This window comes from Cervus canadensis, chromosome 8, assembly GCF_019320065.1.
Source record: "Cervus canadensis isolate Bull #8, Minnesota chromosome 8, ASM1932006v1, whole genome shotgun sequence".
Lineage (NCBI taxonomy): Eukaryota > Metazoa > Chordata > Mammalia > Artiodactyla > Cervidae > Cervus > Cervus canadensis.
The window spans coordinates 7,208,609-7,280,697 of record NC_057393.1 but is presented as its reverse complement, the minus strand read 5'-3'; the positions used below and the strand labels follow the sequence as shown (position 1 = coordinate 7,280,697).

The 72,089-nt window shown below is 45.6% G+C and overlaps 1 long non-coding RNA gene across 1 annotated transcript; it reads left to right on the top strand.

The window, feature by feature from the left end:
• The first annotated feature begins 24,576 nt into the window (after positions 1-24,576).
• LOC122446222 lies at positions 24,577-46,929 on the top strand. The gene is made up of 4 exons (XR_006270822.1): positions 24,577-24,911; positions 44,570-44,634; positions 45,728-45,812; positions 45,905-46,929. It is a non-coding gene; the product is annotated as an uncharacterized LOC122446222 (long non-coding RNA).
• The last annotated feature ends 25,160 nt before the right edge of the window (positions 46,930-72,089 follow it).

Sequence of the window (72,089 nt, the reverse complement as noted above, 5' to 3'; positions counted from 1 at the left end):
CTTTTTGTCTTCTTCTTCTGGGACTCCTATGATTCGAATGTTGGGGTGTTTCACATTGTCCCAGAGGTCCCTGAGGTTGTCCTCATTTCTTTTGATTCTTTTTTTTTCTTTTTTTCCTCTCTGCTTCATTTGTTTCCACCATTTTATCTTCTACCTCACTTATCCTATCTTCTGTCTGCATTATTCTACTGTTGGTTTGCTCCAGAGTGTTTTTGATCTCATTTATTGCATTATTCATTTTTAATTGACTCTTTTTTATTTCTTCTTTTTTAGGTCTTTATTAAACATTTCTTGTATCTTTTCAATCTTTGTCTCCAGGCTATTTATCTGTAACTCCATTTTGTTTTCAAGATTTTGGATCATTTTTATTATCATTATTCTAAATTCTTTTTCAGGTAGATTCCCTATCTCCTCCTCTTTTGTTTGACTTAGTGGGCATTTTTCATGTTCCTTTACCTGTTGGGTATTTCTCTGCCTTTTCATCTTGTTTAGATTGCTATGTCTGGAGTGGGCTTTCTGTATTCTGGAGGTCTGTGGTTCCTTTTTATTGTGGAAGATTTACCCAGTGGGTGGGGTTAGACGATTGGCTTGTCAAGGTTTCCTGGTTAGGGAAGCTTGTGTCAGTGTTCTGGTGCGTGGAACTTGATTTCTTCTCTTTGGAGAGCAATGGAGTGCCCAGTAATGAGTTTTGAGATGTGTCTATGTGTTAGGTGTGACCTTGGGCAGCCTGTATGTTGACGTTCAGGGCTATGTTCCTGCGTTGCTGGAGAATTTGCGTGGTATGTCTTGCTCTATAACTTATTGGCTCTTGGGTGGTGGTTGGTTTCAGTGTAGGTATGGAGGCTTTTGGACAGTCACTTATTACTTAAAGTTACATGTAGTCAGGAGTTTTCTGGTGTTCTCAGGTTTTGGGCTTAAGTCTCCTGCCTCTGGATTTCAGTTTTATTCTTCCTGTAGTCTCAGGACTTCTCCAACTATACAGCACTGATAAGAAAACTTCTAGGTTAATGGCGAAAAGATTCTCCCCTGTTAGGCATACCCAGAGAGGTTCACAGAGTTACATGAAGAAGAGGAGAGGGAGGAGGGAGATAGAGATGAGCAGGAGGAGAAAAGGGGGGACTCAAGAGGAGAGAGACAGATCTACGCAGCTGTCTGTTCCCAGAGTGTTCTCCGTAGCCCAGTCACCTACAAAGATTCACAGAATTGGATTGGGAAGAGAAGGGAAAGGAGGAAATAGAGGTGTTCTAAGGTAGAAAACAGAGAGTCAAGATTGGGAGAGAATAATCTTCGGTTTAAAAATAGGGCTTCTCTCTTTTTTTTTTTTTTGTAAGGTTATAGTGTATTGAAAATGAAAATTAAGGAGTAGTAGAGGAGTACTAGAGGACTTTAAAAGAAATAAGAGAAAAAGAAAAATAGAAAATAGAAGAGAAAAAGGAAAGAAAAAAAAAGAAGAAAAAAAAAGAAAAAGAAAAAAAGAAAGAAAAAAAAATTTTTTTTTCCCCTAATTAAAAAAATCATAAAAATCTATGAAAATGAAAGTTAAGGAGTAATGGGGGAGTAATAGGGGATTTTAAAGGAAGATAAAAGAGAAAAAATAAAAAATAAAAAAAAGAAAAAAAAAAGAGAAAAAAGTAAAATTATATCTAGGAGTTTCTCTAGAGCTGTTGTGGTCAGTGTGGGTTCGGCTCAGTTTCAGATAGCTCCTCGTTCCAGCTTACACTTCTCGGTATCTACAGGCCCCTTACGGTGTAGTCGGTGTTTTCTAGAGGGATTTTAATCTGTTGCACCAGTCCCTTCTGAAGCGGTTCCCTTTGTTTATTTGACTTCTGTTTGCCGGTCTCTTCAGAGCCTCATTTCCGCCCTGAGACAGGCGGGCGGAGGTGGACTCTTATTCAGGTAGCTAGTTCCGTCGCTCTGCGGGGAGGGGCTGACGCTGCGGGGATGGGCTGGCGCTGCTTTCTCCGTCTGCGCTGCTCAGGCTCCCGGCCGCTGCATATGGAGCACGCCCCGCGCTGCGCGAGGTTCCAGCCCTCGGGTGTTCCACAAAAGCGCGGAAGGAAAAGCTGCGCCTGCTCTCTGTGCCTTCCCCGTCAGAGTGGTCCAGGCAGCGAGGGGCTTGATGGGCGCGCTATCCCCAGGTGTGGCGCGCCCACTCCCTTCCGCGGACCCAGTCTCAGTTTCCGCTGGCGCCAGTCGGGTGCGCGCGCCTTCCGCCCTCCGCGTCCCCAGCCCCAGTCCCCGCCCGCGCCGGTTGGGTGCCTGCGCCCTGTGTCTCGCCGCGGCCTTCCCCTCCCCCCTGCCTCCTGCCTCCTGCGGGGCTGGGCCGGTCCGCAGCCTGCGAGCTCTTCTCTGGACTTTCTCGGTCTCTTTGTTCTGCGAACGGCCGGCAGTGTGTTCGGGCCGGTTAATGTACTCTCTCTCTTTTGGTCTCCCACAGTTCAAGTTGGCACCTCACAGAAGCTCCCTCCAATTGTCCTCAGGGCACTCAGGCCCAGACCCTACCCCAAGCAATGCCGCCCAAGACTCCCTTCCCGGGACGAATCTCCGTCCTCAGCTCTTTTGTCTCACTTTTTATCTTTTATATTTTGTCCTACCTCCTTTCGAAGACAATGGGCTGCTTTTCTGGGCGCCTGATGACCTCAGCTAGCGATCAGAAGTTGTTCTGTGAAGTTTGCTCTGCGTTTAGTTATTCTTTCCATGAATTTGTAGGAGAGAAAGTGGTCTCCCCGTCCTACTCCTCCGCCATCTTGGCTCCTCCCCCTAAAGTCTTTATTGAATTAATTTGTTACAAAACTGCTTCTGTTTTACATTTTGGTTTTTTGGCAGTGAGGCATGTGGGATCTTAGTTCCCAGATCAGGGATCAAACCTGCACCCCCTGCATTGAAAGGCAAAGTCTGAACCACTTTACCACCAGGGAAGTCCCCTCATATACGTATTCTTATTTTCCTTTTATTCTGGTGTCCAGATGGCTCCAATGGCCCTCCAGCCCCACTCTGCATCCTTTCCCACCTGTGGTCTGTCGTGGAGGCTGACGTGTATAGAGGACACCAACATTTGCTCACTCATTGGCTTCCAGTTGGGTTTGGCCAATGAGGAGGCATCGTCAACCAGAGGAGAAAGGAGAGGAAAGTCAGTGCATTTGTTCCCTAGTCTCCTCTCTCCTCCTTCCTCCTACCACCCTCACGTGGTTGCCTTGAACAGACTGCTTTTTCACCAAAGGTTACGCTTCAGGCCCCCTTTTAAATATTTCTTGAGATATAATTCACATACCATAAATGTCACCATCTTTAAAAAAGTACCATTTCAGTGGCTTATAGTGTATTCATAGGGTTGTGCAATGGCCACTTCTATTTAATTCCATCATTTTCATCACCCCCAAAAGAAACCTGGAATCCATTAGGAGTCATTCTTTTTTTCTCCCCTCTCTTAACCCTAGGCACTCACTAATCTATTAGTTGTGTCTGTGGATTTGCCTATTCTGGACATTTCCTATAAATGAAGTCATGTAATAAGTGGCCTTTGGTCTGGCTTCTTTCATTTGGCATAATGTTTCCAAGGTTCCTCCTATAGTAGCATGCATCAGTATGTCACTTCTTTCAATGTTCGCTGTGACACGCTACATGTCTCTCTGTCTGTGTTGTAGTAACTTCTTCCTTTCCCAGCCCTTTGGACCTAGAGCTGATAACAGCTCAGCGTCCTCTAGCCCCAGGTTGCGGGACTAGTTGGTGGAGTTTTCCTGTACCCGCGCTTTACAAAATTTACCCTGTTCAGAACGACCCTGGTGGTTCAGTGGTTAAGAATCCAGCTGCCAATGCAGGGGACACAGGTTCCATCCCTGGATCAGGAAGACTCCACTTGCTTCAGGGCAACTAAGCCTGTTCACCGCAACTATTGAGCCTGAGTGCCTAGAGCCTGTGCTCTGCAACAAGAGAAGCCACTGTAGTGAGATGCTCGCACGCGGCAATGAAGAGCAGCCCCCGCTTGCCGACACTAGAGAAAGCCTGTGTGTAGCAATGAAGACCCAGAACAACCAAAAAGTAAATTTAAAAAATCGACCTGCCTTAAATGGTTCTATTTGGAGTGTGGCTTTGTCTTCTGGTGGGACTTGACATCCAGTATCCTGGTGCAGTGTTGTATGAATTTCCATAGCATGACTCCCATTCTTCTTCGTGATGAGTTGAGACCAAAATAAATACCCGATAGGTTTGCTGATAACATGGAAATTGGTGGTTGGCATTTCCTTACAGCCCTTGCCTGGTACCAAGTCCCTGAGTGATTCTAAGAACCCTTGGGGGTCTTACATCCTCCAACCGTGTCACTTCTGGAAATACACAGTGGGAGAAGCCTGGCGCTTGGCTGCATTCTGGAAGCGGCTGCACTCACTTGGCTCAAGTGACGATGGACAGAACTCCTAGCCAATGCCCAGACTGAAAAGTGGCTGTAACCTCTAAGTTCACGTGAAGATACACTTGGGAAATGTGCAAAACTCTGATTTTCAAAAGAGGGTTCTTTGGGAGGAGCTTTAGTAGTCGACAGAGAGCCATTTTCTTTTTCTTCTTGTCACCACTGGTGGCTGGGAACAGACTGTCCAGCCTCTGCTACTCATGAGGATTCTCTAAAGAGTTTTCAATAAATTTCATTTATTAACAAGGAACTGCTCTACTTAAACAACAAAAAAAAGAATACGATTTGCAAATAACCTCCTATTACTTAAGGCTTTGATTTTTTTACTGTATTATGGAGGAGTTGGCAGGAGCAGCAGAGTCAGACAATGGGCCCTGGAGTAGAAGACCAAGAATAACAAGGCAAGATTTGCTTAAGCTTGTCACTCAAACCCGAGGGCTTCTTTTTGGAGCAGTCTTTCGTGTGAATGCTCCAAATGCCCACAACCCAAAGGCCATTTAAATCTTAATGATAAGACTCGGGAGCAATGCAACTGTTTAGAACAGAAAATGATTCTGAAAGACCGATAAAACAAAGACTTGAATCCCAGTATTCCTGGTAGCAGAAAATTGAGGTCAGCCTTGCCCAGCTCAAGGAAATTCTATTTTCAAAGGTAGTGTTTACTTCTTACCATCACAAGGCAAATGTGAATGGCTTTCTTAACATTTCATCTACATCTTTTGGAGAATGTTTAAAACCTGAGGGGCATAGAACATTGTCTAGAAGCAAGGAGGATTGCTCTCACATTCCTGGTGGGAGTTTCAACTGTCCCCACTTTCTGGAAGAAGTTTTGGTACTATGTATTGAAAATCTCAAAAAATGGCCAACTAGCAAATGAAAAGATGCTCAACATCTAAATGTTAGAAAAAATGCAAACCAAAACCACTGTTCACTGGCAATAGTTCTGTGACAAAAGACGCCCATTCGGATGGCTAGTTTTTTGTGTTTTTTTTTTCTTCCCACTTCTCTCTTAATTCGTCCCACACTCTCCTTCCCCCACTGTTTCCACAAGTTTGTTCTACATTTGTGTCTCTGTTCCTGCCCTGCAAGTAGTTTCATCAGTACCATTTTTCTAGATTCTGTATAAATGCATTAATATACAATATTTGTTTTTCTCTTTCTGACTTACTCTGTATGACAGGCTCTAGGTTCATCCACATCGCTAGAACGGACTCAATTTTGTTCCTATTTATGGCTGAGGAATATTCCATTGCATATATGTACAACTTCTTTATCCATTCATCTGCTGATGGGCATTGAGGTTGCTTCTATGTCCTAGCTATTGTAAATAGTGCTGCCATGAGCATTGGGGTACATGTGTCTTTTTGAATTATGGTTTTCTCAGGGTGTGTGCCAAAAGTGGGATTAGATGGCCACAATTGAAAGAACAAAAAACGAGTATTGGTGAGGATGTTGGGAGGCTGGAACCCTTGTGTGTCGTTTTGTTGGTGAGAGTGTAAAATAATGCAGCCACTATGGAATGCAGTATGAAGGTTCCTCAAAAAATTTAAAAATTATGATCCCATAATTCCACTTCTGGGTATTAACACAAAAGAACTGACAGCGGGACCTTAGCACTATTCACGGTAGCCAAGAGGTGGAAACAACCCAGATGTCCGCTGATGGATGATTGATGATTGCATAAACAAAATATGATTGTACACTTATGATGGAATATTATCCAGCCTTAAAAAAGAAGGAAATTTTGATATATGCTGCAGCATGGGTGAACCTTGAGGACATCGTGCTCTGTGAGATAAACTAGTCATGAAAGGGCAAACATTGTATGCTTCCACTGATGTGAAGTCTCTGAAGTGGACAAAACCATAAAACACTAAGTCGAAAGAGGGTTACCAAGGGCTGGGGGAAGGGAAAAGAGGAAATAACGTTTGGTGGGCATGGAGTTTTCAGTTTCACAAGATAAAAATATTCTAGATATTTGTTGCACAACAATGCGAATATACTTTACTGAACTGGATACAAAAATATTTTCAGATGGTAGAAAAGGCAGAGGAACCAGAGATCAAATTGCCAACATCCGTTGAATCATAGAAAAAGCAAGAGAATTCCAGAAAAACATCTACTTCTGCTTTACTGATTACGCCAAAGCCTTTGACAGTGGAGATCACAACAGACTGTGGACAATTCTTCAAGAGATGGGACTACCAGACCACCTTACCTGCCTCCTGAGAAACCTGTATGCGGGTCAAGAAGCAACAGTTAGAAGCTGACATGGAACAACAGACTGGTTCCAAATTGGGAAAGGAGTACGTCAAGGTTGTATATTGTCACCCTGCTTATTTAACTTATATATAATGAGTCCATAGTGTTGCAAAGAGTTGGACAGAGCTGAGAGACAGAGCATGCAAATTAAATGGTATGTGTTTGTAAGTACAAGAAGTAAAATAAAAAAGATTTAAAATCCTCAGAAATGTTTCTACCCTTCTCCAAAGAATTCCATTTCTGGAAATGTATCTTGAGAAGCTCCAGGGACTTTTACACACATAGTTTGTCAGTGTGAGATATGACAGTGAAAAAATAGAAGCAACGTAAATATTCAGCAGTAGGGGATTGGACAAGTAAAGGATTATGTATCACCCAGTGGAATATTCTGTAGCCAGTAAGAATTTTGTCATAAAGAATAGTTAGTGGCATTGGAAAATGATCATGACATATTAAGTTAAAAAGGCATGCTAGAATTCAGTACTATAATGTGATTCCCAAAGTTACAAGAATTCAGGCACATATGCATAGACTAAAGACTGGAAGATACATATCAAAATGTTAACAGGGGTTATCTTTGGGGCATCAGGATTTCACTGGACTTCTATGTATTCCTGTGTGTTTGTCTCTATTCCCTGAGGTGGACATGAACCATTTTGTAATCAGATATAAGCAATTTTTAAAAAAGAGAGAGAAAGAGAAAAAAAGAATGAATTCCCCAAAGAACTATGTCACACTCTGGAGCCGAGATTGGAAGGGTGGAGAAGTGGCTTTCATTGTTTACTTTATGTATGTTTTATACTTTTTCTCTTTAAATTAGTTATCTGTTTATTTTATTTTTGGCTGCGCTGGGTCTTCATTGCTGTGTGAAGGCTTTCTCAAGCTCTGGAGAGCGGGCACTACTCTGCAGGTGGGGTGTGCGGGCTTCTGATCGCGGAGGCGTCTCTTGTGGTGGAGCAGGGGCTCTAGGCAGGCGGGTTTCAGTGGTGCATCACGGGGGCTCAGTCATCGCAGCTCCTGGGCTCGAGAGCACAGGCTCAGTGGTTGTGGTTGCATGGATTAGCTGCTTGGCAGCACGTGGAATCTCCCTGGACCAGGATACATTTTTTTCTATATAAAAAATAAACACATTAGTTTTACAACTAAAAAGAATAGTGAAGGCACAACAGAGTGTGGTCCGCATCATCTTCTTTTCCAATCCAGTCCCTCCAAATGTCTTTTCAGGGTCACGACTTAGGAGAGAGTAAATATAAAAAGCAACTGCCAACAGGGCAGGTTTAGAAAGTCCCGTGCCTGGCACTGTCCGTTCTGTAAGCGCCAGGGAGTGCGATGGTGCCTCCCAGGCACAGAGGCACGGAAGTGAGGTGACAGCTCAAGTGGGCAGGGATTGGGCAATGTCACCTTCCCAAGGGAGACGGGACCAGAGGGAAGGGCCTCACCCCCTTTCCCTGCCGCCAGTGACCTAAACTGTACGTCTCCGATGGCAGAGCGTTCCCGGTGAGAGCAAGCTCCTACCGTTGGGCGCAACTGTCCATTTCCAGGATCTAGCTTCTGTTCAGTGGCAAAACACTCAGGGTGATGCTTCTGTTTTGTCTAAGGAGGCATTTGGGGTTTGGAGTGTTGCCCAAGTGTTCGGAGAAGCTTTTTGTATTTATTCACAACTGCATCGTCAGAACACTCAGGAAGCCACTCAGCACCCGGACGCGGAGTCACCCCTGCTTCTACCTGTGAAGGAGGAAGTCTCCACGAGTCTGTGGACGGCGCTGCAAGAACGTCAGGCTCCGGCAACATTCGCTGTGATCATTTTGAGGGAAATCTGAGGCGGGGCGGGGTCTGTTTCGACTTGTCTAGGCATTTAATTTGCTTTTTAAGGTTGCTTCTGTATTTTTCTAAATGGTTCTTCATTCTTAGGGTAAATTTGGTTCCTTTCCTTTTGCTTTCCACTTATAATTCTGATATAACTATGCTTCTCATGTTAATACGACGTCTTCAAAAATCTCCAAAATGGTATAAAATATCCCATCTTCTGACTGTGCCATAAATTACTCCTTTGGTTGCCATTGAGATTTTTTGGCAATTTTGTTAATATCAGTACTACTGTGGTTAATAATTTTGTGTCATTCAGCTTTGTTTGCACTTCAGATTATTTCCTTAGGACTGATTCCAAAAGTGAAACCACTAGGTCAAAGGCATGCACATTTTCAGAGGTTTTTTTTTTTGTCAAATTTTATTTCATGTTGTTTGTATATTTTTTTCTTTTCTTTTTCCAAGATGGAAATAGTTTTTTCCATAATTATAAAAGATATACCCACTCAATGTAAATGATTTAGGTAAAAAAAGATATAAAGAAATGAAAATTACCAGGCAAATTCATCACCAATAACTGTTAATGTTCCTTCCAGATCTTTCCTTATGTGCATATGTATAAAAAATACGTAATAACTCTACATGTTCATCTTTAATTTATTCTTCCTTAACGTAGCATGAACATCTTTCTAATAATTTAGTCAAGGACTATATAATTTTTTTGGCTGCAGAGTGTGCTGCTGTATGGAGATATATTTGATGAAACTGAGTTTGGAAATTTTTTAGGCTTGGACTCCTATTGGCAAAACACTTTCCAAATGGCTTATACCAATAATATCTACTCCTGCTGTCAGCACTGGACAATCCATCTCATGACCAATGAAAACCATTTACAATGTCCTACTTTTTTTTTTTTTTTACTGAGCCATTTCTAGCCAGGAGTAGTGCCAAGAGTTTTGATGGGTATGTGTGGTGGTTTGGGTTATTTTCTGAGAAAGAATGGGAAAGAATCTCTGTGGCTTACCTACCACGGCAGCTGCTGGCTTCTGAAGAGTGGGCTGAGACAGTGTTGAAGAAGTGGGCAGCTGAGAGGACCCTGCTGAGTCGCTCAGTCGTGTCTGATTCTTTGTGACACCATGGACTGTAGCCCACCTGGCTCCTCTGTCCATAGGATTTCCCAGGCAAGGATACGGGAGTGGGTTGCCATTTCCTTCTCCAGGGCATCCTCCCAACCCAGGAATCGAACCTGCATTTCTTACATCTCCTGCACTTGCATGTGGATTCTTTCCCACTGGAAGCCCTGGCTTTCTGTAAATATAATTATGTATTTGTAAAACCTCTGGTCATGTCTCTGAATTCAGATGGGAAGTTTATTTACTATAATGTAAAGTATCTTGGGGGAACACTGTATACAGATATTAGCAATTAACTCAATCTAAGAATCACAATTTTTGCAGTTAATAGAGCACCACTCTAACACTCTAATTGCGAATTCTGCCCAAAAGGCCAATATGGCAGGGAGCAGGAAGTCTCTTAATGAGGCAGGACTTCCAACAGAGACTAGAAACTGAGATGGTAAGGGTCAGACAGGGAGACCCAAGCATCTGAACTGTATCACCAAGGCTAGGGCTTTGCCACACACGGTGGCAGGGACAGCCTCCCCAGCTCTGCCCATGAGAACATCGGGCTCACACCCCTGCAGCGTCCATTCCCTGGGCTGGAGGGGCCTCTGATAACCTGCTCTCGCTGGCCCTTGGGGCCAGGGGTGAGTCACCCGCCGAAGTGCAACCTCTGTGTCTGTAACCCAGGTACACAGGGCTGTCCCAGAAGGGGAGCTCAGGATGCTGTGGGAGCGATGCGGGTGGGGGGCTCGGGAGCTCTGGAGGAGCCTTCCCTTGGTCCCACTTGAAGGCTGGGGCTGGTCTGTGAACTCTGTTGATCTGCACTGAAGCACACCTTCTCCTGCAGACAGAGCGCTGTGTGCCTTGGGTTGCTTCTTAATCCTCTCTGTTAAGGTCCTGGAGGCAACGTGGGGAGCTAGAAGCATCAGCAAATCATGGTTTTCTCTTATACTCCTGTGACATTTCTTTTTTGTATTCTGTTTTGTGGGAAAGCGATAGCAACTAAGGAAATAAAGTCCTGCAGACCCGTAGCTGATGGCCAGGGTGCCAAAAGAGACAGTTGGTTGGCAAAACCATTGACTCTTGTTCTGATTCATGAGCTCAGACCTCTCTCTGCCTCTGTCTCTCTCTCTCACACACCACTGCGTCTCTCCTTCCCCAGTACTTCTCTTATAGAACTCTTCTCCCCTGGTGGGAGGGGAGTGTTTCCTGCCTGGGGCTTCTCTGCCTCCCGACAGTTCCCAGTGCGTTGGTATTCTCCCCTCAAGCCTGGAAGCCTCTGGAGAGAGATTTTTGTCTTACCGTCTCTGGATCTAGAGCATGCTAGTCCAGGGCCCGCCACCTGGAAGGTGTGTCCTGGGTGATGGTGAATGGCAGAGTGTCACAGAGCATCAGGCTTTTGTGAGCGGCTGGCCCCTTTCTGCACTCAAACCTGTACCGGGGATTCATTAAGCCTTCTCAGTGCCCTGAAACTGCAAGCAAGGAACACAGCAGATGGCTCCCCCTGCAGTTAGTCCCTCCAGGGGCTTCTAGGCACGGCTTACTGAGGGACTGTCAAGAAGAAAATCTAATAAAGAAACGCAAATCTTTTAAACTATAGAGACCCAGGGCATGAAAAGTTTGTGCCCTCAAAGGGGCTTCACTTCCCAGAAATAATACGAAAATAACCAGGATAAAGCATTCAATTTTGTAAAACTGTTCTCATCAGCTGTTCCTCCCTTGCAGCTGGGCTAGAGGCAGCGCAAGGAATGCCACCCTCTTTGACTACACTCGTTTGCTTCCAGCTTTGCTGTCACAAATGTCTGCGTCTTACCGATCATCGGTTGGCCCAGGGGAGAGAACGTGAGGAAGTTTTCTCCTTCCCAAGGTCTGGAGCAAAAAGCTCAGAAGAACCAGTGCAGCAAGCATAGGTTCTGAGACACTCCCAGAGGGGCATCCATTGTCCTGGAAGGGCAAAAGGCTTCTTAGGGGCTGTGGCATCTGAGTGAAATCTGGAAGGATTAATAGAATTTCAAGGCGAATTGATGGGGCTTCCCAGGGGGCGCTAGTGGTAAAGAACAGGGCCAATGCAGGAGATGTGAGAGAAGGGGTGGGTTTGATCTCTGTGTTGGAAAGATCTCCTGGAGGAGGAAATGGCAGCCCACTCCAGTATTCTTGCCTAGGAAACCCCATGGACAGAGGAGCCTGGTGGGTTACAGTCCGTGGGGTCGCACAGAGGCGGACATGACTTAGTGACTGGTCAACGATGGCCAGAGCAGGTCTGACACCAGCACCAAGCCCTACATCTGAAGGCTTCTCCAAGAGGTGGCCCCTGGGCAAGACCCGGAAGGCTGACGATCTCCTCCAGTTTGGGATGACCTTGGCTGAGAAGTTGAAGGAGGCAAAGAAGGCAGGTTTGTGCTTTAACTCTTGGCTCTTCCTTGCTGCTCTCCCATCTGCACGACTCTGTACTAAATAGACCTTTCCGAGTCACGAGCCAAAGCCCTGCTCTGTGGAATAGCCAGCTGGGGGTTCCCACAGCGGTGGAAGCTCCGAGCTCTGGGGACCCCCATGCTGGGGGAGGGGCGGCCTCCCACGGAGACCCCAGGGCACATCTGGAGCCGGGGGAACTCACCACAGGACCCTTTAAAAAACTAACGGCCTGGATTCTGAACAAACTCTTTTCGTGGGAATGATTTTTATGTTCCTGAGTATTTGTGAGTTTAATTTTGCACACAATTAATTGTACTTACAAATGCCTCCTTGAGGGCACAATTAGTCACTGGCAACTCATTCAAAAGGTGCCAGAGGCTAATTGTACCCCCAAGTGAGAAGTTTCAGGTGTAATTAATTATTCTTTAATTATTAAATTTATTATTCGTCGGTTGGATGCACAGAGTTGTGCTCGGGTGAACTGCTGGCGCAGGGATGGCTGGAACAAGGGGTCCACGCCACCCTCTGTGCAGACCTCTGCCAAGGCGCTGTGGGAAAGAGAGGCTGGGCTTCTTGGCTGCTGGGTCAGCTTGGGAAATTCCTCCAGTGACAGTCAAGAGCCCTCTGTGCTGGGCAGACAGTGGGGGCGCTGGCCCAGAAAGCTGCTGGCCTTGAGTCCCCTTGGTCAGGCAGAGGGAAGGGCTGGGGTCTGAAGTTGTCCAAGTTGACCCTGGAGCCACGTGGTGGGGCAGATGACAACTCGTCTGTGAGCCTCACATGCAGGGCAGGCAGACAGCGCCGACCCACACGTCCTGCTGTGCTGAGGGAGGCTCTGGGATCACATGAAATGAGGTCAGCTTGGCAGCTTCCCTGAGGGGCAGCCGGCAGTGGTGGTGACCCCAGGAAGGTCCTCTGGAGCCTGACTTCAGTTCAGTTCAGTCACTCGGTTGTGTCCAACTCTTTGTGACCCCATGGACTGCAGCACGCCAGGCCTCCCTGTCCGTCACCAACTCCCAGAGTTTACTCAAACTCATGTCCATTGAGTCAGTGATGTCATTCAATCATCTCATCCTCTGTCGTCCCCTTCTCCTCCCGCCTTCAATCTTTCCCAGCATCAGGAACTTTTCCAAAGAGTCAGTTCTTCCCATCAGGTGGCCAAAGTATTGGAGTTTCAACTTCAACATCAGTCCTTCCAATGAATATTCAGGACTGATTTCCTTTAGGATTGACTGGTTTGATCTCCTTGCAGTCTAAGGATCTCTCAAGAGTCTTCTCCAGTACCACAAGTTCAAAAGCATCAGTTCTTCAGCGCTCAGCTTTCTTTATAGTCCAACTCTCAACATCCATACATGAAAACTGGGAAAACCATAGCTTTGGCTAGACGGACCTTTGTCAGCAAAGTAATGTCTGTGCTTTTCAACATGATGTCTAGATTAGTCATAGCTTTTCTTCCAAGGAGCAAGTGTCTTTTAATCTCATGGCTGCAGTCACCATCTGCAGTAATTTTGGCCCCCCCCAAAAAAAGTTTATCACTGTTTCCATTGTTTCCCCATCTATTTGCCATGCAGTGATGGGACCGGATGCCATGATCTTGGTTTTCTGAATGTTGAGTTTTAAGCCAACTTTTTCACTTGCCTCTTTCACTTTCATTAAGAGGCTCTTTAGTCTCTCTTCACTTTTTGCCATAAGGGTGGTATCATCTGCATATCTGAGGTTATTGATATTTTTCCTAGAAATCTTGATTCCAGCTTATGCTTCATCCAGCCTGACATTTCATATGATGTACTCTGCATATAAGTTAAATAAGCAGGGTGACAATATATAGCCTTGATGTACTCCTTTCCCTATTTGGAACCAGTCTGTTGTTTGTGTCTGGTTCTAACTGTTGCTTCTTGACCTGCATACATACTTCTCAGGAGGCAGATAAGGTGGTCTGGTATTCCCATCTCTTTAAGAATTTCCCACAGTTTGTTGTGATCTACACAGTCAAAAGTTTTGGCGTAGTCAAAATCTTGACTTACCAGTTGTGAAACCCAGATATAAACATCTCCATGAGCCTCACTTTTCTCATCTGTAAAATGGGAATTTATAATAACGACCTACTTCTTTGGGTTGGGAGGATTTAGTGAATTAGTGTATGCAGAGCATTTTGGGCAGTGTCCCTCTGAATATAAATTGGTGCAGCCACTATGGAAAATGTGGAAGTTCCTAAAAAAACCAAAAATAGAGTTGCTCTACCAAAAATAGAGTGCATTCCTGGGCATGCACTCAGACAAAGCTATAATTAAAAAAGATACACGCACCCTTGTGTTCACTATTTATGTAGTGAACAAAATACTAGCACTGTTTACAAAAAGCCAAGACCTGTAAACAGTCTAAATGTCCATTGACAGATGAATGGATAAAGAAGATGTGGTACGTATATATACAAATGGAATACTCCTCAGCCGTCAAAAAAGAATGAAATAATGCCGTTTGCAGCAACAAGGATGACCTAGAGATGATCATACTAAGTGAAGAAAGTCAGAAAGAGAAAGACAAATACCACTTGATGTCACTTATAGTTGGAATATAAACTACAACACAAATGAACATACCTATTAAACAGAAACAGACTCGACAGACACAGAGAATACTCATAGTTACCAAGTGGGTAGAGGGTTAGGGAGGGAAAGACTGGGAATTTGGGATTAGCAGATGCCAACTATTACATATAGGATGGATAAACAGGGTCCTGCTGCATAGCACAGGGAACTGTACCGAATATCCTGTGATAAGCCAAAACGGAAAAAATATGAAAAAGAATATATATGTATAACTGAGTCTCTTTGCTGTCCAGCAGAAACGAAACACAACTCTGTAAAAAAAAAATGCCCTTCCATCGAAAACATTGTGGCTATTTACTATTTATAGTTATTTACATTATAATTATTTGCTATTATTACTATTATTTCTTTTGTTCCCCATGGCCATAAGCCTGTTTCCAAAGGGAAAGCTATTGCACCAATAGTCACCCACGTACTTTGTTTAAAATACTATGTGTGCTACTTCCTGACTTAGGAAGAAAAATCTATCTTTTTGTAGCCAAGACTGGAGGAGCCTCACTGAAACGTTCAAAGTGATTACTTCTGTGTGATGAGATTTTGGGTGGTCATTTTCTTGTCTTTTTCACATTTTTTACTTTTCCTTGTGTGTGTTAAGTCACTTCAGTCGTGTCCTACTTTTTGCTAGCCCATGGACCATAGCCTGCCAGACTCCTCTGTCTGTGGGTTTCTCTTGGCAAGAATACTGGAGTGGGTTGCCGTGCCCGCCTCCAGGGGATCTTCCTTGGTTTTTACTTTTAAAATGTGCAATGTTAAAGCAAAGACAAGGGAATAATGTGTATGTGTATTTGTCTGTCTTCTTCTGCAGACCAATCTACATATCCATACCTTAGGTGTCCTTCAGGCTATGATCATGCTGTCGAGGTGACGTGTCCTAGCCCCTTACTCACCCACCTTCCAGTGATGAGTGGTCCTCTCACCCCAGCTCCTGGATGACACGCACACAGCCATGCCTCCTGGTTTACCCCGGCTTGATCGTCACTGCTTGTGCTCTGAGCTGCCAAGGACCAGGGTGTCCTGCGCCCACCAGTCACCCCTCCCCACCAAGGGCTCAGCCAAAATCTCAACCCAGGTGCCCGTGCCCCTGAGAGCTGGGGCATGTTTAATTTTTCGTTTCATTAGGGCACAGAGTCGGAGAAGTTCCTCCCCGACTCTGTTTCCCCTCCTCCCCTTCCCAGAGGTAACCGTGGACGTGAACTTGATGTGCTGCCTTTCCATTCCGTTTTAGTGATTTTTCTACATGTGTATGCACCTGTGAACAATTTGCAGTGTTCTGTATGTTTCGAAACTGTATGTCAGTGCTATCGTGCTGCAACATGCTTTTTTCCCCTCAGCTGTCTGTCTTTGAGCTCTGTCCACAGAGATGCCTGTGGATCCAGGGCTGCTGATGGACCAGGTGACTGAGGTCCTGGGGCCCTGCAGCCTAAGAGAGCACGCAAGAGCCCAGTGAAGGAGCCGAGGACTGTCCCCACTGACCGCCTCTATGTTATATCCGGCATCTCTGGTCACGGCAACAGAAGCCAACACCCAGCTATCAATAAGCAGAAAATGAACTTATTGTCAGATTCTCACGTAGCACGAATTATTAAAGGGAGGCTAGAGAACCAGGTTTAAGAAAAGATGTAAATGTACAGTAATGGCAGTTCTAGGAACCTGGGGTGGCAGGCAGGAACTAACCCTTCATAACCTTGTCATGAAGACACTGGAATGAAGGCCCTCTAGCTGAACTTTTTTGTCATTTCACTTAAGATGCAAGATCTCTGAGAGAGCACTTCACTCAAACTGGCTTGAGCAAAGACCATAAGCAAAGACCGACTATATGGCTCACGTAACTAAAAAGTCCCACGTTGGGAAGCAGGGCTGGCTTCAGGTGTGGCTTGACTCAGGGCCCAGATGTTGCAGCAGGACGGTCTCTCTCTTCCATCTCGGGGGTCCCCCGTGGTTCTTGGCTGTTCTCCCCTTGTGCTGGCTTGAGGGTTCCCACGGCTCAGCCTTTTCCTGTCTCAGCCTTCCCAGTGGGGAGGAGAAGCGCTAGCTTGTCAGCCTTTCAAGGAAAAGACAGCGTGGCCCTGGCCCAGATGAGGTCGTGTGTCTGTTCTGCATCAGTCCCTGTGGCCGGAGGGATGCAGCGGTCTCACAGGCCAACACCCGGTCACAAGCTCTTCCCGAGGCGCCTCACCTGAAGCTCAGAGACACAGCTCCTCCAAGGGAAGTTGGCTGTCTTACCCAAAGAAGGGCAAGGAGATGCCCAGTTGTCAAAAAAAAAATGCCCACTCTACTGAGCAAACATAAATAAACAAGAGATCTGAATAAAATAAAACAGGGCAGCAGGCTGGCCACAAGAGGACTCACCCGAACCCCTGCTGGGAGCAGGGGGACCCCAAGAAGCAGTGCTGACAGAACCTAATGAGCAGCTTCTTCCCACACCCGGGCGCCATTGCCTGTGGCGGGTCAGGCGCTGAGGTGCTGCCTTGAGATTCCTTCCTTCTCCCCTCCCTGCGATTACTGTCAAATGATGAACTTCCACCGCATGCTACATTTTCTCGGGATCATCCCCTCAAATGAATTATATGAATAATAAAGTTTCAATATTTTTCCTTCAGCAATTAATCTTGGTGAGCAAACTTCATTTGGTGGCTGGAATCCATATCCATCAGAGTGACGAAGGAGCCAGCCAGGCACAGGATCAGCCGGGGTGATGAAATACGGGTGCTCCTCAAAACCGGGGGGTCTTCTCCAGCGTGAGACGTGTCACATTTGAGGCCCAGCTGTCCCCGGAGACGGCGGAGCCTGCCCGGCCTGTAGCGCCTTTCGATTCCGATATGTGGGAAAGCCTCCGAATTGGACTTAAACATTCACAAGCGGTGTTCACGAGAGGAAAAAGACGATCGAAAAAATAGTTCATAAACCCAAACCAGTCGTTATTAGAGTGGCAAAAACACCGTGCTTATGCACAGAATAGTTTACATTAAATTAAAAACCATAACTTATCTCCAAGACACTCCATTTAGTACATCTGAGGTTAAATATGGTTCATAGCAGCTCTTTCAATTAAATTGTTCTTCCTTTGCTCTAGTAAAGTATATTAAACATAATTTCCTGAAAAGTAACAGAGATCATTACTCTGTTTGCAAATTGATACCATGTTATTAAAAATAGGAAATATTTGCAGGGATATTTCAGATCACGGAGAACCTCATATTGGCAGCAGGGATACACCTGAGATCTGGGATTCAGGCTTCCTGATCAAGAAGCGGGGAGGCCGGGGTTGGGGGATGGGATGGGGTCATGGAAGCGTCAGGATGAGGGGGCGTCCTGGAGGAGTTTCCCAGAGGGCTGTGTCTTTCCGGTCTGTATCCCAACATTCTCAGGGCTGAGAGCTTCAGCCTGTTAAGCTGCGGGGTGATCTGAGCCAGGTACTTGCCTTTGACTTTAAGGGTTCCTCTCACATAAATGGACTTTAGGCCTGGGCTGGCCTTTAGCTTTGCCCATCATGCTGGAAAGGCCCATCACACTCACAAGGAGTAAGGCGTCCACCTCTGTCCCCTGATATCACGGGATCACCTCAAGTTCATAAATGAAGACCCCAAACGGCTTTTCCAAGGTCTGACGTGTCTCAGGGGAGCGCGGTGTGGGTGCAACTCTGTCGTCGGGGGTCCAGGCTGGACCACCAGCCTCCCAGGCCTCAGCAAGGTGAGGATGGGACGGAATTCACTGGTGGCAAAGCCCAGGCTCAAGGCCTCTGTTAGAGGCCAGAGTCTCTGGGAGCCGGGTGGGCCGTGAGGTCAAAGCCACCTGTCTGTGGAGGTCAGGTGTGATGTCAGACCTCCCACAGGGGTGTACCCCCCGCACCCTGACACTGAGAGGGCTTCAGGAACCGGGGAGCCCTGCTCTGACTGGAGTGTGGGCTTAATACTCGCTGCTCTGGCCACAGTTTGGCTGTGTGTGCAAGGCAGCAGCATTCTAGGTTCAATAAGAACATGCGAGAAAGATCACTGTGGGAGCTCCCGGGTGGTCCAGTGGCTAATACTCCGAGCTCCTGATGCAGGGAGCGCGGGTTCAATGCCTGGTCGGGGAACTAGATCCCGCAAGCCACAGCTAAGATCAGGTGCAGCCAAATAAATAAATAAATAAATAAATAAATATTTTTTAAAAAGGAAAGATCATTGTGTGTGTGTGGGGGCGGGCAGGGATTCTTCAGAAACACCTAACCTACCCCGGGAAACACCTCTCCCAACCTCTCGTGGCCCTGTCCCTGCTTTCACTCAGAGGCCCAGGGCCCCGAATGCAGGGTAGAAAATGCTGCTGCCGTCCCACCTGGGGAGGGTGGAGGAGCCCTGGAGTCACGGGCCCCCTCCTGTCTCGCCAAGCACGCAGGCTTCTGAGGCTCTGTTCCAGGCCCCTCTGGGGCCCGAGTCTGACCTGGACGGCAGGCCTGTGTATGTGACTACACGAGCCTGCAAGAGCTGCCGACTCCGCTGTTGTGTAAAGTGAACTCAGGAAGGGAAGTTACGGGGCTGCTGGGCAGGCACACGTGGAAGTGTAAAGGCGCTTCTAAACCGCCCCCGGAAGGACCGGCTCGGGCTGCACCCTGACTGCATGCCATGGCGCCAGCTCCCCAAACTCTGGCCCGTGGCCGACGTCATTCAGCCAAACACGTGGGCTAATCTGGGGAGTGAACAGGGTCTTACGGGAGCTTTTATGTGCTGTTCCCTGATTACCACTGAGGTGCACGACTGTCCTTAATGCCTCCTAGCCATTTTCATTTCTTCTACGAACTGCCTCTTCGTATTCTTTGCCCATTTTTAAAATTGGGCTTTTTTTGTCTTTTCATTATTAAATTGACGCAGTTTTTCATATAAACTGATTATTAATAGTGTTTTGTATATGTCACAACTATTTTCTCCCAGTCGAGAATTAAAATTCTCTTTTAGTTTAGTTTATGGTTTCTTTTTTTCTACAGAAATACTCAGTTTTCTCCAGAGAAATAGCCTGTCGAGCGTAAGAAGCCAAGACAGAATGCCCACTGCAGCACTGTTTTTAATAGTGAGATGTTGGAAGAAACCCACATGTCCATCAATAAGGGACTAGTTAAACAAACCGCAACACATCCATACTAAGTACTGGACAACTAGGCTGCAGGAAAAAGACAAATGAGGCCAATATGTGCATGCTGATTTAGAGCATTTTGTAAGCAAGTTGCAGAAAGATGTGTGTGGCATGATACCACTTAAATTAATAACATCCCAGCAGATAAAACCCCTCAACTCCACTTTCCTTTATATAATATTTTATATGCATATATTCATAAATGCATACATATAGATCTGGAAGGATCCACACTACGCAAATGCCAATAGTTACTTTGGGCAGGAGGCTTTGGGGTGATCAGGGGACTTGAGCTAAATTTTTTGTATTATTTATTATTATGATAATTTGTATTATTTTGTCCATATTATTTGAATATTTCATAAAGAGACAATGTTATGGACTGAACATTTACACCTCCCCAAAATTCATATGTTGAAACCCTACACCCAGTGTGATAATGGCATTAGAAGGTGGAGCCTTTGGGAAGTGATTAAGTCATGAGGGTGGAGCCCTCATGATAGGCATTAGTGTCCCTGAAAGAAGAGAGCTTGTTGGGACTTCCCTGGTGGTCTAGTGGCCAGACCCAGTGCAGGGGATCTGGGTTCGATCCCTGGTCAGGGGGTCTGGGTTCTATCCCTGGTCAGGAAGCTAGCTCCCACATGCCACAACTGAAGATCCCACACACTTCAACGAAGACTGAAGATCCCTCGTGCTGCAAATAAGGGCCAGTGCAGTCAAGTAAACAGATAAACATCAGTATAAAAAGAATAGCAGAGAGCTTGTTTTCACTCTGCTTTCTTCTACCATGGGAGAATACAACAAGCAGTTGGCATCTGAGACCAGGAAGAAGGCTCTTGTGGGACTTTGACCAGGCAGGCACCTTGGTATCAGGACGCCAGCCTCCAGATATGTGAGCAGGACATTTCTGTTGTTTATAAGCCACTGGGTCTGTGATACTTTGTTAGGGCCTGAGCTGACCGAGATGGACGATATTCTTATTTTCATGTGGGTTATTGAAAGAGAAAAGCTGTAAGATTGGTGAGGAGTCTGCACAAGACTCATTGATCTCTGCCAAATCTGCAGAGGCAGCCCAGACCCGGGGGAGAGTCTGGATGAGAGGAGGTGGGAAGAGCTGGTGCATGCGGGGTGTCACTGGTGTGTTGGCCCCGTCTGTCTTGTGTGGGCATTCCCCTTGGAACCCTCTGGGTCAAGTTCAAGTGTTGACTGTGTCCTTTATTCCCGCTGTGACCCTGGGTGGGTCGTGTGACCCCTGGGCCCCTTTGGGCCTCACCTTCTTCATCTGTAAAATGGGTGCAGCATCACCTGGCCTGTCTTACTGTGCCGGGCAGGTTGTGAGGTGTGAGCCAACCAAAGCAGTCTTGAGGAAGAGAGAGCACATGAGAGGGTGACCCGAACAGCAGCTGGATGTGTCCTCTGCCCTTGCAAGGGCAGAGGAAGCGTTTGAGGACTATTCTGTAAAGACGCTCATCTTCAATAAGGTGTCTGTTATTCTCGGGGGGAGGGGGCTGAGCCTTCTCCAGCAAAGGACTGGAGGTCTCCCGAAGCTTCCCCACTGGAAGCTTTGAACCTTCGATCTATGAGAGGCCTTGGGATGACAGGAATAGAGCGGGTGGCTTCCCTGGCATGGCATTCGTAGAGTTAAACCCACGGAGGACACCAGGGAAGATTCCGAAAGGAGAAGACCCTGAGGGTGGTGGGGGCATTAAGATGAGAAGAGCCATCCATTAGGGGTGCGTCTGCCTCTCTGGGACCATCTCTGAGGCGATTCATCAGTGTCAAGGCCAATGAAAAAGACCTGCAAAGATCAATTCCTTTGTGCAAGATAAATAGTTTAAAATAATTGTATATATGTAAGGGGTTTGCCTTCTCATAATTGAAGAGAACAGAGGGAGGCAAGAATGTTCCAGGGAGAATGTTTCTGCTCCGCAGCGCAGAGTCTGCAGCATCAGGCAGACTGGTTAACAGTTGGCAAAAAGCCAGGGAGCTTAATCAATCTCCAAAGTTTATTATGAATAACCCCCGGAGCTAATGGATCATTCTTAGCAAGAGCATCATCCTGGTTATTTCCTCATTTTTATAAATTGATCTATAACTTTGAATCCTGGTCCTAGAGAGAGCAGCAAGGGACATTAGAAACCAGCAAACCCAGCAGAATTCTTTTATTTCCACAAAGATCAAGTGAGACCGCTTTTGTGGAACTGGGAGCAGGATTCCACCTCCTCAGACTTCACTTTCCTGGCCCTCACGGTGGCCCCACAGTGGCCTCCGAGGCATCTCCTTGAAACCCAAGGGCTGTGGGGACTTAGAGAGACCGCTGGGCTCACCAGACTCTCCTATTTTTCAGATGAGGAAACTGAGGCCCAGAGAGAGGAAATTTCTTAACCACAATCGCAAACCACGTACTGGGGTGGACGTGGTTGGTTACTCACTCACCAGCCATTGCGCAACTCCCTTTTGCTTGCTTGATGAGCCCGTCTCCCATTTCAGGTGGATTGCTCACTTTTCTAATCTCTCTTCCAGCTAGAGTATTGGTATTGACTCAATTCTGCCCAGTTCTGGGAAGGGTTTACCTCCCTGGCAAGAAGAAGCAAGCAGGAGAAATTGTCTTTCTTCTCGACTTTTGGTGTGGTTGTGGTGAGGATGTAATGACTGGAGCTGCAGCAGCTATCTTGTAACCATGAAGATACAAAGAAACAAAACTTGAGGACGACTGTTATGTTAGCTGGGATCCAGCCAGGAAATATGAGTCACTCTGAGTGATTAAAAGAGAGGAAGCCAATGCAGGGATAGCTTGTGTAGGTGATGCAAGAGCTGATGCAAAGGGAACCAGGAGGCCCCACACCCCTACCCACCCTGCTCTAGAAGTTAGCAATCGTGGGACACTGTTCACACTCCTAGCTCCTGGAGGGACAGGGGAGGAAAGACTGTTATGAGAGCCCAGAAGTGATCTAGAATCATGGCAAGAACTTGGAAGGAGCTGGGGGTGGGGAGGAGGAGAAGAAAGTTGTTTGGTCAGAGCTTAAGCCGCACAGAGCCTCAACCAGTCAGGGATGTCCTGGGACACACACACATAGATACCCAATCCCCTCCCTCCATCTGCCCTCCGGTCCTCTATTAGTGCTTCCCGTTGCCCAAGCCGCCCCAGGATCCCAGGCACCGCGGGTCCCCGAGATGCAAGCAGAGCATGGAATGGGAGTGACCCCATCACCACACTGAAGATGATTGGGTAGGAAGACGGAAAGCCCCCACGCCTACGACAACCTTGCTGGGCCATGCGCCAGTGTGCCCTTCACCTTGTCCTGGGGAGAAGAGAGATTTGAATTCTTCAAGTCACTGGGACTTGGGGCAGATCTGATTCATGGGATTGAAGCAGCCTCTCTGTTGCAGCTGAGTCAGAGCCAGACCCCATGTCTTCCAACCCACAGTCCTGAGACCAGCCTCCACCATCTGAAGACCACAACAGACAACTGAGACCTGATCCTGCTCCTCAAAAAGTAGGTGACGGGGCAGAGCAGAGAAAGCAGGAATGTCAGGGTGGAACCCTGGTCTAGAGCCACATGCCCCCGTGCTCTGAGTAGCTCACAGCAGGGAGGAAGAGGAAGGGGAAGGGAGCTCTGCGGCCCCATGAAGAACAAGAGCCACTGGTGGGAGGGTCCCTGGGGCTAAATCTCAGGATTTTCTCAGGGCCAGTATGTGAATATAGAAAGGATGTCAGCTGGATGGGTTGCCTGGGCCAGTTGCTTTCCTACTTTGTTGAGACTCAGTATCAAATATGACTTTTTTTGGAAACTCAAAGTGGGGGTGGGAGCCCCAGGTTCCCCCTCTCCATCCTACACCACAGCCCTGCCGGTCTTCCCAGCGGTCTGCGGACAGTTTGAAAACAACTGATCTCGTCCACCCAGGTCCACGCACAGCCGAGGACACCAGGGCTTCGCTTCCCCCTCAGCTGGCTGCAAGGATAGCTACCCTACTCAGCCTCTCCAGCAGCCTGCATGGCGGGGCCCTGGTTTATTGAGTCATCTGATAAAATTGATTCCCTGGTGGCTCAGTGGTAAAGAGTCCACATGCCAATGCAGGGGATGAAGGTTCGATCCCTGGGTCAAGAAGATCCCCTGGAGAAGGAAATGGCAACCTGTTCCAGTATTCTTGCCTGGAAAATTTCCATGGACAAAGGAGCCTGGTGGGCTACAGTCCATGGGGTTGCAAGAGTTGGACATGATGGAACTCTCACGCACCTGATAAAACTGGCAGAGTCGGGACAGAGTGGGTCTCAGGGGCATCTGGGTCAGGGCATCCTCAGGTTACCACCAGGCCTCTCTCTCTTCCTCTCCCCCCCACAGCCTGCCTGGAGCATGGTGGCTCCATCAAATCTTATTGCTTTCTCTCTCAGTGTGGCTGCGGTGATCACTAAGTTGGCCTCTCCAGCTTAGTCCAAGGACAAAGTTCCAAATGCCTCTTTCATTTTTTTTTTTTGCTGTGTTGGCTCTCCGTTTCAGCGAGTTGCCCCACGGCATGTGGAATCTTAGTTCCCCAACCAGGGATGGAACCTATGTCCCCTGCATTGGAAGGCAGATTCTTAACCACTGGACCATCAGGGAAGTCCTCCAAATGTCTCTTTTTTTCAGTTTCGGGATGGAGACTTTTGGGGACACTCTTGGATCCTTTGCCCATGGTTGGGGCCTCTCACAGCACCAGGGGACCGGGTCTGATGGCCCAGTCTTAACCACAAACTCAGTTAAGAGCCTGGGGGAGGGGGGTTGACATCAGAACATTTGCAGGCGGCACAGTCCTGAGCCCTGGGAAAGCCTGAGGAATGGGACAGCCCCACACACATCTGTGCCTGTTCTAGGGTCAGAGCTGGAGGGAGAGGGGCCTGATGAGGCCCCCACTGGACCACGGGCTGCCCTGCGATCTTGGCGGCAGCCCCAGAATCTCTCTGGCTGCTCTTGGTGTCCCCAGCTACGGAACAAGGAGACCACTTCCCATCACGAGACTTCCTGTGCCCGTCAAGCAAGATAAGAAGTTCAGAAATGCTTCGTAATGAAACCAACAAGGAGCATCTACAGCTACTGGCTGGGTTTGGGAACGGAGCCCCCGACTCCCACTGTCATGACCTCGCTGGGCTGTCTTGCATTTCCTCTCAGAGCTTGGGAGGGGGACGAATACCCAGCCCGGCCCCTTCCCCTCCAGGTAAGCCCCTGACCCAGGGCCCCAGCTGACAGGCCTCCGGGAAGCAAGTCTTCCCTGGGACTTGAGAATCTTTATTTCTTGGGGCTGTGATTCTTATTTGGTTAAATAACACATTTAAAAAAATTGTTGTGATTCCATACTGAAGCTTCCCATATGGTTAATTGGAAGTGTTCTCACCAATATTGCAGGCTGTAAAAACTAATGAGGTAAATGGAAAATTTATCAAGTGCCACAGTTAGAAATTAACTTATTGCTTGATGCCACGCTCATGACTAATGAAGTTAGAGGGAGCTCTTCATAGAGAGTGAGAACAGAGCCCTTGCTGTCGGGGAAAACCCTTCTGTTTGCCCCTTTCTACCTCTCTCCCCACCTCTCCTACCGCAGATGGATCAGATGAGCACAGCAAAAGACCAAACTAAGTCTCCATCATCTCAACACGGTGTCTGCATTGGATTATGTATTATATCACCAATAACAACAACTGGTGCTTGGAACTTTGTATACCTTATCTTGTGTGCTTCTCACATCAGGGCTGAGAGGGAGGTACTGTGATTGTGTACAATTCACAGATGAGAAAACTGAGGCTCAGAGACATGAAGTCACACTGTACTAGGTGGTGAAGCTGCAAATCAAATCTGATTCCAGTATGCATGTGCATTTCACTCACTGATTCACCCATTCATTCATTCAATCAGAATGACAAAGAGGCATGGAATGCCTACCAAGCGCCAGGCACCAGGTGTTCCTGGAGATGCTAGGGTGGAGTGGGGCAGGGATGAAGGACCTGGATGCAAACCTGGGTCCTTCTGCCACTTGCTGAGTGTGGGAAGGCGCTGGACCTTCCAGCCGGCTCTCCAGATTTACTCCATTCTTCTGCACTCAGCTCTGTGCCCTGGGAGCCCACATCCATGGGCTCCTTTGTTCTCTGGCTTCTGATGGATCCTATTTACGAGAGGTGCTGACCAGAGAGGACATGGGAGGTGAGTGGGGGAGGGGAGTTTCTACAGGGGGGAGTGTTTCTTCAGCTTCCCCCTCGCTGGTTGCTGGTGGTTGGTGCCACATCTTCCCACACCTCCTTCCTCTTAGACTGCACCTCCCTTCCAGAGGCTTCCTGCATATACTTGCTCTCCATGGGTCCCAGTGGCCCTTACCCCTCGCTTCTCCAGGCGCGGGGATCAGGGATCCTGGCCACCACTAGCCAGAAAGACGATTTCCTTCAGTCTTGCCTCCACTTTGGGAAATTGCCCCTTTAATAAACTCCCCTGTAATGATTTTTTTTTAAGACCTTGACATTCAGCTTGTGGGATCTTAGTTCCCTGACCAGGGATTGAACCCACACCCTCTTCTGTGAAAGCATGGAGTCCTAACCGCTAGACCAGCAGGGAATTATTCCTTGAAATGACCACTTTGCATGGCATCTCTTCCCAGCTGAGGTGTGACACAGTGATTTTACTCAAGTTATTGGCCTGAGCCTCAGTTTCCTCACCTGTAAATTGGTGAAGAATAAATTAATTAATAATAAATTACCAAAACTAATTTGTGAGAAGTGATTGGTACAATGCTCAGGAGATAATAACTACTCAATAGATGCTTTTCTTATTGTTAAGACAGGATTCTACCTTTCAGGACAAACTGCAGCTTCCCATGGAATCCATGGAGATGTTTGTTAAGTGTGCAGAGTCTGGCCGCAGCTGTGGGCCCAGGAGGAGGCCTGCAGGTGACTGGCAAGGCCTTGGGGATGAACTGTGACTGCACGATGGGAGGGAAGGGTTGGCACGGGGTGGGGTCTTCATCGGCCTGCGGGCGGGTCTGGGAAGGCTTTCTGGAGGAGCCGTGCTGACCTGAGACCTCCGTGGAAGCTTGTGGAACAGGGCTGCTCGATGCCCAGGACAGGGGCGGCATGAGGTGGGGAGAGGCGGAGCTGTGGTTGGCTGTCTACTGGAGCTCAGATGTCATCTCTCAGGGAGCAGAGTTCCCGCAGGGTTTTCTCTAAAGAAGTGGTCCAATGAGGGGAGACCAGGAAAGTGCCTCTCCGAGGGGACATCACCCGCCTTATTAAAAGCAGCAGACTCCTGGGACCTCCCTGGTGGTCCGGCGGCTAAGATGCCACACTCCCAATGCAGGCGCCCTGGGTGTGATCCCTGGTCAGGGAGCTGGATCCCACATGTCTTAGCTAAGCGTTTGCATGCCTCAAATGAAGATCCTGCATGCTGCAACTAAGACCCAGTGCGGCCAAAGAAGTAAATAAATATTTTAAATACTTGGCAGACTCCTGATGATGGTGGACGGCAGGAAGGGATCTGACCTTTCCCCCAAATCGAGGCGATTCTGACCCACGTTAGAATTCCACGTCCCTAGCACATCCCCACGTGCTTCCTGCACCCGCCTCCACTGAAGAGATGCTTCCTCCTCCTTTCTTTTCTTCTCTGCAGCTCATCCCCTCCTCCCACCTTCTCTTCCTCCTCCTGTGTCAGCCTTCTCCATTCTGCCCACTGCTGTGGCCCCAGCCTTCAGGGCCCTGAGAAGGACTGCCTGCGTCTAGGACCGTCTAAATACCAACTAACACCTTCTCCTCTCAAACTGCCCTCTGATTCCTTTCTCTGACCTTGGCTCTGACCCTGAGAAAGAACGCATGCATGGCCGATGACCAGAGTCACCACGCTAAGGGTCCAGCCAATCAGATCCCTTCCCACTCTCCGCTCTAGTCTGCCTGTCTTGAGCTCGTGGTAGCAGGCGTGAGAAGCAGACTTGCAGGCCTGGCAGAGGCCACCTCCCCTGCCGGCTCCCAGAGCAGAGGCTGTGCCTGTGTCCTCAGACGTCCAGGTACAGTGTCTGGCTTGTCTGGGGTTTCTTCCGTGTTCGTTGAGTCAATGAAACCAGATGGAGTGGTCATTTACAATTCAGTGTGGATGTACTGAGTGCGTCCTGCCAGCACAGGCTAGGAACTCTATAAAAGAGAGTGAGACTCAGTCCCCGACCCAAAGGAGTTAACAGCTTTGTGGCAGAGAGAAAGCAACCCATATCGATCCACCACGGGGTCGGCATGCTGGACACCACGCTCCCCAGCGCTGTGCATCCCTGAAGCCTCGGTAGTCATCACCTCCTCCCCGGACCACTGCAGCGCTCAGAATGGGTCTCCGTGCTGTTGGCTCCTCTCCTGCCCAGTCCTGCAGCACAAATGCCCAGATGAGAGTCCTCCTGGATGAAGGGCAATCATAGCGTGCTCCCCTCCTCCAGGCTTCATGTTTCCCATTATCTGTGATAAACTGCAAGTTGCCTGCTTACGCTGGCATTTGAGGCCCTTCTTACTTGTCCAGCTTATCTTTCCGGTCCATCCTGCAGCCCTTCCTCAACACGGCTAAACAGGACTGCACACCAACCTTGGACTTCTAAAGGCCCATCCTTGCCCTCGACATTTTGCTCAGCGTTTCTTCTACGGGAGCATCGTTGCCCCATCCTCTCCACCACTCTTTAGGCTCCACTGCAAATCCTACTTCCTCCAGGAAAACTCCTGATGAAACCTACTGGGAAGTACCCCTTCTACTTTAAACATTTCACAGTTCAGTTCAGTTCAGTTGCTCAGTCGTGTCCGACTCTTTGCAACCCCATGGACTGCAGCACGCCAGGCCTCCCTGTCCATCACCAACTCCTGGAGTTTACTCAAACTCATGTCCATTGAGCCGATGATGCCATCCAACCATCTTATCCTCTGTCATTCCCTTCTCCTCCTGCTTTCAATCTTTCCTAGCATCAGGGTCTTTTCTTTGCATTAGGTGGACAAAATATTGGAGTTTCAGCTTCAGCAACAGTCCTACCAATGAATATTCAGGACTGATTTCCTTGAGGATGGACTGAGGAACTCTAAAAAAAAAAAAAGGCACTCCAAATTGGCCGGCAGACAGGAAGTAGATAATCTCTTCTCCATCCTGGGAGGGAACCCCAGTCTCCTGCATGGCAGGTAGATTCTTTACTGTCTTGGCCACCGGGGAGACCCTTGTACATTGCCAGTAGAGTCTAAATTGACACAATCATTCGGAAATCCAATTTGGCGTATGTATCAGAGATTATAGAACTCTCTCCTTAAACCCAGTAAATCTACTTGTAAGAATCTGTATTATGGACGTTCCTTACAAAGGAACTTCTGTATTTCAGTATTACTTACTTGTTCCCTAGAATCTAGATTTTAGAAGCTCATGGAGAGAGTCATTGGCTCCATGTATTACAGCATGGCCACATGATGAAATATGAACCATTTACAAACTGTGTTTTCCAGTGGCACGGGAAACTGCTTGTGATATAATATCTGGATAATGTAGGCAATTTATAAAACATAAATGTTTTATGTCTGTTCAAAGGCTGGAAGGAGATAGGTCAGAAGGTGTGGATGGTGATTATTTCTAGTTGGTGGTTTATAGATTATTTAAAATTTCTTCTTTATGTTCTGTATTTTCCTAGCTTTCTGTTTGTATTCCTTGATAATGGAAGTGAAGCTCCTTTCTCTTCAGAAGAAAGTACAGAACTTTGCATTTCTCTTAGGGAGGAATTCTCCTGCTGTGATTTGTAATTTGGAGGGCACTTGTCTTCAATTTCTTATTAGACATTGTACCCCCCCAAAGGACAAGGACTAGCTTGCTAGCTCACTTTTGCAGCCTCTGAAAGCTGAGTGGATGTTTGGACATAGTAGGACATTGTTGAAAAGGATGGGACTGACTTGGTTTGAAAGCAGCCCTGGTGCCCTGGGGTCCCTGGTCTCAGGAGGACACGGGGGGGGCTCAGTGTCCAGGAGGCGCCGAGAGAGTACAGGTGCTGGGGGAAGGGCCCTCAGCGCTTGGTGGGAACTCAATTCTGGCCATTCCATTTACTCGTCTGGAAACGGTTCCATCAATTGAGTAGATGATTGCTATACAAAATCTTTTTGTTCTGTAAGAACTTACTCTTGTTTTTGCTTAACCATCTATTTTTGTTTCTTGCTGATTTTTTGGGGTCTATTAATAGACTCTGCTCTGGAGAGTAAACTTTTTTCCCCATAAAACCCTCAGACTACCTTCCTCTTCCATTCCTCTTTCATGTTTATAATTTTGCTCACCGGATGGATCTTAGTTGTATCACTTCAGAATCTGGTGAAGTTGGAAGTGGAACATACACAGGCAACCCTCAATTTATGGTTAAACATTTTAAATAAATTTGCTACAAAGAAAACAAGGATCCCCATGGACTTGAAAAGTTTCCTGCCCTCTGCTCTCCTCGCGGGGCTCTGTTCACGAGAGTCATCACTTCTAGTTGCTGTTCTGGGCCCCAGGAGCAACGAAGTGTGTGTCTTTCTTTTGCACATTTTCTGAAATTCTGAAGAAAATGAACCCCTCCCCTCCCAGCAAGACCACCGCTCCCTGGCAGTAGACCTTCCAGCTCAGGAATTCACAGAGACCGAGAAAACACAGAGGTCATTGATTTCTGGATTCGTGGTCCTCCCCACAGTGGGATAAGCAAGCCCCCCAAGAACAGTATGAAAAGGCAAAAAGATATGACTCTGAAAGATGAACTCCCCCGGTTGGTAGATGCCCAATATGCTATTGGAGAAGAGTGGAGAAATAACTCCAGAAAGAATGAAGAGATGGAGCCAAAGCAAAAACAACACCCAGTTGTGGATGTGACTGGTGATGGAAGTTAAGCCCGATGCTGTAAAGAACAATATTGCGTAGGAACCTGGAACGTTAGGCCCATGAACCGAGGCAAATTGAAAGTGGTTAAACAGGAGATGGCAAGAGTGAAAATCGACGTCTTAGGAATCAGTGAACTAAAATGGACTGGAATGGGCGAATTTAATTCAGATGACCATGATATCTACTACTGTGGGCAAGAATCCCTTAGAAGAAATGGAGAAGCCCTCTTAGTCAACAAAAGAGGCTGAAGTGTAGTGCTTGGGTGCAATCTCAAAAATAGCAGGATGATTTCTGTTTGTTTCCAAGGCAAACCATTCAATATCACAGTCATCTAAGTCTATGCCCCAACCACTAATGCTGAAGAAGCTAAAGTTGAATGGTTCTATGAAGACCTATAAGATCTTCTAGCACTAACATCCAAAAAAGATGTCCTTTTCATTACAAGGGACTGGAATGCAAAAGTAGGAAGTCAAGAAATACCCGGAGTAACAGGCTAGTTTGGCCTTGGAGTACAAAATTGGGGCAAAGGCTAATAGAGTTTTGCCAAGAGAATGCAATGGTCCTAGCAAACACCCTCTTCCAACAACACAAGAGAAGACTCTACACACGGACATCACCAAATGGTCAATATCAAAATAAGATTGATTATATCGTTGCAGCCAAAGATGGAGAAGCTCTATACAGTCAGCAAAAACAAGATGGGGAGCTGACTGTGGCTCAGATCATGAACTCCTTATTGCCAAATTCAGACTTAAATTGAAGAAAGTGGGGAAAACCACTAGACCATTCAGGTATGACCTAAATCAAATCCCTTACAGTTATACAGTGGAAGTGACAAATAGATTCAAGGGATTAGATCTGATAGACAGAGTGCCTGAAGAACTATGGATGGAGGTTTGTGACACTGTACAGGAGGCAATGATTGAGACCATCCCAAGAAAAAAGAAATGCAAAAAGGCAAAATGGTTGTCTGAGGAGGCCTTACAAATAGCTGAGAAAAGAAGAGAAACTGAAAGCAAAGGAGAAAAGGAAAGATACACCCATTTGCATGCAGAGTTCCAAAGCATAGCAAGGAGAGATGAGAAAGCCTTCCTCAGTGATCAGTGCAAAGAGAGGAAAAGAATGGAATGGGAAAGACTAGAGAGCTCTTCAAGAAAATTAGTGATACCAAGGGAACGTTTCATGCAAAGATGGGCACAATAAAGGACAGAAACTGTATGAACCTAACAGAAGCAGAAGATATTAAGAAGAGATGGCAAGAATATACAAAAGAACTATACAAAAGAAATCTTCATGACCCAGATAATCACAATGGTGTGATCACTCACCTAGAGCCAGACATCCTGGAATGCAAAGTCAAGTGGGCCTTAGGAAACATCACTACGAACAAAGCTAGTGGAGGTGACAGAATTCCAGTTGAGCTACTTCATATCCTAAAAGATGATGCTGTGAAAGTGCTGCACTCTATAGTGCAGGAAATAGGCCAGGAAATTTGGAAAACTCAGCAGTGCCCACAGGACTGGAAAAGGTCAGTTTTCTTTCCAGTCCCTAAGAAAGGCAATGCCAAAGAATGTTCAAACTATTGCACAATTGCACTCATCTCACACGCTGGTAAAGTAATGCTCAAAATTCTCCAAGCCAGGCTTCAATAGTACGTGAACCAAGAATTTCTCGATGTTCAAGCTGGATTTAGAAAAGGCAGAGGAACCAGAAATCAAGTTGCCGACATCCATTGGATCATCAAAAAAGCAAGAGAGTTCTGGAAAAACATTTACTTCTGCTTTATTGACTACACAAAAGCCTTTGACTGTGTGGATCACAACAAACTGGAAAATTCTTCAAAAGATGGGAATACCAGACCCCCTGACCTGCCTCCTGAGAAATCTGTATGCAGGCCAAGAAGCAACAGTTAGAACCAGACATGGAACAACAGACTGGTTCCAAATAGGAAAAGGACTACGTCAAGGTTGTATATTGTCACTATGCTAATTTAACTTATATGCAGAGTATATAATGTGAAATGCTGGGCTGGATGAAGCACAAGCTGGAATCAAGTTTGCTGGGAGAAATATCAATAACCTCAGATATGCAGATGATACCACCCTTATGGCAGAAAGCAAAGAGGAATTGAAGAGCCTCTTGATGAAAGTGAAAGAGGAGAGTGAAAAAGTTGGCGTCAAACTCAGCATTCAGAAAACTAAGATCATGGCGTCCAGTCCCATCATTTCATGGGAAATAGATGGGGAAATAATGGAATCAGTGAGAGAGTTTATTTTTGGGGGCTCCAAAATAACTGCAGATGGTGACTGCAGCCATGAAGTTAAAAGACGCTTGCTCCTTGGAAGAAAAGCTATGACCAACCTAGACATATTGAAAAGCAGAGACATTACTTTGCCGATTAAAGGTCCATTTAGTCAAAACTATGGTTTTTCCAGTAGTCATGTATGGATGTGAGAGTTGGACTGTAAAGAAAGCTAAATGCCGAAGAATTGATGCTTTTGAACTGTGGTGTTGGAGAAGGCTCTTGAGAGTCCCTTGGACTGCAAGGAGATCCATCCAGTCAATCCTAAAGAACATCAGTCCTGAATATTCATTGGAAGGACTGATGCTGAAGATGAAACTCCAATACTTTGGCTACCTGATGCGAAGAACTGATTCATTGGAAAAGACTCTGATGCTGGGAAAGATTGAAGGCAGGAGAAAGGGACGATGGAGGACCAGATGGTTGGATGGCATTCCCGACTCAATAGATATGAGTTTGACCAAGCTTTGGGAGTTGGTGATGGACAGGGAGGCCTGGCGTGCTGCAGTCGTAGAGAGTCAGACACGACTGAGCAACTGAACTAAGCCTAACTAACTCTGCTTTTTGGGAAGGTGGAAGGAAATTGGCTTCTGAGTGTCAAGCTGGGGGCACTTGTGAGATTTCTGCTCCGTCTGTGACTCAGGTGATAGGAGGGTCTCTGTTCCTCTCTTTAACCACACCAGCGAAGTCGCTCAGGCTGACCATTCATACCTGCACATATTCATTCATTCCATAAATGTTTGCTGAGCACTTACTTGCTGCCAGGTGCTGCCTGGGCTCTGGGAGGAAGTGGCACATGAAGGTTAACTGCCTTCTGGCCTCGTGGAGTGGGACACAGAGACAGGCATGGTCTCTCAGGGGTGCGGTCACTCATCACAAACCACACAAGTTATATTTTGGATGCTGGAAGCACTCCCACGGCATCGTGTGGACCAGGTCAAGGACCCAGGTTATGAGCTTGGTAAAATGGGGATGAATGCCAGCTGCTTTCTGAGGCACACAGCCTGCTCCGAGGTTGGAGAAAGGGGCACACACCAGAGGTCTTTGCCCTTTCCACCCACTTCCAACCTGCCTCTGAAGACATCTGCCTTCCTGGACAGGATCCATCTGCGTGGGCTACAGGAGGGCTGAGATGGGCCCGGGCTTGGAGCCCTGGCTCGGCGGGAGTGTGGCAGGGGACCTGTCTGGGGAAGGCAGAGCTCAGTCACCCTGAGATTAGGAGGCAGAGCCAGGAAGAACAGCCAGGCTGCGGAGACTACCTGTCCCAGCGCCTCTGGAAGCCTTGCATCTAGAGGGGCATCCACCCAAGGCTCCCCCATCCTCAGGCCTCACAGGGGAAGGAGACTCGGGGGCCGTCACCAACCTCAGGCCAGAGAAACAGAACAGGAGGGAGACAGAGCATCCTTGTCCACAGTCACGGCCACACAGCGATCGGAGCCAGATCTAAGATTAGAACGGGGAGGTCTCTGACTCCCAGATACACAGCCAAGCCCCAGAGCCATGCTGATTCTTGGCAAGGCCCCTTCCACATTCCCCTCTCTCAGATCCACCCTAGTTTGTTTCTGGAAAGATTGTAGCTGTCATAGTCGTTGTTCTAATAAAACACTCATCTGACGACCTATTAGTAAGGCATGCTGTTGACAGGAAATGTGCATTTGCCATATTTCCCATTATATTGTCTATTTCCTGCCTCATTTTTCTCAGGAGGGCAGGAGTCACGGGAGATAATAGCATATTGACAGAAAGAGAAAGCTAGGGAAAGAGATCATTGAGAGAGGGGGGAATTCAGCTCTAGTTGGCGGCAAAGGTTTCCAGCAGGAAATCTACGCTCATTTCCTGTCGGCCTGCTCCAAACACCATCTGCCCCTTCCTCCTTGTCCCCTCAACAAATCATCCTCTGGTCCTGGGAGGCTGTGTCTGGTCCTCTGATGGAGGCCTGGCCTGTTGTTTCTGGGGGCTGCGGTTGGGGGAAGACTTTAAGTGTCTGACTCTTTGCAACTCCAAGGACTGTAACCTGCCAGACTCCTCTGTCCGCAGGATTCTCCAGGCAAGAACACTGGATTGGGTTGCCATTTCCTCCTCCAGGGCATCTTTCCAACCCAGGGATCAAATCCATGTGTCTCCTGCTTTGGTAGGCGGGTTCTTTACCTCTAGCACCACCTGGGAGCTCAAAGAATCCAGAGGAAGGTGTGAAATGAACCCTTGGTCACCATCAACAGGACTTTGTGGCGGCTGGTGGACCATAAAGGCAGAGAGCCTTGTTTTCTAGAATCTTCTTGCCCCAAACCTTTTCTCTTTCAACATCAAATTGCAAATAGCATATCACCAGGGAAGAATCACTCACTGCTTGCGCAAACACCAATGGCAGGACCGGAGACTGCAGTGAGGGGCTCTTTCTGGAGCCCCCACCCGTGGGTGGGGATGGTGCTGGATTGCCGCCCTTTCGGGGACCTGCCTTGGTCCACCACACCCTGCACACACCTCCGAGGCTCTGGTTTGCAGGGTCCTGGACATTGCCAGTTGCGGGTCACTGGGATGGAGCGGGCTCAGACCTGGCCACGGATTCAGTGTCTTCACTGGCCGGGATGAGGGATGGAGGGCCCAACTCTGGCTTCCTCTCGGCCACTGCTGTTCCCACTGCTGCTGATCCAGAAATTCTGGGAATGTGGGGAGAGGGAGAGAAACGAGTAAATCTAGTTTGCCTGTGTCTGTCTTGGTTTGAGCACCAAAACCCCTCAGTACCAGAAAAACCAGGAAGGCTGGTGACCTTACAGATGTGAGCGAGTGGTAAACAATTGTTGCGATGCTTTCTACCTCCACGGCCCCAGGCTAGTCCCCAGGGGTGAAGAAACAGGATCGGGAGGGAAGAGACGCAGATATTGATTGACATGTTATGGGGCTTCCCAGGTGGCGTTGTAGTGTCCAGTCGCTCAGTTGTGTCCCACTGTTTGTGACCCCATGGACTGCAGCATGCCAGGCCTCCCTGTCCGTCATCAACTCCTGGAATTTACTCAGACTCACGTCCATTGAGTCGGTGATGCCATCCAACCTTCTCATTCTCTGTCTTCCCCTTCTCCTTCCGTCTTCAATCTTTCCCAGCAACACAGTCTTCTCTAATGAGTCAGCTCTCTGCATCAGGTGGCCAAAGTATTGGAGCTTCAGCTTCAGCATCAGTCCTGAAGGTCAGTGGTAAAGAACCCTCCTGCCAATGCAAGAGACGCAAGAGATGCGGGTTCAATCCCTGGGTTGAGAAGACCCGCTGAAGGAGGGCATGGGAACCCACCTCAGTATTCCTGCCTAGAGAATCCCATGGACAGAGGAACCTGGTGGCTATGGCTGAAGTAGCTTAGCTTGCATAGAAACTCTAAACAGTCTTTGGCAAAAGGGTGGGTTGGCTGGCTCAGGTAACCCAAAGCAGAGGGGGAGGGATCTTGCTTCTTTCAGGCAGGGCTGGACGGGTGGGGACAGCTGGCTGCCCGCAGCTCTGGGCTTGCATTCCTGTGAGGACAGTGCCCCCTGTGGAAGGAGACCCTCCGTATCCTCACAGGCCTGGCAAGGCTTCTGGAAGCCAGACTCCCTACCTGACTGCCCAGGCCTGGGCCCCACATCCGGGGAAGCGGTCAGCTCCACGTGGCTGGGGGGGGGCGGGGCTGGTGAGTCCCCAGGTTTGGCTGGGGTGCTTTGCTGGAGGTGAGGATGCTGGTGGCTCTAGATGACCCGGCTCATGTGTCAGGAACCCTGGCTTCCTTGGTCCCCACCCCAGTCCCCCCCCAGGCTGGGCTCGATCCCCTCTTGGCGTGCTGTTCCCCCTTGACGTATTTTCCCACAGCATTTCATTGTTCCTCCTGCTCTGTGAGACCTCGAGAGCAGGGTGGATGCAGTGATGGGCCTTTCATGCCTCTCTCCTCCCAGGAGATTCTCAGCCCTGAATCAGGGGGGGTTTTTGCAGTCCACTTGTCTTTGTATATTGATGTGTTTATCTGGCTTTTCCCTCCAGAGCTCTACCTTGAAGATTTAAATCTTGCTTTTAGGGAATGTCACAAGCCGGAGAACTCTGTGAGGCCGGCAGAGAAGGAAATGGAGAGAGAAACCCTTTAGGGCGACTGCTGTCTCCACGGTGCTGGGCTGGGGCTGGGACACACGGCTGAGAAGGACGCCTGGCCCGTCTGCCTCAGGACCTGTGCAGGTGACCGCACACTGAGGTTTCAGCAGGAGAGTCCCAGACCCAAGGCTGAGTTAGAAGCTTCCGGCCCTCCCTGCTGCCTCCCTCCCAGGGGATCACAGGCTGTGGCTGATGCATTGGCCGGGCCCTCCGCCCTCCCCACCCCGGCACGGTGAATGCAGAGAAGCTCTGGTTCACCACTGTATCCCCAGAACTCAGCATGGTGCCAGGCACATAGTAGGCACTTCTTGTATATAATAATTGCCACTTATCAAGAGTTTTAATTTTGCTGCTACACTCTGTGCTAAGCACTCTACATGCATTATTTGATTTAATATTCACATGAACCCCATAACATCAGGATTAAAAAAAAAACCAGTGGTAGAATGTATAAAACATAAAATTTACTTTCAACCCTTTAGGCAATTCACTACCATCCATCTCAGAACTCTTTTCGCTGTCTTAAATAGAGAACTCTGTACCTACTAAATGTTAATAATACTCCCCGTTTCCCCTTCCCCACCCCCTGGCAACCACTATTCTACTTTCTGTCTCTAGGACTCTGGGGACTCTACATACATCATATAAGTGGAATCACACAATATTAGTCCTTTTGTATTCGGCTTATTTCACTGAGCGTAATGTCCTCAGGGCTCATCCGTGGTGTAGCATGCATCAGAATTTCATTCTTTTTTATGGCTGCATAATATTCTATTGTAAGTGCACTGCATCTTCTTTATCCGTCATCTGCTGATGGACTCTTGAGGGCTTCCACTTTGTGGTTATTGTGAATAAGGATCAGGATTAAAATTTTTTTTTAAAATTTTAAAATGTTTTTTAAAAATTAAATTTTAACTAGAAGCTAATTACTTTACAATATTGTGGTGATTTTTGCCATACATCAACATGAATCAGCCACAGATGTACAGGTTAATACAGTAAACAATACAAAAGGAAAATACAAAATACAAAGCAGAGGCTGAGACCAATATAACTAGATGAGAAAATGGGAAATGGGAAATAAAATGAACTGAAGAACAAAGAAGGATTAAGAACTATTGATATATCCAGCAAAGGAGTTACAACCAGAGGACTAATAGACAAAAGAGTTAAAATAATAAAACAAGTGATAAAAAAGAATAAAATCTTGTCATTTGTAGCATACTAAGTGAAGGAAGCCAGAAGGAGAAAGACACATACTCTATGATATCACTTCTATGTGGAATCTAAACTATGACACCCTTGAGCTTATCTATGGAGCAGATTCATAGACAAAGAGAATAGATGTGTGGTTGCCAAGAGAGAGGGGGTGGGGAGACGGAGTGGGATTTTGGGGTTAGCAGATGGAGACTACTACATATAGAATGGATAAACAACAAGGTCCTACTGTATAGCATAGGAAACTATATCCAATATGCAGTGACAAGCCATAATGGAAAAAAAATGAAAAAGAATGTATGTATACGTATAACTGAATTACTTTGTTGCACAGCAGAAATTAACATGACATTGTAAATCAACTATACTTCAATAAAAAAATAAATAAAACAGGTTGAAATGGTATGAATGTGTCACCGATGTGTGATTTTTAGGAAGAGCTGATAGAAAAATAAAAACCACATAAATTAAAGAAAGGGATTATTGGGCTTCCCTGGTGGTGCGGTGGATAAGAAACCCGCCTGCCAATGCAGGGGACATGGGTTTGATCCCTGGTCTGGGAAGATCCCACGTGCCACGGAGCAGCTAAGCTCGTGGGCCACGACTGCTGAGCCTATGCTCTAGCGCCTTCGAGCCACAACTACCGAGCCCGTGTGTCAAAACCGCTGAAGCCCATGCGCCCTAGAGCCCGTGGTCCACACGAGGAGAAGCCACGGCAATGAGGAGCATGTGTGCTGCAACAAAGTAATCCCTGTGCATCGCAACTATCAACAGTCCGCACGCAGCAACGAAGACCCAGTGCAACAAGAATAATTAAGTAAAAATTTAAGAAAGGGATAATAAGTCAGCACTAACGGTTAAAAAGGTAGCAGGAGGTTTCAAGAGAAAGTGGATATAATGTCTGGAAAATCTCACCTACTTCTTTCTTCCTAGGTTTTCCTCCTAGATGCCTTAGGAAATGGCAATTCCAGTATTCTGGCCTGGAAAATCCCATGGATGGTGGAACCTGGTAGGCTACAGTCCATGGGGCTGCAAAGAGTCGGACACGACTGAGCAGCTTCACCACCCTCAGAACACAGACCAACATTCCCCGACCCTGTTTCATGCATTATGCCTTTTAAACTACAGCCACGAATGCACATGCCTCCAAATTCTTTCCTCCAGAACAGCAAAACTCAGATGGTTTCCCTCACTTGGGGTCAGAGTTTTTAAAATCTTCAGTTTACAATAAAGGACAAAGAAGTGGAGAGAATGTAAGCAATTTTCCCAAGTTACCTGAAGTCACAAAACTGGTCAATGCCAAAGCAGGCCTATAGGCCTATAGGAGGGTGCTGGACCCTCTTTCCTGTTCATTAAATGAATGATAGGTAACTGAATGAATTAGATCTTCAGAAAGGTAGTAAATTGCATCACTGAGGACCGCACTAGCTGCTGTAACAAACCAACCACTAAATTTCCATTGGCTTAGCAGTGAGATAGAACTTCACTTCTCGTTTATGTTCAGCGCAGTTCCTCCCAGGTCCCTCAGGGTTCTTAGGTGTTGTAATTCCACCATTCCCAGAGGGCCTGTGACTCTTCTGTCTCCAGGCATCGAAAGGAAAGAGAAGTTGTGGAAGAAGCTCAGCTGCTTCTAAAGAAAGTGAGGCCTGGAAGGGACCACATTTCCACTCGTATTTCCTTGACGTAAACCATCCGGATGGTCATGCCTGAAGCAAGGGGGCTGAGGAATGCGGTCTCCAACTGGGTTGATGTTTCCGGCAACCTCTCTGCCTTCTGAAAGCAGTGGAGGGCAGTGAGGGTGGAGACGAATATTTTTTGTTGTTGGATCATGTGAATCTGTCGCACTGAATGCTGTAAGATTTGAGTGGGTAATGCGTAAGAAGCGTGAAAAACACTCGTGTGTTCAGCAGGTTAAGGCATGGGGGCAGGGAGCAGACACGTAATTGGGATGCTGCTCTGTCTCTGATGGTTCATCTCACTTTCCTGCTCCCCCAATGTCATGGGTTATCTGGAAGGTTATTTCACGTACCCGCCTTGTGGAAGCACATTTCCATAGACAGCAGATAAAGATCTCTTAACCTTGTATCTTCCCTCGTATTGTCATAAATAGTTTCTGCAATGCCATTTCAGTGAGCCTGACAGTTTCTACAATGAGATCTGGATGCAGCAGCATATCTTCTTGTTATATATAAGAAAGAGTGACAGCATTCATCGTTTACGGTGACATCAATGAAGTCTGCTTGCAGAGGTTCCCCATCCATCCATTCATAATACCTTTTATGACTTTAGGCTTTTAAACATGGCACTCTGGTCTATTTTTCAAATGTACTCCCATTATCAGCTCAGGGAGCCATTCTTCAATATTTCATTTTCCTAAGAATATCTAGAATATCTTAATTTTTATGAGGCTTCTCCATGGGGTAAGCTGTCAGGTATGACTTTATTGTGAAAAAGGGGTTAGGGGCCTGCTACTGGGTCACCCCTCCTCTGTGATGCCTGAGGACCTGTTTCCCATTTTTGTTCCTTCCTGGAATACTCCCCCAAATAACGGCCCCATAAGGAGATGTGGTTCCCGAGCACAGCTGTCCACTCTGAAAGGGGAAGCTAGAAAGGTTAGAAAGAGGGCAATTAGGACATAGATTGGGGGACTTCTCTGGTTGTCTAGTGGTTAGGGCTCTGTGCTTCTACTGCAAGGGGATGGATTTGATCCCTGGTTGGGAAACTAAAAGAAAAAAAAAAAGGAACACAGATGGGGTCTCATCATGGGTCAGCCCCAACCTTGAGATGTAGTAGCTCTTCAAAACCTGTGAGTTTGACCCCAGAAGAACAGGGCCATCCAAGGCGAAGCAGAGTTCCTGTGCCAACAAGCGTTCAAGGCAATGACACTCCTCTCTGCTCCCCAGGAGATCCAGCTGTGAGGAGAAGAGACCTCTGGGCCCCTGAGGAAGAGACCAGTGGACACATCTGGGCTTGCGTTCCCACACTGCTTCCCCAGCGTGGCGCCACCCCGCTGCCCTTGGCCACAGGGTCCTGGCTTCCTTCTTGCAGGCGAACCTTCTTCTCGGGTTGGCAAGATCCATCTTAGACGTCATCCTAGTGGGTTGGGAACAATGGTCTCTCCATCCATGGATCCCTCAGACAGGCTGGGGGCAGTGGAGACTCTTCCTAAGTGACACGGATAGGAAAAATAATGTTGGATATTGATTTATGGAAGGAAGGAGATGAACAGCCTGAGACTGCCCACAGTCAGCGATCCGGGGCATGTTACAAACATGCCAGACACTCCAAGGATGAGAACGTTTGACCTAATTTAGCAACAACAAATCCGCTCCTGCACACGCACTTCTCTAATTACAAATGAGATCCTGGTAGGCTCAGCAAGGGTAAATAAAATTGATTCTCTCCACATAGATTTGGAGATGATAAATGTGTTCAAGAAAGAGCTTCAAAAGCCTGCTTGCTGATTAGGAAAGGCAAAATAATTGTGAGAGAGTGACTAATAGATGGAAGGCATCGCGGCAGAATCAGTCTCCTTGCAGAAATGTCACAGGTCTGATCTTTTTGAGATAATTACCATCAGATGTCTGTGTGTTTCATGTCTGCCCTTCGGTGGGTGGGGGCATGGCAAGGATCCCCGAATCGACTCTGCTCTGGGCCATTCTGGTTTGAAGCCTGTTTGAAGCCTGTTGTGGAGCTCCTCGGGTTTCCTAGGAGCAATGACTCTACCCCATTCATTTGTTCCTTGGTGCCCAGCATGATTCTTGGCACAGAGGAGGTGGGCTGTGTGGGATATAATATGTAACGAACAGGATAAAGTGTTCAGTTTGACCCACAGGAAGTTGATGATATTTAGCTATTTTTAAAATTTGATAAATAGCAACTTCAAGTGTTTCTACTCACTGTGTATTCATGATTTATTATTGCATAATAAACTGCCCCCACATTTAGCAACTGAGAGCAACAACCATTCATTATTTCATAATTTCCATGAGTCAGGGATCCAGGCGCCTCTGCCTCAAGGTCTCCAACAAGACGTCAGTTAAACAGTTGCCAAGGGCTGTGGTTTCATCTGAAGGCTTGACTGAGGGTGGGTGGGGATCCAAGGCTCAACTTCGGCATCAGCTATTCACGTAGCTCTCGGTAGGAGCTGAGGGAGTGAGGGCCCAGGCTTTTGCTGGTTGTTGGCTGGAGGCCCTCTCCAGTTCCCCACCGTGTCGACCTCTCTGTGGGGCTGCCTGGTAACATGGGACCCGGCTTCCCTCAGAGTCAGCAGTGGGAAACAGAGAGCCCAAGGCGGGAGCCACGGTCGCTTTATAACCTAATCTTGGAAGTGACGTTTCATCATCCCTGCCACGTTCTATCTGTTAGAAGCAAAGTTTCCAGACCAGCCCACACTCAGAGGGAGGGTATTATCCAAGGGTGTGAGAAACTATAGTGGGGGCACTGGGGCCCATCGAAGGAGCTTCCTATAACATGTGACACCCCATAGACTCTGGCACACAGATCTCAAGAGATGGTAATTAAAGAAGATTTAAAGGGAAAGGCAAATAGCACAAAAAATTTTCCATCTGCATCTTTTTTTTTTTTTAAGTAATTTTATTTATTTATTTTTGGCTGTGCTGCGTCTTTGCTACTCCATGGGCTTTTCTCTGTTTGTGGTGACCAGGGGCTACTCTTTGTGTGGTGTGTGGGCTTCTCACTGCCATTGATTCTCTTACTGTGGAGCATAGGCTCCGGGTGCTCGGGGCCCAGCAGTTTTGGCACATGGGCTCAGTAGTTGTGACTTCTGGGCTCCAGAGCACAGGCTCAGTAGCTATGGAGCCCAGGGTAAGTTGCTCCATGGCATGTGGGATCTTCCCAGATCAAGGATTTGAACCTGTGTCTCCTGCATGGGCAGGCGGATTCTTTACCACTGAACCACCAGGGAAGCCCCAATCTGCATCTTAATTCAGTTGGTATAAAACTCTTTTCTCTTGAGGATTCATGTGGACAGAATAATCTGGAATAAATGTCCAGCAGCAGCAGTCCCAGGAAATTCCTTTCCTACAGAACACCTTTGGCCTCTTCTACCTTATAACCTGGACTCTTGCTGTTGTCATCAAATTCCAAGCCCCTGGCTTCTGGGATGCTTGAGGAGCTGTGAACTTGGCAGTTTGAGGAGCCTTCCAATGCCTGGAGGCCAAAACTTGAGTTGTGAGGTCTGCAAAGCGCAAGTGGGGACAAGGATGTGGACTTCTAAAGAGATAAACAAGGGCTGATCTTGGAACTGGGGGAGGTGGGTGGGCAGTGCTATCCCTAATTGGAAGTCGCGGCTCAGGGACAGGCCCCCCTGGGAGATGCTGGAGGATGGGGGGAAGAAAGAGAAGCAGACTCGTCACCTCTGAGAGCACCTGCTTTGACTCTCGTTTATATCAAGGAAGAAGCATCTGGGATGGAGCTGGTTGGAGTCAATGAGTTAGGAAAACTATTATGGTTGATGGTTTGGCACTTATTAAAGCCACTATTTATTGAACACTTACTGTGTGGCAGGCTCTGTGTCGAGTTCTTTAGAGCAAGCTCTTTTCTGTTCTCAACAGTGTTAGGAATTGAGAGCTGTTGTTTCCCCTTTGCAGGTAAGGCTCAGAGTAATGAAGTCAACAGCCCAAGGTCACTCAGAGACCGCAAAGCCAAATTCATCTGAGAAGTTCTCGGGGTGGAGTCGGGGCGGGGGGCAGACCTTCCCACACATTTCATTGATGAAGAAATCACTGGCTTGTCCTGTGGGTGCCTGGACTGTCCCTCCTGGAGGCATTATCTTCTCTGGCCACTGAAATTTGAGTTGTCTTGTTGCTGATACCTTCAATTACAACTGACGGCATTCCTACCCAAGCGCACATGCCAGGTGGAGCCAGGTGAAGTGTGGGGGTGTGAGGAGACACAAGAAGTCACAGAGATTAGGGAACGGGAGCTGGGCTGGTAACTGCAGGATCCAGGCTTGAAACTTGACTTCTGCCAACTGGGTCACCCGGGCAGCCTCCTAGCCTTTCTGAGATAGTATTGTCTCACTTTTTCTGATGGCAACGATCATACCCATCCTAAAGGCTGATACCACTGGGTTTCATTGCCTGTGTAGACTCCTGTGGATGGAGGCAGCCTCCTGGAGTCTTGGGTTGGAAAGGACTGGGCGTTTGATTCCAGGCTCTGCTGGAAGGAGTTCTGGCAGTGAGTAGTCATGTCTGCCACAGGTGAGGGGAGGGCGTGAGGGTGTGTACACTGGGCTTCTGTCAACATCGTTTGAGGACTTCCTGTGAGGTTTAAAGTGATGATGCATGTGAAAGTTCCTCATACCTAGCTGGTACTCAATATATCTCTAATATATTTCTATTGGTTCATTCAGGTACAGTCGATGCTCAAGCTGGCATTTCAATTGGAAAATGCTGACTGGCTCGTAGTAGATGCTCAGTAAGTATGCCCAGAGCGTTGACAGGATCAGAGGCCCACCCAGCTCTTCCTAAGCCCACACTCACTCCCATCGTGGCTCCCAGACCCACAGAGCTGGTAGAGGTAACCAACCCAGGACTCCAGGGCCGCCCGAGCAAAGAGACGGAAAAGGCATCAAAACATCAAAGGTATTAACTCAGTGTATTTACACCCCCAAGTGCTTCGCTGTCATCAGGAGCGGCCCCTTCATGAGATATAAGTAATTTGTGCAGGCTGATCCTGGTTTTCTCATTAATATGCAAATGAGGCATGCCAGTTGTTAGGTTAGAAGAAAGCTGTCATGTTTATTGTGACAGATTTAATGGATGTGTTTGGATTGTGCATTCAATGTGTTTTCAAGAGCATGTCTTATCTTTGTTTAGGCAGTAAATCAAAAATGTAAACAACAATTCATTAGCATCTGTCAGAAGCTCAAAGCCACATTGTTTCATTTGACAATCTTCCCAGAGGTGGAGGGACAAAAATCCTATATCTGACTTATTCAAGATTCTTTAGGAATTGCACTGGCTTTTCCCCTTTTTGCTCAGCAATGTCGAAGCAGTAACTGAAGAATGTCAGCTCAGCTTGTCGGAGAGCTTTGGGGGTCAAGGGACGCAAGCAGGGACAGACAGCCCCACCCTGACACCTTGGCACCTTGCAGCAACCTGGGAAAACTCAGGGCCTCTGGGCACTGTGGAGACCAGGGCGCTGCTGGAAACCAAATCACCTAGGTGTGTTGCCGCATTCCTCAGGATGTTTGAAGCAGCCTGCTAGAAGAAAACAATGGAACATTAGACAGAAATTTAAAGATAAAAAGTAGAATTCCGGGATCACAGAAAATGCAGGCGGAGGAGTGGAAAAAGGGTTAGGGGAGAAAATCATTCCAATCTTCCATATAGTTTTAAAATTTGGCCTGAAGATTTAGCTCTGAGCTTCCTGGGGGCCAAAGCAAAAAGAAGGACATTTTGAATTTTAAAATTTACTCTGTCTCCAGGAAGAAAAAAAATAAAGGGAGGGCATATTACTTAGGAGAAGCACATCTTTCCATGAGACTCATCTCTCTGGCTTCACACAGCACTGCTGAGCCGAACAGTCCAGAACCGAGCAGGGGTGCGTTGCTTTAACATCCTCTGGTCTAAGATGAAGATCATCACATCCAGGTACGCAACTTGCCCTTCACCTGGTCTCTTCTTTCTCTCCTGGCTTTTCACCAGCCTTTGTACCTGACCTTCAACTTCCTTTTGTTTCACAGGCAAGCTTCTGGAAGGAGCTGTCTGGCGTGTCCTGAATCCGTCCCTCACCTCCTGCTGAAGACTTCTCCAACACGGTCCAGCCCCCAGCCTCCTCAGTGCTGGCACAGGGGACGCCTCATCTGAGTGTGCAGGGCCTGGGCCTCCCTGCCCCTTCCTTTGGCGAAGGTCCCTTTCCTGACATCACTTAACTGGCTTTCCTTCATTTCCGAGAGCTGCTCTGGGTCACAGCCCCACTTCCCCAGCCTTCTTTCCCTGCCTGCACCTTGGGTGGGTCTTTCTCACCTGCTCTTTCTTCTGAGTTTTGACCCTGCCTGCCCATGAGGTCTCGGCACTTGAGCTGGAGCCTGGAGGCATCTGGTCTCCTTGCTCGTGGAGGTGCCCTCACCTGGCTCACGCACACCTCCTCTGTAGCCCCTCAGACCCTGCTCACCTGGATGGGGGCACAGCCTTTCCTGCCCCCTCCGTTTCTACTCTGTTCTGGAGCAAGCTCTTTCCAAGATGCCCCTTTGAGCAGCCCCGTTACAAGAGGATGGTCCCTTCGGCCCTCAGGAGGCCCTGGGTCCCTGTCCTGCTCCATAGCTCTGCAGAGCCAGTCATGAGCCCCCAGCACTCCAGCTGCGACCCCCAGTTTACTCTGCGCCTGGATGTAGACTGTCCTTCTCCAGGTCCTCATTGACCTTGAACCTCTGTCCGAGTCTCACCTCCTTCGAGAAGCCTTCCTGGATACCTCCTTGGGGTTGACTTCATCTGTTCCAGGTTTGCAACTTCACTGCTTCTTCTTCTCCAGAAGGGCCAGGATTTTCCCACATCTTTAACTGCCCATGCTCTAAACCAGGGCCCCACTGCAAGCAGAGAAGTGTTTTTACAGATGAACATTTGCAATCAATACAATGATAGGGAACAACTTTGAACCTCAATTAAGCAAAAAGCTGTCCTCCCAAAAAAGAATTTCTTTCTTTCAGTAGTAGACCTGTGCTACAAAAATTCATCAATAAAAAGTGTAGGCATTTGTTTTTTCTCGTTATATTTGTCCCTGTATAATATACTTGACTTTGTCTCTTGGCCCATAAAGCCCAAATATTGACTAATTGGTCCTTCACAGAAAAAGCGTGCTGCCTCCTGGTCTGAGAGACACGGATGGTGTCATTTTGCATCTAAACCCTCAGCTGGTTCTGGTTCAAGTCAGTTGCGTTGGTGATGCTATCTAACCATCTCATCCTCTGCCGCCTTCTTCTCCTTTTGCCTTCAATCTTTCCCAGATTCAGGGTCTTTTTCAAAGAGTCAGCTCTCTCTCTCTTTTTAAAAAAATATTTACTTATTTGGCTGCATCGGGTCTTAGTTGATTGTGGCATGTGGGCTCTTTCATTGTGGAGCATGGATTCTTTAGTTGAGGCGTGCCAGCTCAGTAGTTGCTGCACACAGGCTTAGTTCCTCCATGGCATGTGGGATCTTAGTTCCCTGACTAGGGATCGAACCCTCGTCCCCTGCATTGCAAGGCAGATTCTTAGCCACTGGACCACCAGGGAAGTCCAATGAGTCAGCTCTCTTTGCAGTCCTGATTACCTGACTTTCATCCCCACCTGCACGCACTGTGGGTTCTGTGCAGGCAGCAACTGTGTCATTCCCCACCTGCTGCCCTCACATAGGTGAATATGACCAAAGACCTGAGTGAATCAATGAATGAAGGCAAAGTTCTGAGGTTCTCAGAGGATTGGAGAGGCAGCCCATCTTTCAGGCAAACAGTAGGTCAAGTTGCTTGTGCTTCACTGGTGACCAGGTGGTTCAAGGGTCAGTTCTCCAGTAATGATCCCAGGTGGACCACCCTTGGAAACAGACAGCTTGAGTCATTTCTGGACTTGAAGTACCACCAGCGCCTAAAGGGAGAGGACCCAAATTCCGGCAGAAGCCCTTTTCACCTTCTGCAATTTGCTCAGGACATCACTATCCATCAGGACACTTCATCCTTGTCACGCCTCTCAGGGTGGACATGTGAAGCCCAGCTTGCAGAAGAGGAAACTGAGGCTGGGAGGGTTGCAGCAGCCTAGCTGGGGGATGGGGGGGGGACCCGCTTGTTATAAGTGGTGCTAGAGCTCTGCTTCTTGGACTCCTGGTCCAGCACTCGTTGCACCCTCCTGCCCTACTAAATACTGCTGGAGAAAAAAATCTTCTCACAGTCACTCGAGTCAGAAATGGCACTCAGGGTGGTTCCTTGCTCATCCAGTTTACATTCCTCCTCTGTTTTGGGTTTTCCCAGACGGCTCAGATGGCTCCCTTGACACTGCAACAGAGGCCTCACCACCCACTTCATAGTGGAAGTGAGGTCCACAGGTGGGGACCCCTTTAATACTCACCCACCTTTCTCTCCGTTGCCTTAAACGCTCCTTGAAGAGCATTTCCCAAAACTGTCATCTACAGAACACTAATCTCCAGCAACAGGTTACCAAATAAAAAACAGCCTTAGTTCAACCAGTCCGGAAGCTGCTGAACACCCCCCAGCCTCTCTTAGACATAGACATGAGCTTTAGCCTGTGACAGGGACCCATCTCAGTGGGACCGCCTGCAAACTGATGTCCTAGCCCCAACTCCTCCATGCCACCATCTGAGGAAGAGTCCATTGATCTAACCCCCTGCTCTGCTGTCAAGTCATGATGAGGTGAGAAAGGGAAAGAGCCAGAAAAAGGCTGGATGAGTAAGGTTAGGAGGGGCTCAGAAACTCACGAAGAAGAGATCAGAGAGCCCACTGGGATGGAACATGGGGGAGTGAGTGCAGGGTGGTAGAGGGGGAAAGAGAGGAAAAGAGGCTTTGGAGTGGGAGAGGACAAGAGGCTCTTTAGAGCTTTTGCCACGAATGCCTCTACCTCTTCAAGACTTTCTAGAGAGTAACAGTCCTCCCTCCCTCCCTTCCCTCTGTCCATCCATCCATCCATTATCCACTTCCCTCAATCCCTCTGTCTTCCTCCCTCCCTCCTTTCTTTCCCTGCTTCCATCCATCCATCCATCCATCCACCCATCCATCCATCCACCCATCCATCCATCCATCCATCCACCTACCCACCCATCCTTCCATCCATTCATTCATCCATCCATCCATTCATCCACCCACCCATCCATCCATCCATCCATTCATCCATCCATCTGCATTCATCCACCCACCCATCCATCCATCCATCCATCCATCCATCCATCCATCCATCCATCCACCCACCCATCCATCCATCCATTCACCCATCCATCCATTATCCACCTCCCTCCCTCCCTCTTTCCCTCCCTCCCTCCCTTCCTTCCTTCAGCCTTCTCCCTGACTGTCCCTGAGTCAAGTCCTGCCCTCCCTGAGGGATTAGGGAGACACATGGGCTTGGACCCTGGGACTGGCGACGAGCTAAAGGAGAGGAAGGTTAAGAACCACCACCTCCTACCCTCGTCAAGATTTAAACCGAAGCTAAAAGCATGCATTAACCTTCCAGCACCACTCGAAATCCGGCTTCACATTTAGTGGGAATTAAAGTAATTGATGAACTTGTACTTGAGATATAGGTTCCCATAAATAAAAAGCTATGAGCTCTAAAAATAACACTCAGGTTTTTTTTTTTTTTTAATAAGGTAAAGATCAACATGCAACACACCCCAGGAGGCTCCACGTCAAGCAATTAGGAAGCTGGAGAGGATGGATAAATGAAAATGTTTATTCAAAAATCAATATATTTACCCTAAAAGGAGTCAGAGAACCACACGAGTAAAATCTGGTCCCACTGCAGCCCCCAGGGTCACTCTGGGGTAAGGTACTTCTAGGCAGTAAAGGGTTAAGATATGGATTTTTTTTTTTTTTTTACTCAGAAGCTGAAGGGAGACCCCTGGGTGAGCTTTTCATTGTGTCGACTAAAAATGTTTTTAAAATCAATAAAACAGTGTATAAAAGGATCTTCTAAAGATCGAGTTAGTCCCATCCACAGCCAAGTGGGTTGCGGTGAGCGGCAGAAAAGACAAATGTATAAGCCTCCCTGGCTTGCTCCTAATGAGGCAGGAGTACCTAGGTGATGCGTGACGCAAGTGGAAAAGCTGTTTCTAAAGAGTTCTAATTGCTTCTGCAGGAACAGATAGTAAAGACCCAGACCACCCCATCAGCTGAGACAGTAACTGTACACTTTCCCTGACCTCAAACCGTCCAACTTGTAAGTTCTTGCAGTAATATAGTAAGTGTAGTAACAAAGGTGCATTCAACAAATGCATGTTGGGCTCGTGATGCGAATCAAGGGCTGGGCTCTTCGCCACGAGGAGGCACATAAAGCTCACCTGGCATGACGGGGGTGCCCTCAGGGAGCTCTTTGTTGATACAGTGGCTTTCATACTTTTTAACTGTGACCCATCAGAAGAGTATATACGACATTGTGATCCAGTGTACATTCATGTACTGTCTGGAAAAACAAATTCATGAAACAGTATTTGTTTTTACTTTGCATGATGCATTTCTTACTCTAGCTTATTTTACTGAAAAAGAAAATGTGTTAGCTGCAACCCTCAAAACTGGTCTCATGACACACTGCTAACAGACAGTGACCGGGAGTTTGGAAACTATGATCTAATAGAAGAAAGAGGTGAAAAGTGATTCTAGAGAAAGAAAGTGCCATGTGTGGCAGTAGAGAGGAGAGCAGATCCTTCTGGCTGGGATTCAGGCAGGGCCTCATGGAGGAGGTGACTTTTGAGCTGGGCTCTGAGTGATAGAGTGAAGCCTGTGATTTGGACAGGCTGAGTTGGGAAGAGTGATTATATTTATAATAGTGTCTGCATTATTATATTATTGCTATTTCTTTCCTATCCATAGCTTTAGTGGATCATCCCAGCAAACTTGTGACCGTGTTAGAGGAGGTATTAGCTGCCTTGTATCCATGGGAAATTGAGGGTCAGAGAGGTAGAGGACTTTGTCCAAGGACACACAGCTCCTAGACTTCGGCAGACCCAAGTTTGCCCTTGGGTCTGGCTAGCAGTAGCCCCCGTGGAGCTCCCATAGCAGGAAGGCACCAGGCTGAGCTCTGCCTCACTTCTGGTGATGGGAGGCTGGGGGTCATGTTTGAGAGTTATCGCTGGGCACCGACCCACACAGCTCTTCTCCTTAGCTCCTCTCTCAGTGGCTCTTCCTTCCCTTCCCCAGTGCTCCTGCTGGTGCCTTTCTAGCTGATGCCCTGGGTACCTTGGTGGGCATGAGGGGACTGTGTACCCCTCCAAGAGACTGAGTTGGCTCTCCTGAGTCACAACCAGATGGTCCCTCTTCTGGGGGTCTCAACTGGGTGAAATGAATTTGGTGACCTCAAGCACCCCACCCAGACTCATGGTTAACTGTCCCCACCCCCTCTCCTCCTAGCCCCCAACCCAAAAAATCCCTGGCTCTCTGCAAATCTAACCTCCAGTCCGGAGGCCAGGGCTAAAGCCACGTCTTTCTGGTCTCCCAAGTACAGGATCTGCTCTCTCCCAGCCAGCAAGCTGAATCCCCAGCTTCATCTATTTGACTTCCTTTCTCTCAAGGAACTTACAATTTAATCAGGAGTCCCTAATAGTACACGCATTCTAAATTGCAATCATTTATTGCATCTAGCCCGGGGCTTTTCTGTCTGTTAGAAATATCAGGGTTATTTCCTTCTTTTAAGAGTTTACGTTAAAAAAAAACTTTACAAATAATGTTTGCTGTTTAATGTTCTCCCCTGAAATATCAATCTGCAAAAATAGAAATCCTTTTTTACAATTCATCTTAAGGATAGAGTTCCAGTTTCTTATAATGTAATGAATGTACTGCAGATAATGGTCCAATAGTGCAAATGAAAGGCGCATATAATCAAAATGATAATGGAGCGTATTGTACTGCTTGTATAATAAAATCCATACCAATATGGAAATCATATCTCAAGGCAACATTCCTCTCTTTGATTTTTGTAATAATTGTACATGTAAGAGCAGGGCAGCGAGAAGTGGGAAGAACAAAGGCCTTTATTGCTTCATTAGGCAGCTGGCGTTCTGATGGTCCGGCCTGTCAACAGCCGTCCCTTAATTTCCAAGGGAAGCTTCTCCCCTGCCCGCAGAAATGATTTACCGTTCACGTCAGCTCCCTCCTCAGCCCTTCCTCTGCGAAGATTCACAATTAGACTAAGTGAGCTGTGATGGCCATTTTGATTGGCACCTTCTGCCTCCTGGGTCTCTGGGGCTCAGGGTGTGGGTTAGATGGGAGCCAGGCCCCCAGAAGCTTTGGCCGGAAGTGGAGAGGAGGCCATGGTGGGGCTATGATAGAGCCTCGGAGCTGAGTACCTTTCTGCCCCATCCCTGAATTCTTACAGAAGTCACCCTGCCTCGGTTTACCAAGCCTTTGATAAGATGTTCCATGCGACAGGCCGAGTGTGAAGGAGCCCACAGGAAGGGACAGAGGTCCTGGTCACGTGGCCTCAGAGTGTAGATGACGGGTTAGTGCAGGCCAACGACCCTGGTGGGAAGGCCATCCTGGAGTCGGCCGAGGCAGGTCTCAGTTTATGCAATGACTCGAGTATGGCCTTTGGCCTTGGTCTCCCAGGTCCCCCGTGGCCGTGTTGACTGCTCTTTCTACTATCCTCAGGGCTTTCTCTGTGCATGCGCAGTCTGGGAGGGGAGCGGTGGAGAGGAGGATCTGATGGAAGGCCTGAATGGCAGCCTTCAGAGGCTGGGCACTGGCAGGGTCTCAGTGACCGGTGGGCCAACCTCAGTGTCTGTCCTGGTGCAACCTTGCCCCAGGCTCTCCTCCCTAATCCTTCTTCTTTGGCTTCTGACCTCAGCCTGCCCTGGTCTGACCATCCAGGCTTTTACGTGACCTTTTGTTCATGCCTCCGTCCCCTCCAGACTTGGGACATGGATGACATGGTAACCCTGCCCTATAGGACCTATATGGGTTGGTTAACATCTGCTTCCTTCTGGGCCAGTGTGGGGTGAAGTTAATAGCAGTCATTGACAAATGTGGAGCATGATTTGGCATCATCCTGGTGGATTCTTCAACAGCCATTTTAGCGGGGTGCTTTGTTATCCCTTTTTTACAAATGAAGCTGCCATAGACTTCATGTGCAGGCTTTTGTGTGGACATCAACTCCTTTATGTAAATATAAAGGAGCTTGATTGCTGGATCATGTGATAAGAAAATGTTAAGTTTTGTAAGAAACTGCGAAACTGTCTGCCATTGTGACTGTGTCATTTTGCGTTCCCGCCGGCAATGAGAGTTCTCACTACTCCATATGCTCATCAGCATTTGATGGTGTCAAGATCCCAGATTTGGCCGTTTCTAATAGGTGTGTGGTGGTACCTCATTGCTGTTTTAATTTGTGTTCCCCAATGACGTATGTTGTGGAGCAACTCTTCACAAGCTTATTTGTCATCTGTATATCTTCTTTGGTGAAGTGTCTGTTAAGACTTTTGGCCTGTTTTTAAATTAGGTTGGTTGTTTTCTTATTGTTTAGTTTCAAGAGCTCTTTGCATGTTTTGAATAACTGTCCTTTATCACATGTGTCTTTTGCAAAAATTTTCTCCCAGTTCTGTGGCTTATCTGTTTATTCTCTTGACAGTGTCTTTCACAGAGAAGAATTTTATAATTTTGATGATGCTCCTCTTATCAATTTTTTTCTTTCATAGGCTGTGCCTTTGGTGCCATGTCTATAAAGTCATTGCCAAACCTAAATGTATCTAGATTTTCTCCTATATTGATTGAATATATGTGGTTCTATTCTCTCTCTATTCTATTCTATTGGTCTATTTGCTTATTCAAAGAAATTGACAGTGACTACACTGTCTTGATTACTGTAGCTTTATATAAGTCTTTTTAAAAAATATTTATTTATCTATTTAATTGGCTGCACCAGGTCTTAGTAATGGCACACAAGATCTTCAGTTGGGGCATGCAAACTCTTAGTTGAGGCATGTGGGACCTAATTCCTTGGTCAGGGATCGAACCTGGGTCCTCTGTTTGGGGAGCACAGAGTCCTAGCCACTGGGCCACCAGGGAAGTTCCCTACAGTAAGTCTTGAAGTCAGTAGTGTCAGTCCTCTGACTTTTTAAAAAAGTTTTATTTATTTTTAATTAGAGGATAATTGCTTTACAATATTGTGTTGGATCTGACTTCAATACTATGTTAGTTATTCTGGGTATTATGTTTCTCCATACAAACTTTAGAATCAGTTTGTCAAGACCCACAAAATAACTTGCTGGGATTTTGACTGAGATTGCACTGAAATTTCTAGATGACGTTGGGGAGAACTGATATCTTCACAATATTGGGTCTTCCTATTCACGAGCATGGAATATCTCTCCATTTATTTAGTTCTTTGATTTTGTTCATTGGAGCTTTATAATTTTCCTTGTATAAATATTACACATATTTTGTTAGATGTAAAACTAAGTGTTTCATTTTGGGGGTGCTAATGTAAATATTATTGTGCTTTTAAAGTCCAAAAAAAAAAAATTTCAAAGTCCACTTGTTCTCTGCTGTTAAAAAGGAAAGCAATCGATTTCTGATTGCTGACCTTGTACCTGTAAACTAGCTATAATTGCTTATTAGTTTCAGAAGATTTTGTTGTTGTTGAGTTTTTTTTGCATTTTCTACATAGATAATCAAGTCATCTGCAGACAGCTTTATTTCTTCCTCCCCAATAAATTTACCTTTGATTTCCCTGTCTTATTACATTAGTTATGACTTACAATATGATGTTGAAAAGGAGTGATGAGAGGTGATATCTTTGCCCTGTTCTTAATCTTAGTGGAAAATCTTCAAATTTCTCATTACTGAGAATGAAGTTAGCTGTAGGTTTTTATAGATATTCTTCATCAAGTTGAGGAAATTTCATTATATGCCTAGTTTACTAAGTTTTTAACATGAATGGGTATTTTGTTTTATTAAATGCTTTTTATGCAGTTGTTGATATAATCATGTTATTTTTCCTCTTTAGCCTGTTGATGTGATGGACTGCATTAATTGACTTTGGATATTGAACCAGCCTTGCATACCTGGGATAAATACCACTTTGTTATGGTGTATAATTCTTTTCATATATAGTTTGATTCAATTTACTAATTTTTTTGAGAATCCTCGCCTCTATGTTCATGAGAGATGTTGATCTGTAGTTTCCTTTCTGTGTAATGTCTTTGTTTTGGTATTGGGGTGATGCAGATCTCATAAAATGAGTTACAAAGTGTTCCTCATGCTTATACCTTCTGAAAAAGATTGTAGAAAATGGATATATCCTTAAATATTCGGTAAGTTCACAGTGAACACATCTGTGTCTGGTGCTTTCTGTTTGTGAAGGTTATTAATTATTGCTTTAATGTCTTTCACAGACACAGGACTATTCAGATTGTCTATTCCTTTTTCTTGTGTGAGTGTTGGCAGACTCTGTGTCTTTAAAGGTATCAGTCCTTGCATTTAGGTTATCAGATTCCTAGGCATAGTGCTGTTCATAGTGTTTCTTTTATTATACTTTAAAGTATATTATTTTATTTATATTATATTAATTATTATATATTTTAATTATTACTTATTTAATTATTCTTTAATAATATTTCTTTGTTTATCTTTTTAATATCTATGGGATCTGTAGTGAAGTCCCCTCTTTAATTTCTGATATTAGTAATTTGGGCCCTCTCGTTCTCTCTTATTTTCTTCCTGGCTAAAAACTTATTGATTACATTGATCTTTTCAGAGAATTAGCCTTTGTTTCCCTTGATTTTCTCTATTGATTTCTTGTTTTCAATTTCATTGACTTCTAGTCTAATTTTTTATTATTTCTTTTCTTCTGCTTATTTCTGGCTCTTTCTTTTCTAGTTTCCCAAGATGGAAACTTAGACAAGTGATATTTAATCTTTCTTCTTGTCTAGAGATATACTCCTGATGTTATAAATTTCCCTCTAAGCATTAGTTCCACTGTATTTCATGAATTTTGACTAGTTGTGTTTTCATTTCCATCTACTTCAAAATACTTCTAATTTCTCTTGATATTTCTTTGACTCCTGTGTTGTTTCTTTCTTGACCAATATGCTGTTTTATCTCCACATATGTTGAGATTTTCCAGTTTTATTTCTTTTTATTGCTTTCTAGTTTAACTCAGTTGTGGTCTGAGAGCAGATATTATGTGATGTCAATTTATTTAAATTTTTTAAAGTGCTTCATGGTCCAGAATGTGGTCTATCTTGATAAACAATCCATGTAAACTTGAGAAGAATGTGGATGAAGAAATAGATGTCCATTATATCCAGTTAATTGATGGTATTCAACTATGTCCTTGCTAATTTTCTGTCTGCTGAATTTGCTCATTTCTGATAGATGGGTACTGAAGTCTCCAGCTATTAATATACTAGTGGATTCATCTATTTCTTCTTGCAGTGCTATCCGTTCTTGCCACACGTATTTTGATTCTGTATTGTTAGGCGCATACACATTAAGGATTGTTACGTCCTCTTGGAGAATTGACTCCTTTTCTTTATGTAATGTCCTCTTTAACCCTGATAACTTTCATTGCTTTGAAGTCTTCTTTGTTTGAAATTACTATAGCTACTCTGGTTTTCTTCTAAGTTGTATTAACATAATATATCTTTCTCCATCCACTTACTTTGGATCTATATGTGTTTTTATAAAATGGGTTTCTTATAGATGAAATGTACTTTGGTCTTCTTTTTTGATTCACTCTGATAATCTCTTTTATTTCGTTCATTTAGACCATTGACATTCAATGTGTTTATTCATATACCTGAATTAATATCTACTGTATGTACTGCTTTTTCTATGTTTTGTCTTTGTTCTTTGTTCCTATTTTAATCTTTCACTATTTTTTTCTGTCTTTTGTGGTTGAGCATTTTATATTATTTCATTTTCTCTCCTTTCTTACTGTGTCAGTTAAAATTTGGGAATGACTTTTTTTTATGGTTACATCAGTTTGTGTTATGCATTTATTTACAGCTAATCCCAGCCCTCTTTCCTATAACATTATATTGCTTTATGGGTAGTGCAGATACTTAATGGTAACAAAATAATTCTAATTCAAATGTGTGTTTAAATTAGGATGAGAAAGTGAAAGTGAAGGTCACTCAGTCGTGTCTGACTCCTTGCAACCCCATGGACTATATAGTCCACGGAATTCTCCATGCCAGAATACTGGAGTGGGTAGCTGTTCCCTTCTCCAGGGGATCTTCCCAACCCAGGGATCAAATCCAGGTCTCCCAAATTGCAGGCGGATTCTTTACCAGCTGAGCCACCTGGGAAGCCCCCAAATTAGGATGAGAGCTGTGTCATCATTTCTACTCATGATGGGGATATAGTAGTTTCATACTCTAGTCCTCATCATTTTTAAAAATTGAGGTATAAGTGACATATTATATTAGTTTCAAGTAATATGATTAGTCTCAGGTAATACAACATAATGATTTGATATTTGCATACAGTTCACCCTTGAAAAACATAGATTTGAACTGCATGGGTCCACTTATACAGAGATATTTTTTGCAACATATACTATCACATAAATATGTTTACTCAATGGCTGGTTGGCAGAACCTGTAGTTTCAGGGTGCTGACTATAGGACTTGAGCATTAATGGATTTTGGTATCTGTGGCAGGTCCTAGATCCAGTCCCTGTGGACACTGAAAGATGACTGTATACTGTGCAATGATCACTACAATAAATCTAAGTCAGCATCTGTCACTATAGATGGTTACAAAAAGGTTTTTTGGTTTTTTTTTTTTTTTTGGTATGTGTGGTAAGGACTTCTAAGATCTAGTCTCTTCAGTTCAGTTCAGTCACTCAGTCGTGTCTGACTCTTTGCGACCCCATGGACTGCAGCACGCCAGGCCTCCCTGTCCATCACCAACTCTCGGAATTTAATCAGACTCATGCCCATGAAGTCGGTGATGCCATCCAACCATCTCATCCTCTGTCGTCCCCTTCTCCTCCTGCCTTCAATCTTGCCCAGCATCAGTGTCTTTTCCAATGAGGCAGTTCTTTGCATCAGGTGGCCAAAGTATTGGAGTTTCAGCTTCAACATCAGTCCTTCCAATGAATATTCAGGACTGATCTCCTTTAGGATGGACTGATTGGATCTCCTTGCAGTCCAAGGGACTCTCAAGAGTCTTCTCCAACACCATAGTTCAAAAGCACCAATTCTTCAGCGCTCAGCTTTCTTTATAGTCCAACTCTAACATCCATACATGACCACTGGAAAAACCATAGCCTTGAATAGATGGACCTTTGCTGGCAAAGTAATGACTCTGCTTTTTAATATGCTGTCTAGGTTGGTCATAACTTTTCTTCCAAGGAGCAAGCATCTTTTAATTTCATGGCTGCAGTCACCATCTGCAGTGATTTTGGAGCCCCAAAAAATAAAGTCAGCCACTGTTTCCCCATCTATTTGCATTGAAGTGACGGGACCAGATGCCGTGATCTTAGTTTTCTGAATGTTGAGCTTTACACCAACCTTTTCACTCTCCTCCTTCACTTTCATCAAGAGGCTTTTTAGTTCTTCACTTTCTGCCATAAGGGTGGTGTCATCTGCATATCTGAGGTTATTGATATTTCTCTCAGCAATCTTGATTCCAGATTGTACTTCATCCAGCCCAGCGTTTCTCATGAGATACTCTGCATGTAAATTAAATAAGCAGGGTGACAATAGACAGCCTTGATGTACTCCTTTTCCTATTTGGAACCAGTCTGTTGTCCCATGTCCAGTTCTAACTGTTGCTTCCTGACTTGCATACAGATTTCTCAGGAGGCAGGTCAGGTGGTCTGGTATTCCCATCTCTTAAAGAATTTTTCACAGTTTATTGTGATCCACACAGTCAAAGGCTTTGGCATAGTCAATAAAGCAGAAATAAATGTTTTTCTGGAACTCTTTTGCCTTTTTGATGATCCAACAGATGCTGGCAATTTGATCTCTGGTTCCTCTGCCTTTTCTAAAACCAGCTTGAATATCTGGAAGTTCACAGTTCGCATACTGTTGAAGCCTGGCTTGGAGAATTTTGAGCATTACTCTACTAGTGTGTGAGATGAGTGCAATTGTGCAGTAGTTTGAGCATTCTTTGGCATTGCCTTTCTTAGGGATTGGAATGAAAACTGATCTTTTCCAGTCCTGTGGCCACAGTTTTCCAAATTTGCTGGCCTATTGAGTGCAGCACTTTCATATCATCTTTTAGGATTTGAAATAGCTCAACTGGAATTCCATCACCTCCATTAGCTTTGTTTGTAGTGAAGCTTCCTAAGGCCTACTTGACTTCGCATTCCAGGATGCCTGGCTCTAGGTGAGTGATCACACCACTGTGATTAACTGGGTCATGAAGATCTTTTTTGTACAGTTCTTCTGTGTATTCTTGCCACTTCTTATCTTCTGTTTCTGTTAGGTCCATACCATTTCTGTCATTTTTTGCGGCCACCTTAGCATGAAATGTTCCCTTGGTATCTCTAATTTTCTTGAAGAGATCTCTAGTCTTTCCCATTCCATTATTTTCCTCTATTTCTTTGCACTGATCACTGAGGAAGGCTTTCTTATCTCTCCTTGCTCTTCTTTGGAACTCTGCATTCAGATGGCTGTATCTTTCCTTTTCTCCTTTGCCTTTTGCTTCTCTTCTTTTTCACAGCTATTTGTAAGCCCTCCTCAGACAACCATTTTGCCTTTTTACATTTCTTTTTCTTGGGGATGGTCTCAATCACTGCCTCCTGTACAATGTCACAAACCTCCATTCATAGTTCTTCAGGTACTCTGTCTATCAGATCCAATCCCTTGAATCTATTTGTTACTTCCACTGTAAAATCGTAAGGGGTTTTGATTTAGGTCATACCTGAATGGTCTAGTGGTTTTCCCTATTTTCTTCAATTTAAGTCTGAAGTTTGCAATAAGGAGTTCATGATCTGAGCCACAGTCAACTCCCCGTCTTGTTTTTGCTGACTGTATAGAGCTTCTCCATCTTTGGCTGCAAAGAATATAATCAATCTGATTTTGGTATTGACCATTTGGTGATGTCCATGTGTAGAATCTTCTCTTATGTTGTTGGAAGAGGGTGTTTGCTATGACCAGTACGTTCTCATGGCAAAACCCTATTAGCCTTTGCCCTGCTTCATTCTGTATCCAAGGCCAAATTTGCTTTTTACCCCAGGTATTTCTCGCCTTCTTACTTTTGCATTCCTGTCCACTATAATGAAAAGGACATCTGTTTTATGTGTTAGTGCTAGAAGGTCTCGTAGGTCTTCATAGAACCATTCACCAGCTGCTTCGGCGTTAGTGGTTGGGGCATAGACTTGGATTACTGTGATATTGAATGGTTTGCCTGGAAACGAACAGAGATCATTCTGTCATTTTTGAGACTGCACCCAAGTACTGCATTTCAGACTCTTCTGTTGACTATGAGGGCTATTCCATTTCTTCTAAGGGATTCTTGCTCACAGTGGTAGATATAATGGTCATCTGAGTTAAATTCACCCATTTCAGTCCATTTTAGCTCACTGATTCCTAGAATGTCAATTTTCACTCTTGCCATCTCCTGTTTGACCACTTACAATTTGCCTTGATTCATGGACCTAACATTCCAGGTTCCCATGCAATATTGCTCTTTACAGCATCAGACTTTACTCCATCACCCTTCACATCCGCAACTGGGTGTTGTGTTTGCTGTGGCTCCATCTCTTCATTCTGTCTGGAGTTTTTTCTCCACTGATCTCCAGTATCATATTGGGTACCTACTGTCCTGGGGAGTTCATCTTTCAGTGTCCTATCTTTTTGCCTTTTCATACTCTTCATGGGGTTCTCAAGGCAAGAATACTGAAGTGGTTTGCCATCCCCTTCTCCAGTGGACCACATTTTTTCAGAAACTTTTGAAAGTATGATTGTCTCTAAAAAATATTTTTTGGCCAGGATGTTTATATCTGGGCTTCCCTGGTGGCTCAGGTGATAAAGAATCTGCCTGCAATGCAGGAGACCCAGGTTTAACCCCTGGGTTGGGAAGATCACCTGGAGAAGGAAATGGCAACCCAATCCAGTGTTCTAGCCTGGAAATCCCGTGAACAGAGGGGCCTGACGGGCTAGAGTCCAGGGGGTCACAAAAGAGTCAAACACGACTTAGCAACTGAACAAAGAAGAACAACCATCACAGTCTTATTCTGTCCTGTTTTTTCCAATCATTTTTTCTCTTTGATTTTCAGTTTTGGAAGTTTCTGTTATCATATCCTCAAGCTCAGGGATTCTTTCCTCAATCTGTGTCCAATCTATTAATAAGTCCTTCTGAGGCATTCTTCATTTCTGTTACAGTGTTCTTGATTGAATGCATTTCATTTGATTCTTTCTCCGGATCTCCATCTCTCTGCTCACATTGCCCATCTGTTCCTGCATGCTCTCTTATGTATCCATTAAAGCCCTTAGCATATTAATCATAGTTGATGTATTAAACTAAAACATTTTATTTATTTAGCTGCACAGGTCTTATTTGCATCACATGGGATCTTTCATTTAGTTCCCTGGGAGCATGTGGGATCTTAGTTCCCTGATTAGGGATCAAACCTATGTTCCCTGCATTGCAAGGCAGACTCTTAACCTCTGGACCACCAGGGAAATCTCTATTAAATTTTTAAAATTTATTTCTAAAATTTGTTTTATGCAAGTATATTTGACTTTTGTTTTAATTTCTGCTGTATAGCAAAGTGATTCAGTTATACATATACATGTGTATATATATATACATTTTCATGTACCTTTGGTTTATCACAGGATATTGACTATAGTTGCCTGTGCTATGCAGTAGGACCTTATTGTTTATAATCAGACTTGTTTTCAATTCTCAGTCTGATAACGTCAGACTGCCATGTTTGGTTTTGACACTTGCTTTGTCTCTTCAGACTGTGCTTTTTGTAACTTGCCTTATAATTTTTTTGTTGATATTTGGACATGATGTACTGGGTCAGAACAACTGCTGTAAATAGGCTCTGGGGTGTGGAGGGAGGTTCTCGTAGGGAGCCTGTGCCTGTGAACTTCACAAGTGTTTCTCACTTTGTTTCTCCTCCTTCAGGTGGGACAGGATGGCTCAAGAGGATTGGTGTGGACTATTTCCCTTCCTGCAGGTCACTTAGGCTCTGATCAGCCCCTAACAGGTTAGATTCTGGTTAACTAGTTTCTCCTGAGGGGCAGGCCTTGTTAAGAGGGATAGAACGCTCTGGTATATTTTATAAAAACTCATTTTCCCCTCCCCACAGTGAAAGCATGAGATTTTTCTGATATTTACTGGGAGCTTCTAGAGGAGCACCTGGAGCTAAAACTTACAAAGACTGGGGCTCCTCCCTGAATTGGGTCTCCCCAGAGTTTTAAACGCCCTGACTTGCCCTCTTGGAGCCTCCAGCAATTTGTTCAGGTTTTTCCAGCCTGGCAGCGGTTCCCGTGGAGGTTTCTGCTCCATCAAGCTGTGATTCTCTGTGTCTGTCGTCTCTCCATCTCTCCAGTTCCAGGGGCAGCAGCTTGCCCCGTGACCCCACTTCTCTTACAGATCTCAGAAGAGCTGGTGACAGTTCATTCAGTGTTTTGCTTGTTAGGATGGAGTGGGGACTTCCAAGCTCCTTACCTGTGGAACTGGAAATCTTTTTAGGTGTTTTAAAAATCTAGCATTTGTGCCTTTTTGTTGTGGTAAAACATATGTAGTGAAAATCTGCCATTTAGAAAAGTTAGTTCAGAGACTTCCCTGGTGGTCCAGGGGCTAAGACTCTGCGTGCTCCCAATGCAGGGGGGACCCAGATTCAACCTCTGGTCAGGGAGCTAGATCCCCACGTGCTACCACTATGATCTGGGTACAGCCAAATAAATAAATAAATAAAAATAAAATACGTCAGTTCAGCAGTCCTAAGTACACTCACATTGTTGTGTAACCATGGCCAGCCTGGGGTCTGCCCTCAGGTAACTCCTGCTGCCACCTGCAGGAGAGCTGGGGCCAGCGGCAGGAGTGGGGTGTCCTCCCTGGGCCGTCCCAGTGGTGGCTGGACAGCGTTTCTGAGCTCCAGGTCTCTGGGGCCCCCCTACCAGCCACCCGGCCTGGGCCAGGGCCACGTGCCACACATGACCGAACACCGCCCCAAACCCCCTGCCCGTGGCTTCTTTTTTCTCCTTTGCGCCGAAGGGAACAGCCAAGAAGACTGACCAGATTCTGCTCCTGGGCCGTCACTCTGGCCCATGGGACTGTCTGCCAGGCCGCGATCCACCAAACCTCAGTTTCCTCTTCTGTAAAATGGGGCGATGCTGCCTACCCGTGGGGCTGTAGGGAACCCACACTAGCGGCTCCGTGTGCAAACGCTTTGTGCATGGGAAAGAGACACGTGTGCTACTTATTAATCAAGAGTTCATGTTGTAAAACATAATTGCCTTCTTGTTTTTAAAGTTGGGGTATTTACACAGAAGCCCTCTCCCTTGCATGATCATTTTAGTGCCTCATTTATTTGCCTTGCTGTGTGAAGAAAAAGAAAGTCATAGGCCCCCGTGGAACCACCTGCACTCTTCACAGGTCTGAAAGTTGGTTTCCTTTGTCATCCTTACGTTTCTCAAGGGTTAGCACAGTCATCCAGGATCAGGATGACAGCTTTGAGTTAAAAGTTAATTATTCTTCTTTATTGCATCAAGAACACAGTTTTTTTTAAAAAGTGATTTACTCTTCTTTGTAATTATAGACGCGGTGATTAGGAAGTCTTGTACATCACATTGCAGATTTTTTATATATGATTTATCCCCAGTCTTGGTTTAAAACTCTTCATTTACAAGTTTTTATTCCTATTTCTGAGACACTGTTTAGGGACTACAACTGGGCCCAGTGCCTCTGTGGGGGCTATTAGAGTCACTGTGTACATATATAATTAAGGAATTTCAAAACACAAATTACTGCCTTTGGGGCCCTAGCCAGCGCAGTTACCGTCTATCATGTCAGCTCTCAAGACGACTCTGTGTGTGTTTGGTAAAGTAAATTAACATACAACAACTTTGCTTAAAATAATGTTCAAATTTAAGATGTAGCAAGAAGCAGGAAAACAAACAACTGAGGATCCAGGGAGAGTCCAAATCACATGTTTAAATGAGGCGGAAACTCTGGCCAGGCACCTGTCATCACCTGTAGATTATGCACAAAGCTGTCTAAATACCGAGTCCCTCTTCACCTGCTCCTATTTTCTGGCCAAACTTCTGTTGGATTTGAATCATCTCTGAGCAGACCTTGGGTTTCCCTGGTGGCTCAGATGGTAAAGAATCTGCCTGAAAAGGCAGGAGACTCAGGTTCTATCTCTGGGTCAGGAAGATTCCGCTGAAGAAGGGCCAGGATTCTTGCCTGGAGAACTCCATGGACAGAGGAGCCTGGTGGGCTACCGTCCAGGGGGTTGCAGAAAGTCACAACTGAGTGACTAACACACACACTGAGCCCATCTTGGGCTTAGAAGGGGCCTTAGGAGCCTCATCCATGTCACGTATTTTAGCCTTTGGAAATGCGTTACTGTTATTATTTTGAAGTATTTATTTATTTTTGGCCGTGTGAGGTCTTAGTTATAGCTTGCAGAATCTTCGTTGCTGTGTCCTTGTGGTGGGCAGTCTTCTCTCTTGCGGTGGGCTTAGTTGCTCTGATTCATGTGGGATCTTAGTTCCCCCACTGGGGATCGAACCTGTGTTCCCTGCATTGGAAGGCAGATTCTTAACCACTGGACCACCAGCGAAGTCCCTGGAAATGTGTTGTTGGAGAGATAATGGAACAGCATTTCAGAGTTTGGAAAACAGGAAGGAAAACATCCGTCTGTCAGTTGAGCAGCTGAGGATGAGCCGTCTCAAATGCCAGCCCGATGGGAGACCTGACTCTGAATTTTTAGGTCCACACTGGGAGTGCCGGCCTCAAAAACCTGCTTCTGGTTTTGAAAGTTGGTCCTTTCCCAACATTTTAGTATTAAACATTTTTTTCGCTACCAATAAAACCATGTTCAGGACTAATATTAATGCTTTAAAATCTACAATGGTTCTTTGGAGCCCAGTTAACAGAAGCCGATTCTTGAAAACAGATGTGTTTGTGGTCTGATGCTGATGTGGATGAGGCTCTAGCTATTCGGATGGGTGACAAGTTTCCTCGTCTCCTAACAAGGGAATGAAATGATGGCTTTTCACACAAGAAAACCAAAAACCAACCACCGTTATCCTGCCCAGTGGTAACCATTGGTAATATTTTGGTGGAGTCCTTTTAGATCTGCTTGATGCACACCTTATACACCAAGTTCAGTCTTTTAAAAAGAACTTGACTTAATACTTTTCACTCTGTTTTTCTCACTTATTCTACTTTGACCACTTTCACAAGTCAGCGAATACTGAGCACATGATTTTTAGAGGCTGCAAACAGTTCTATCACTCAGCTGAGACCACTGTTTCTGTAGTCTTTTCACAACTAATGAATTTAGGGTTCCCATTTTTTTGCTATCAAGTATGATGCTTCATTGAATATCCTCTTATGTGCATCTTTGTGTATGTCTACTATAATTCCTTTAAGATGGTTTCTTAGAAATGGGATACTGTGTCAAATGTTACACACATGGACGTTACCATTTATTCCTCTTAAAGATAGCATTTTCCTTGGTAAAAGGAGCAAACTGCTTTAAGACAGATCTACTGCCATGGTAGCATTCATGTAGAACATCTTGGCAAAAAGGCTGAAGTTGAGTGCTGGCCAGACCCTATACCAGAGCAGAGACAGAAAATGATGAAAGAGACACAGGGACTGCTACCTCCTCCCCAAAGCGCAGGTAACCCCTCAGTGGGGAGGAGGGAAAGCCAAGATTCTTCATCTGTTGAAGATGATTCAGTCAAGATAGGGTAACAGGATTTGGAGTTTTGTAAAAAGAGTGGCTGTTGCATAGAACTGATTGGACTGTAGCTTTGTGGTAGGACCCATGATCACAGAAGGTTCTAGAAGCTTTATTTAGTCCGTCAGGTTACAGAATGTCAGGTTTACACTGGGCGGAATTCTCTGGATTATCTGCACTCGAAAGTGAGCTGTACATTGGCTACAAAACTGTTTCTTTTCAATTTATTAGAGACCAGCTGGGTCTCCAGGAGTAATTCACAAACTGATTTTGACAATATATTGTATTTCCTTATGTCCCTTACCATTGATAAAGAAAGCTGAGCGCCAAAGAACTGATGCTTTTAAACTGTGGTCTTGGAGAAGACTCTTGAGTGTCCCTGGGACTGCAAGGAGATCCAACAAGTCCATCCTAAAGGAGATTAGTCCTGAATATTCATTGAAAGGACTGATGCTGAAGCTGAAACTCCAATACTTTGGCCACCTGATGTGAAGAACTGACTTCTTGGAAAAGACCCTGATGCTGGGAAAGATTGAAGATGGGAGGAGAAGGGGATGACAGGGGATGAGATAGTTGGATGGCATCACCAACTTGATGGACATGAGTTTGAGCAAGCTTTGGGAGTTGGTGATGGACAGGGAGGCCTGGCGTGTTGCAGTCCCTGGGGTTGCAAAGAGTCAGACATGACTGAGCTACTGAACTGAACTCATCATTGCTATTAATTATAATGGTTCAGTGAATATCCTCTGACATGCGTATTTGTGTATGTCTATTATAATTCCTTTAAGATGAATTCTTTTCCTTTTACCTAGGAAACTCCTTAGTAGGAGTCTGTGGTTCCTGCCTTCTCAGAATGCATCCACCTGTGTCTTATAGTAACAGCACTCTAATTTTTCTCTTCTCACTAGTAGGCAGACCACTGTCCCCCACTCTCAGTCTATGTAATGTAAATGATTACATAGATGATTACTGTGGAATCCTGGAGATGACACGTCACCTAGACCAGATAATCAGAGTATGTTATCTCTGACCACCATAATCAAAGGAGGAACAGGACCTGGCCAGCTTCACCAGCTCAGAATGAATCTCAGCACCTCTGCTTAAGCAACGGTTGGAAGGTGCCCCTTTTTTGAAATTATAGTTAATTATATTATAAATAATATTTTTTTTTCACCAAAGAGGGTACCAATAAGGGTATCCATCTAAAAGAAGCATAATACACATTCTTTTGAAGTACACACACAGAATAGTCTCAGGATAGACTACGTGTTGGGACATAAAACAAGTGTCAATAAATTTAAGAAGATTGAAATCATAACAAGTATCTTTTCCTATTATAACAGTATGAAATGAAATAGGCTCCAAGAAAACAGTTGTAAAAATTACAAATATGTGGAGACCAAACAACACACTGCTCAATAACCTTTGGGTCAATGAAGAAATCAAAGAGTAAATTTAAAAAATACATGAAGACAAATGAAAATGAAAATAGGATATACCAGAATCTATGAGATGCAGTAAAAATGGTTCTAAAAGAAAGTTTATAGTGATACAGGCTTACCTCAAGAAATAAGAAAAATTTCAAATAAACAATCTAATCTTCCAGCTAGGAACTAGAAAAAGAACAAATGAAGCCTAAAGTAAGAAGATGGAAGGAAGTAAAAAGAAAAAGAATCAGAGTGGAAATAAAAGAAATAGAGACTAAAAAAAGATAAAAGGAAAGATCAATAAAACTAAGGGCTTTTTGAAAATATAAACAGAATCAACAAATCTTTAGCTAGACTCACTAAGCAAAATAGAGAAAGGCTCAAAAATCAGAAATAAAGGAGTTTACTACAGATATCATAGAAATACAAAGGATTATAAAAGACTTCTGTGAATACCTATAAACTAACACACTTGACAATCTAGAAGAAATGGATAAATTCTTAGAATCATACAATCTTTCAGGGCTGAATTATGAAAAAAAAAAAATAGAAAATCTGAATAGACTGATCACTAGTAAGGAGCTTGAAACTGTAATCAAAAACCTTCCCCAAAACATGTGTCCAGGACCAGATGGCTTAACTAGTGAATTCTACCAAACTCTAAGATGATTTAATACCTACCTTCTGAAACTCTTCCAAAAAAATCAAAGGAGTGGGAATACTTTCTAGCTCATTTTACAAGGCTGATATTACCCTAATACCAAAACCAGACAAGGAGAACATAGAAAAGAAAATTAAGAGTCAATGTCCGTGATGAACACAGATGTAAAAATCCTCAACAAAATATTAGCAAATCTAATACAACAATACATTTAAAGTGTCATATACCATGATCAAGTGGGATTTATTCCAGGGATGCAAGGTTGATTCAGCACTCACAAATCAATCTGCATGCTGCATCACATGAACAAAATAAGGATAAAAATAACATGATCACCTCAATACTTGCAGAAAAAGCATTTGACGAAATATAGCATTAATTTATGATTAAAAATTCTCAATAAAATGGGTGAGGAAGGAACACACCTCAACATAATATATTAATAGGTATTGGCACAAGGATAAACAAATAGTCCAATGGAAGAGAATAGAGTCCAGAAACAGACCCATATGTATAAGGTTAGTTGATTTATATTGAAGTTGAAAGGCGCTGCACTGAACTAAGGAAAGAACAGCCTTTGCAACAAGTAAGTGGCACCAGCTCCACTAGATATCCGTATGGAACAGAATGAAACCTGAATCCTATCTTACACCATTCATAAGAAACACTTCCAGTTGAATCAAAGATGTACATGTGAAAAATAAATCCATAAATCTTCTGGAAGAGTCTGTAGGGAATATTTTACTGATCTTTGGGCTAGGCAAAGATTTCTAAAACAGGACACACACCAACAGCGCTCATTATAAAGGATGAGATTTGTAAGTTGGACATACATATATGTATGTATACATATACATGTATATACACATTATTTGGCTATATTATAATTAAGATTATATGTATGTATATATGTATACTTATGTACGTAATGTCTGTATACAAATATATGACTATATTATAATTAAGATTTTTTTAACCAAAAGACACCAATGAGGGGATAAGAAGAGTGACTTATGTTTGCAATAAACATATTTGACTTAAGACTCTACTAGAATTATCAAAAAAGGAAACCCACAAACCAATAAGAAAAAGACAAACAACCCAATAGAAAAATGGGCAAAAAACTTGAATAAATGTTTTACAAAAGAGCAATAAATAGGCAAGTAATGAATAAATATCTGAAAAGGTGCTCAACCTCATTAATCACAAGGCAAGTGCATATTAAAGCCACAGTTAAATATCCATTTGAATGGTTAAGATTAAAAAAAGAGATTCACGTTACCACACATTGAAGAGTATGTGAAACAGACATCTTATTTACCATTGGTGGAAATGTAAATTGGGACATACATGTTGGAAAACATTTTGGAATTATCTACTAAATTCGAACATATGCATACCCTGTGACTCAGTACTTCAACTGCTAGATATATACTCAAAATAGTTAAGTACATTTATTCATCAAAACGGTATTTATGAGACAGACTTCCCTGGTGGTCCAGTGGTTAAGAATCTGCCTGCCAACGCAGGGGACATAGACATGATCTTAGTCCAGGAAAATCCCACATGCTGCAGAGCAACTAAGCCCTGTGTACCCCAACTACCGACCCCCGTCCCGGAGTCTGTGCTCCACAGAAAGAGAAGCCACCCTATTGGGAAGCCCGCCTTCTGCAGCTGAAGAGCAGCGCCTGCTCGCTGCAACCAGAGAAAGTCCTCGTGCAGCAGCAAAGACCCAGCATAGCCAAAAATAAATGAATAAATAAATAAAATACTAAAAAAAGAGGAAAAAAAAGACATTTTTGAGAAAGCTCATAGCAACACTGTAATAGCCTCCAGCTGGAAATAACCCAGATGTCCATCAACAATAGGATAGACAATTGAACTGTGATCTGTTCATACCATGGAACACTCTACCATGATGAAGAAGAGCAAATTATTGATACAATTATATATAATGATACAGATGAGTCTCCTGAACGTAATTTTGAGTGAAAGAATCCAGATACAAAGGGGTATGTCCTCTTTGCTTCCGTTTATATAAAGTTCAAAATTAAGCAAGACAAATGAAGGTACTAGAAGTCTTTGTGGACGGGGTGACTGTCAGGGGCATAAGGAAGGATGATCTGAGTGTGTGGTGTGTTGATTTGGTTGGTGTGCCCCCTTGGTAAGTATTTATTGAACTGTGTTCATTTCATTATGTGTATTATTCTTCACGGAAAAACTTAATGAATGACCCCATGTGTGATCATAAAGGAAATCAACCCTGAATATTCAGGGGAAGGACTGATGCTGAAGCTGCAGCTCCAACACTTGGGCCACCTGATGCAAGAACCAACTCATTGGAAAAGACCCTGCTGCTGGGAAAGATTGAGGGCAGGCGGAGAAGGAGGTGATGGAGGATGAGATGGCTGGATGGCATCCCCAACTCAATGAACATGAATTTGAGCAAACTCTGGGAGATTGGAAAGGACAGGGCAGCCTGGTGTTCTGCAGTCCATGGGGTTGCAGAGTCAGACACAACTTAGTGACTGAACAACAACATGCATGATCATGAGAAAGGCGTGCCTTATTCAGCATGAGGGCAGCGTGAGCGGGTTGCCAGCAAGAGGGACCATGGGAGGAACGGGGCGGGGCATGGAGCAGATTTACTTGAACTGCCCAAAAGATGCAGGACCTGATTTTTGCCTCATTTCTGCCCTTGGCTGTAGGATTTGGGCCAATTGTGATGGTTTTCTGGGCCTTTCTGGGACTGGATCATGGATTCTCCTCCATGGGCTTCATTGGATGGGCTTTGTAGGTCAGTAGACTCCTTGACACGGTGAGTCTGTGTGTATGTGCACTTTCTTGGAGACAGAGCCAGAGCTGTTTATCTATACAGGTTGAGATTCACCAAAGTGATTATCTCCAAGGCTCCTGTGGCTTGGTCCGCCATGCTTTTCTGGGCCACAGGCAATCTGGCAGAGGGCACGTTTTATACTGGATGGCACCAGATTTAAGTCATCGGGCTTAGAGCAGCTGGTGGCAGAGAGACAGTGGGTGGGAAAGCTGAGAGCACTCTTCAGTCCACAATCACGGGGTTACATCGTATCAGAGAATGTGCACAGGGAGGGGGGTGAGGGCCTTCTGTGTCAGAGATGAGGCAGTTTCTTTGTTAAAATTATGATTTCCTTTTTCCTGACAGCTATGAAACCCTTTGCAGTAAGCATTCCTGGTTTCTGTAATGTATCGCTTTGGGGGCACCGAGGGGTTGTCACAATGGATCACGTCACTCCTGAGTACCAGGGACAATAGGGCCTATAAGACTCCATCCCAAAAGGGCATCTTTTCTCTTAGGAAACAGGTCACACTTGCCATTAACATCAGGAGGGATTAGAAACAAGTTTCTGAGGCCAGCACTTAGCCTGAGGATCAACTGAACCGTTTTCTTTTGCTTGAGACAAGAAGTGACGGGATTTTTCGGGGAGGAGAGTGGGGGTGTCTTGCTGTGATGGATAAACAAACACATTTGATTAATACTGATTTAGGGTACCATTTTAGAACCTTTAGAAAGTTTCACATTTGCCTATTTAATGTGGTAATGTCTAAATGGGAACAGGTCCATGGGGGAAGCCTGGGGGGAGGTCCTGCCCACTTTGTGTAGTGAATTGGGGAGGGGGTCCACACTGCCCATGGAGGTGCCAGGCTGCGGCCATGGTGACCCTCCTCCTCTGTTTGGGAGCTTTCAGACCCTTCTCTCTCTCAGCACTGCCAAGGGCTTTCCATTAACTATTTTTTTAATTTTTATTGGAGGACAGTTACTTCACAATGCTGTGTTAGTTTCCACTGTACTCCACTGGGTTTTATGAGAAGGAAGATTTTCCAAGTGTTTGAACCCACAACTCACTCAGCCCTCTTAATAACTGTGTGGACTTGAGCACATCACTCAAGTTCTCTGAATCTGGGCTTCCTTGTCTATCAAATGACACAGCTGATTCGGCAGCTCAGATCTGTCGTGATAACACCTGCGCTTGGCCACTGGCGTACTCAGCAAACAGTGGTTGTTCCCGTCTTCATACAAAGCAGGATGAAACCAAGGCTTCAATGGCAAGGACCGTGTGAGCCTAGGAAGGGGCGAGGCATTCTACAAGGGAGTGGGCGAAGACTTCAGGGACAAGACATTTTGAAGCAGGAGGTCGATACCCTCCGCCCCCAGGGTAAAGTGATAGGAGATCCATTCCCTGTGAACTGAAATCCCAAGATGAGAATAGTGGGACAACTAAGAGAAGAGGTTGGA